Source organism: Mesoplodon bidens, assembly GCF_964165515.1.
Source record: "Mesoplodon bidens genome assembly, contig: HAP1_SCAFFOLD_349, whole genome shotgun sequence".
In the NCBI taxonomy this organism is placed as follows: Eukaryota; Metazoa; Chordata; class Mammalia; order Artiodactyla; family Ziphiidae; genus Mesoplodon; species Mesoplodon bidens.
Window position 1 is genome coordinate 52,158 of NW_027672382.1, and position 72,089 is coordinate 124,246.

General features: G+C 42.8%; 2 protein-coding genes and 1 pseudogene across 3 annotated transcripts; 1 reads left to right on the forward strand and 2 right to left on the reverse strand.

Moving 5' to 3' along the window:
• Positions 1-19,782: 19,782 nt before the first annotated feature.
• LOC308610278 (centrosomal protein of 78 kDa-like) lies at positions 19,783-34,241 on the reverse strand (annotated as a pseudogene). Its single transcript has 7 exons — positions 33,856-34,241; positions 28,692-28,824; positions 24,127-24,204; positions 22,498-22,664; positions 21,278-21,449; positions 20,908-20,955; positions 19,783-20,369 (listed from the first exon to the last, which is right to left on the reverse strand). The product of its transcript is annotated as a centrosomal protein of 78 kDa-like (transcript).
• Positions 34,242-45,852: 11,611 nt separating this feature from the next.
• On the reverse strand, positions 45,853-58,437 carry LOC308610283 (BCL-6 corepressor-like). Its single transcript, XM_081259475.1, has 8 exons — positions 58,241-58,437; positions 57,475-57,656; positions 56,994-57,227; positions 51,935-52,101; positions 50,639-50,784; positions 49,819-49,975; positions 47,633-48,393; positions 45,853-46,587 (listed from the first exon to the last, which is right to left on the reverse strand). The coding sequence occupies exons 2-7, from the start codon at positions 57,643-57,645 to the stop codon at positions 48,102-48,104; spliced, it is 1,167 nt and encodes a 388-aa protein (XP_081115601.1). The 5' UTR covers positions 57,646-57,656; positions 58,241-58,437; the 3' UTR covers positions 45,853-46,587; positions 47,633-48,101.
• A 7,679-nt stretch (positions 58,438-66,116) lies between these two features.
• On the forward strand, positions 66,117-66,530 carry LOC308610286 (ferritin heavy chain-like; the record flags this gene model as incomplete). The annotated part of the gene is made up of 1 exon (XM_081259477.1): positions 66,117-66,530. One exon carries the CDS (start codon positions 66,117-66,119, stop codon positions 66,528-66,530), a length of 414 nt encoding a protein of 137 aa, XP_081115603.1.
• Positions 66,531-72,089: the final 5,559 nt, after the last annotated feature.

The window sequence follows — 72,089 nt, forward strand, 5'->3', positions numbered from 1 at the left end:
ATATGTGTGTTCCTATTCCCATTTTCTTAATTGTTTTGGGTTCGTTATTGTAGTTCTTTTCCTTCTCTTGTGTTTCTTGCCTAGAGAAATTCCTTTAGCATTTGTTGTATAGCTGGTTTGGTGGTGCTGAACCCTCTCAGCTTTTGCTTGTCTGTAAAGGTTTTAATTTCTCCATCAAATCTGAATGAGCTCCTTGCTGGGTAGAGTAATCTTGGTTGTAGGTTTTTCTCCTTCATCATTTTAAATATGTCCTGCCAGTCCCCTCTTGCTTGCAGAGTTTCTGCTGAGAGATCAGCTGTTAACGTTATGGGGATTCCCTTGTGTGTTATTTGTTGTTTTTCCCTTGCTGCTTTTAATAGGTTTTCTTTGTATTTAATTTTTGACAGTTTGATTAATATGTGTCTTGACGTGTTTCTCCTTGGATTTTTCCTGTATGGGACGCTCTGTGCGTCCTGGACTTGATTAACTATTTCCTTTCCCATATTAGGGAAGTTTTCAACTATAATCTCTTCAAATATTTTCTCAGTCCCTTTCTTTTTCTCTTCTTCTTCTGGAACCCCTATAATTCGAATGTTGGTGCGTTTAGTGTTGTCCCAGGGGTCTCTGAGACTGTCCTCAGTTCTTTTCATTCTTTTTTCTTTCTTCTGCTCTGCAGTAGTTATTTCCACTATTTTATCTTCCAGGTCACTTATCCGTTCTTCTGCCTCAGTTATTCTGCTATTGATCCAATCTAGAGTATTTTTCATTTCACTTATTGTGTTGTTCAAAAAGAGGAAAAGAGGAGAAAATCATAAATCTTGCTCTCAAAGTCCACCTCCTCAAGTTGGGCTGATTCCTTGTCTATTCATGTATTCCACAGATGCAGGATACAAGTTGATTGTGGAGCTTTAATCCGCTGCTTCTGAGGCTGCTGGGAGGGATTTTCCTTTCTCTTCTTTCTTCGCACAGCTCCCGGGGCTCAGCTTTGGATTTGGCCCCGCCTCTGCATATAGGTCGCCGGAGGGCGTCTTTTCTTCGCTCAGACAGGACGGGGTTAAAGGAACAGCTGCTTCGGGGACTCTGACTCACTCAGGCCTGGGGGAGGGAGGGGTACGGAGTCCGGGGCGAGCCTGCAGCGGCAGAGGCCGGCGTGATGTTGCACCAGCCCGAGGTGTGCCGTGCACTCTCCCGGGGAAGCCGTCCCTGGATCCCGGGACCCCGGCAGTGGCGGGCTGCACAGGCTCCCCGGAAAGGGGGCATGGACAGTGACCTGCGCTCGCACACAGGCCTCTTGGCGGTGGCAGCAGCAGCCCCAGCGTCCCACGCCCATCTCTGGGGTCCGCGCTTTTAGCCACGGCTCGTGCCCGTCTCTGCAGCTCCTTTAAGCAGCGCTCTTAATCCCCTCTCCTCGCGCACCAGGAAACAAAGAGGGAAGAAAAAGTCTCTTGCCTCTTCGGCAGGTCCAGACTTTTTCCCGGACTCCCTCCCGGCCAGCCGTGGTGCACTAACCCCTTCAGGCTGTGTTCAGGCTGCCAACCCCAGTCCTCTCCCTGTGCTCCCGACAGAAACCTGAAACCCGAGCCTCAGCTCACAGCCCCGCCCGTACCGGTGGCCGATCAGACAAGCCTCCCGGGCTGGTGACTGCCGGTCGGCACCCATCCTCTGTGCGGGAATCTCTCCGCTTTGCCCTCCGCACCCCTGTTGCTGTGCTCTCCCCCGCTACTCCCAAGCTTTCCCCCTCTGCCACCTGCAGTCTCTGCCCTTGAAGGGGCTTCCTAGTGTGTGGAAACCTTTCCTGCCTCACAGCTCCCTCCCACTGGTGCAGGTCCCGTCCCTATCCTTTTGTGTCTGTTTATTCTTTTTTCTTTTGCCCTACCCAGAGTGCATGGGGAGTTTCTTGCCTTTTGGGGGGTCTGAGGTCTTCTGCCAGCGTTCAGAATGTGGTCTGTAGGAGCTGTTCCACGTGTAGATGTATTTCTGGTGTATCTGTGGGGAGGAAGGTGATCTCTGTGTCTTACTCTTCCGCCATCTTCCCCCAGGCCCCTAAGGAGTTTTATTAGCAACTAATCAAGATGTTTTTTCACAAGGCTCCCGATTAGCTATTGGTATACTAAGAGTGAATCAGAGTTAGCGTAGTTTCTGATTTCTTTACATTGTCTATGTGGATGATCATATTTTTACTGCTGGGGGTGGCGGTGGTGGGGAGTGAGGGAATGTTGCTTTCCTGCTCCTGATGTTTCAGTCCTGTCAAGAGAGCTCGTAGGGTCCTATCAGCGCTGCTTCTTTACTGACTCTGCCCCAGGGTGATCAAGTGACTTATATAGAAAGCTTGAAAAGAATTAAGTGAGCATGCTTGCCTTGACTAATTCTGTTCTCTCCCTTGAGAGTGTGAGTGTCTTCTGTTTCTCTCATTCTGTGTATTACTAGTTAGTAAATCTGCCCAATTCTGCGGTTCAGTTATGTGATCATTTCATTCAAACTGGATTCTCAAGCCAGGGTTATCAAGAGTAACAGGAATATTCGGCCCTCCATCTTTTCTCTTTTATCTTATTTCCTAATTTATTCCAAACCAAATGGAATTAAGGCATTGTACTTGCTGAAAGGTAATTAGAAGTTCCTGACACTTGGTGCATTACCTGGGAACACTGAGAAATAAAAAGAAAGGAGCAGACATTTTGGAGAGGAAAATGTCCATGTGGAAGATCTTTTGTTACTGCCAAGGAAGGTAGTCTACTGCCTTGGTCTTTAATGTATGGTGGGATGTTGAAACCTTTGACTGTTTGAAAATATTTAGGTTTGTGCAGTAAACTGCTAAAGCTTAGAAAACGTTTAATGCATGCTGTATAAATGTGCCGTGCTTGCTGGGAAACTAATAAACTTGGAGGCTGAACACAATAGAAATTTACGATCTCACAGTTGTAGAGGCCAGAAGTGTGCTGTCAAGGTGTCAGCAAGGCTGCTCTCCCTACTGATGCTCTAGGGGAGATTCTACCCCTTGCCTCTTTCAGCTTCTGGTGGTTGCCAGCTTCCTTGGCTTGAGGCCACGTCACTCAGTTTTGGTCTGTCTCTTCACATCACCCCCTTTCTGTGTCTGTATCTCCTCTTTTGTGTGTCTCAAATATCCCTCTGCCCTTCTTGTATATTAAGGACAATTGTCATTCTATTTAGGACCCATCCAGCTAATATAGGATGGAAATCCCATCTCAAGATCCTTAATGACGTTTGCAAAAACCTTTTTTTTTCAAATGAGGTAACAGTCAAGGCTTAGGACATGGATATATCCTTTTGGGGGCCACCATCCAACCCACTACACCAGCCATAAGATACTTTGATTTTGGCTGATGGCTGCAGCTTATGGTGTGGGAGAGTGGCTGTTTCTTTCGAACCACTTAAGTAAAGGTCTGATATAAAGAAAAGGGGCATTAGGGAGTTGCAGGTGACTGAGCAATACCTGGAGCGGAATGAATAAGGCACCTGGAGGGTCTTTAGTATACAGAGACCTTTACCTGGCACTTGACTTGAGAGTGTGCAGGAGTTTACAGGGCAGGAAAGTCTCAGGCAGCCGTCCACCTTGCCTTACTCTTCAGGTACAGTTTTTCCCAAGCAGGCTTGACTGAGACAAAGACTCAATTATAAGGAAAACATGTTTTATAGAACTTGTCGGCACTGACACATATGGTCTACCGTAGGCTCAAGTGACGCCCTTCACATGTGGACCCAAGCTGACACTGGATTTGTCAATTATATTGGAGAAAGAAATGTTGTCCTAAAGGCAGCCGCCTTTGGTCTATGTAGTTCCATAGCAGGAGGCAGTGAAAATGGCCATGGCGGCATAGGACTGTCAAATCTAGGCCTCAGACCTGGAGGTGTAATGTCACTCGACAGAACCCATAAACAGTTCAGTACTGCAGTGTAAACAACAAGGTCATCAAAGAGGAAGGATAACGCAAGAGTCCATGTGTGACAGATGCTCAGGGCTGTGCACTGCACATGGCAAATTCATAGTGACAAATCAATGTCAAGCTAAAAGTTTCCTCCTGGTTCGAAGTTCGCAGGTCAGAAATTTCAGTTAAATGGCATAGACTAATGGACATTCTAGTGAGGCTAAAACCAAAGAGACTTTATCTTTCTCTCAAATGCCATTGAGTTTCCGCTATGTTCTTTGATCAAAGTCTTGACTGGATTCCGGGAACAAAAATGTGCCTAGTTTCACTCTTCTAAGAGTGGGGGATTGGCTTGCTTTTGAGATTGTTTTTAAATTTTGGGGATAGTGCTGTAAAATCAAATTGTATCTTAGTAACTCTTTAGACTCTTTAAAAGCATGGTTCATGAGAGGGTTGATAAACTGATAAAACAGCCAAGGCCCTGAGAGACCCACACCCGTGTCAGTGACAGAAGTCCAAACTACAGATACTGAAGTAGCCCTCAGTCCCATTCAGGCAATGAAAGCCCTGTCACTGAGAATGAACCAAATGTACATTTGGGAGTATTGTTTATGGACATTTAGGACTTTGGATTTTTAACCCACAGTAACAAGGAAACTTGATTTCAAAATTGGGATTTAATACTTTGGAACCTTAATTCATAAGAGCGTGTCACGTGTGCCCTTTTAATTTGTCTGTGAAGAATTTGATACTGGCAAAGGTGTACTTACAAATTTGCAACATTTCTATGATTTCTGAATTGTATTACTGGATGCTTTTATGTATTTAATCTTAGTTTGTCATTTGACCTCATCAAATGTCTATGGTTAGCTATGTTGTGGATGGCTGGTAGAACAAAAAGTTGTTTCTGATCATTGTATATGAGTAGCCTTGGAGTTCATTTGAATTAATGCAATTTCTCACCCATATCAGAGACTTCTGGGATGAAACTCTAAGGCATCCACCAGCAGTTCCTGGAGGCCACTCAAACGAGTAGCCCCATAAAAGTGTGAGCAGGGCTGTCCTGATAAAGGTCTATTCTTTCCTGAAGGGAGAGCCATATTCCATTAATTATAGGCTTAAAAGCATCGTTGAGTGGGTTAAGAGATTGAAAACACCAGGGGAGCATTAGTGACAGTTTCCCTTCTCATTCTTACGGGTACCAGCATGTGAAGGGAATTTGATTAGTGTAACTTTTAACCTCCCTGCTCTTATGTTCACTGACACTGGCTAGGTGAGGTGACCTACCTGACGGGCAAAGTTGGGAAGAATAACTGGCCATGCTTTGCTAAGCTCTTCTTTCCTTCCTCTTGGGAGTGAGTCTGGTGATAGAGAGACAGAAGTTCTCTGCTCCACTGTGGACATGCCCCTCTCACCTGGCTTTGCCTGGAACCAACTTGCTGCAACAAAGTGGGTAAGTCTGGATAACTCTAGAATTCAGTTGACAGACTCACTTGGCTATGTCATGAAGCCCCATTTTCCAACATGGGCTCTAACGGTAACAAGTGACATAATGTGTGGGCTCCAGTGCAAAATGAAAATATAGTGCCTCTTGTTCAAACTGCAAAGAAAAAGTCTTGTTGAAAGTATTTGCACTGGGGTGCATAGTGTCCTCCCCAAATTCATGTTCACCTGGAACCTGTGAATGTGCCCAAGTAAATTCTTCTTTCAGATAGAATCGAGATAAGATGACATCATACTAGATTAGGATGAGTTCTAAATGGGTTCTGTGGGTTGTTCTCTCTTCTCTTTTTCATACATGTCATCTTTTTCAGCAGACTGTTTGGCTAATATTGGGAAGTAACACGAGTAAGAAAGGATATGATAAGATTCCTTGGACATTCTTGTTTCTTAAGAAACAACACTTTCTTTCTGTGTTAGAAGTAAGTTCAGATTCAAATGGAAAGCATGGCCTCCACATCTGTTAACACCTTCACTTAGTCTTGGATGTGACCAGTAGCACAGAATTCTGGTGGAACACAGCAAGACTCCAAATGGGTACCAAATAAGCATGTCATGGAAAGCACACCATAAGCAGGGTGAAAACTAGATGTGAATGGGGCAGCAGGAATGGTGGCAGACACACATATTGCACACGTCTCCTCTGCTCATGCGTATATTTTATTGTCCCATAAACTTTACTTACAGAACATAAGTTCAAAGATAAAATCATTAAGAATATTAAGACAGCAATATCAGAGCATGAAACCAAGCAAGTGTGGGGCCCTTCTGAGCATGGTTCATCTGGGACTTGATAAACTGGTAAAAACAGCCAAGGCTGTGAGATACCCACACCATGTCAGTGACAGGAGCCCAAGCTACAGATATTGAAGGGGCCCTCAATACCACTCAGGCACTGAAAGTCCTGTCACTGAGAATGAACCAAAATATAAATTTAGGAGGATAATTTATGGACACTTAGGACTGGATTTTTAACCCACAATAACAAGAAAACTTCATTTCAAAAGAAAGTGTGATGTCTTCAAGTTTGCTTTCGTTATTGAGGGTCCTTTGTGGTTACATATCAATTTTGGAGTGGTTTCTTCTATTTCTGCAAAAACAGGGGATTTTGATAGGCATTGCATTAAATCTGTAGATAGCTTTGTGTAACATGGACATTTTAACAATAGTTCATGAACATGGGATGTCTTTCCATTTATTTATGTCTTCCTTAATTTCTCTCAATACTGCTGTAGTTTTCAGTGTACAAGTGTTTCATGTCTTTGGTTAAGCTTATTGCTAAGTATTTTATCCTTTTAGATGGTATTGTAAATGGAATTGTTCTCCTAATTTCTTTTTCAGATTGTTCATTGTTAATGTACAGAAATGCAAGTGATGTGTGTATGTTGATTTCATATTCTGCAAACAAACTTTGCTAAGTTTATTCTAATACATTTTTTGTTCTAATAATTTTTTGTGAAATATTTAGCACTTTCTACGTCTTTTTCAATAGGTTCCCTTTCAGTCTAAATGTATCCTTAAATCTAGGGGACATTTTGACCTCCATCTTAGGCTTTCATCTTATTTCTCAACTTATTCAGTCTTAGTTATTGAGTGTTCTCCTTATTGTTTGCCACTTTGGAGAATCCAACAAAATGTTCTACTCAAGGTGAGACGTCTTTCTCTTCCGCCTCTGAACCTGAATATCACTTATTACTTACTTCATTCTCTTAGCACTTAGCATTCGAAGTCTAACGGGTGATCTTTCTTAAAGGAGGCCAATATGCTCACCGAATTCAAGACCTCTGGTGAGTTGTGTCAAGTGTATAGGAATCATATTAACTTGTTGGCTGTTAGCACCCCTGGAAACATTTCTAAAGTGGCCTTTGACATTGATATTCAGGTATATTGAGCACCACATTAAAGAGTTTAACAGAATAAGAGTAGGCTGGTCTTTCCTAAAGCAGAGTTTATTCAAGGGTGACCTTTTCGTAACCTGCATCAGGCTCATCCGCATTGAGTCATTGAGTGCCCTCAACCCCCCTAAACTGTAAACTTTTTTTTTTCTTTTTCTTTTTTGTGGTACGCGGGCCTCTCACTGTTGTGGCCTCTCCTGTTGCGGAGCACAGGCTCCAGACACGCAGCACAGGTTCCAGACATGCAGGCTCAGCGGCCATGGCTCGCGGGCCGAGCCGCTCCGCGGCATGTGGGATCCTCCCGGACCGGGGCACAAACCCGTGTCCCCTGCATCAGCAGGCGGACTCTCAACCACTGTGCCACCAGGGAAGCCCCTGTAAACTTCTTATACACAAGAATTATGTTTTATAGCTCTTGTTCCCCTTCCCTATACCTAAACATACCTGGAATAGAAGGTGCCTCTACGAACAGGTGTTGCTTTAGTTTAAACTACATTAAGTACATGTATATGTTCATTTCCCTCTGGGAAAGGAGGCTACTTTCCACAGGATTCAAATATCAAGCCTTTAAACTTCCTTGAACCCATAGATATATAAATAGTTGCATAACTATCCTCCCTCTATACAACTCTAAGATGATCATATCAAAGTATGGTCATTAATTGTTTTTAATTGCAAACAGATAATAAGCAAAGTGTAAGGAATTTCTTCCACCAAAGTAAAGGCCAAAGTTCAAAAAGTCAAATTAATATGGGATTTGTTACTATTCTAAATAGTAAAGAACACTGACAAGAAATAGCACAGTGCTGGTTGCTATTATCATCTTTTCATTTTCCATGACTGTTGTTTATATTATCTTCATGGGATTTCACTGAAATTATCAAGGTTTTTTAATAGTCACTAAAAAACAAAATGCCTTGAAATGCCAATACAAAGAAAAATGAGTCAGAACATGAAAAAGTGTTTTAGACAAGTTGACGACATATATTCTTTGCTCATTTCTCTTTTTGAGACAACTTCCATCTTCTTCACACCCACATGTACAATACACTGAATAAAATACAACCCCATCACTCGATGGTGATAAGGAAAGGAAAGATAAGCCGGTTCCAGAAAATCCCTCTATTCCTAGTATCTTGTTGCATCTGGCAAAAAAGAGCATTTTGAAATATTCTCTAAAGTTTTGTATTTTATTTTATAATAATTTACTTATTTATCTCAATGTAAATATTAAAAACGCATGAGAAATATGTTAACATTCGGCATTTGACTATTCTTATCTACTTCCTTAATGTTTCCTTTGCCTCCTATGATGATCTTTTGGGATAGACAGCACATACCACTCTCATACTCCCCAGACTCTACAGCCCCATACACATGCAAAATAGCTTGTGTGGGGATGTGTTAACATACACTTAGTTGAGGCAGGAAGGCTGTAGAGTACATCGTTTTTACACCTCAACATTTTAAGAGTTTTTGGAAAGTAACCCTAGTTTGAGTGCAAGTTCCATCGATTTATCAAATGCATTTCAGGTATATCTAGGTATGTCCAGTCATATGGTAAGGCTATATTACTGGGAGACTATTTACATGAGCAAGTGAAAAGAAATCAGTGAAAGAATATATTATAACCAAGAGTCAGATATAATAGGTCAATCAAATAGAATGTAGATCCCAGGAACATATCCACACATATAAGGACAATTGATTTTTCAACAGAGGTGCAAAGCCAATTTTGAGGAGAAAGGATAGTCTTCTTGACAAATGGTGCTGGAAGCATGTAGTACATGGATATAGTGCCTAGTTCACCATATGCAAAAGTATGACCTTTGATCCCTACTTCACACCATATAAAGAATTAACTAAATGTAGATCAAAACATAAATCTCTAAAACTTGGACACAATCTTTTTGACCTTGGGGTAAGCAAAGATTTCCTAGAGATGACACCAAAAACAAGATCCATAAAAGAAAAAAAGTAATAAATTGGGTTTCATCTTTGGAAGCCATTATTAATAAAAGAAAAGCCACAGGTTGGAAGAAAATATTTACAAATTATACACCTGAAAAGACTTGTGCCTCTAACACGTAGAGAACTCTCAAAACTCAGTAATTAGAAAAACATTTTTTAATTAACAATATGGGTAAGAATATTTAAAAAGAGATCCTGCCAAGGAGGTGTACGGACGCAAATAAGCACATGACGTTGCTCAATGTAATCCATTATTAGCTCTATGGAAATGAACGCCCCAGGAGATACCGCTACACACCTACTGAATGGCTAAAATTAGAAAAGTCCAACCACACCAAGTACTGGTGAAGCAGTGTAGGAACTGCGCGGCTTTTACATGCTAGTGGGAGGGCAAGAGTGCAGTCACTTCAGTCCGCAGTTTGGCCGTTTCTTCATAAGTTGAACATACACCTACCGTATGACCCAGCCTTTCTGCACCCGGATATTTACGCAAGAAAAATGAAAGCATATGTGCACACAAAGACTTGTACATGGATCATCATAGCATCTTTATTTCTAATAGACAGAATTGAAACAACCTCGAGCACCCATCAACAAGAGGATGAATAAATATACTGTGGTATACCCATACAGTGAAACACTATTCAGCAAAACAAAGTGATAAACTATTGACACCCACCAGAATATGAATTACTCTCCAAATAATTACATTGAGTGAAAGAAGCCAGATAAAAGAGTCCTCAGTGTGTGAATCCTTTTATCTAAATTTCTAGAAAAATGCAAACACGTCTCTAATGAAAGAAAGCATATGAGTGCTCACTTGGGGATGTGGAGGGCTGGAATGTGAGGGGAAAAAAGGGGCTTTATGAATGAGGCATAAACACTTGCAAGTGATGGATATGTTCCTTTTCTTGATTGTGTTGGCAGTTCCATGGGTATATGCATATTTCAGAATTTAAATTGTGTTTTTAAGTATGTGCAGTGTACTGTGTCCATTCTATTTAAGAGAGCCATTAAAAAAAGACTAAGAACAGACGTTTGTCTCAACGAATAAATGTAACAAAGAACAGAAAAGTCAACTACAGTATGATCTCTGTCAGTTGAATTTTCCTGTAGTTTATTTCCTCAAAAAATATATCCCAGTTCTTAAAAGAGATGGGACTCTTAATAAGTGGTTAAAAAATCCCAGCAAAGCCATCAGCAGGGTGAGCTCCGGCTACTTTTCAATTGTGAGACACTAGGTGCACAGTGCAGACATGCTAGGGTGTTTGTTTTTCCTGCCCAATATTTTAGAGAGGATATGAAACACCCCCGTTAAATGCCTGCAAGTGATGCCCAGAGTGGAGTTTGGAGAATGATGGCTGTGATCTTTAATATGGTTGTGCCTTTGTAAAGAATCTCACTCAGAATTTCCAGGGTAATTTTGGAGTCCATTTTTTTTGTGTTTTTTGGATGATATATATGTAACTCACCTGAAGAATATACCCACGTAGACTTGAAGTTAGGGACCAGCTGGTGTAAATCTGTGTGGTTATCTCCTGACCTAACCTTTTAGCTTCTTTTTGCTCCTTGATTGTAGTTAAGCTTCATCTTGCCTCAGGGATTTTGTATTCGCTGTTCCCATGTTTTGGAAATATTATTTCCAGAAAAATTTTCCATAACTGATTCCTTTCTATTCTTTGGCACTCATCTCTTAAAGATATTTTTTCCTTGATTGTCCTACTAGCCTAATTCAGTCCCAATTTAACAGATTACCTTACTTCTTTCACAGAATAATAATCAAACCAAATATTATCTTTGGTGTCTCTTTGTATTTAGATGAACTTCTTCCCAAAGAACTCAAGCCCCCCAGTGACAGAGGTTGCTACCTTTCTTATCCCTTATTCTGGGTCTTAGAACTGTGTCTGGCATGTAGTAATCACTCGAGGTCTGCTGACTGTGTAACGAATATGTGAGTAGATGAACAGATTTGGAGTTATTTGAGGTCGCTCTTAATGATGGCTGGTGTTGGTGATTAAATTAAAGTTGTAGGTTTTAGAGTTGGAAGTGATCTTGCTGAGTCTCACAGTTATGGCAAATCTCTCCCTACTGTAGCATCCCTGACAGATGATCAAGTCTGAGCTTGAATAACTGTATATGAAAGACCCTAACCAGGGCACCCTCCTAGCTCTGCCAGGTCAGATAGAATTTTGGACTATTCTCTTTCTCTCTCTTGTAGACAGCCACTGTCATTTGGTAAGCCATAAGCCTTCCTTTGCTTTGACTGTGGTTAGTGTGTTTGCTGGATTTCTAAAATATATTTTTAGTGTTTACTTGTTTAGATTGAAAAGATTGGGCTATATTTTTAAAAGTTTATCCCTCCATTTTGGAAGGCCTTTTAAGTTGTGATATTGCATGCAAGAGAGCTAAGGGAATTCTGGACTCCATATTTTCGTTTTTACCTTTTTTTTTTTCTCAGACTTTGAACTAACAATGGCTAAGAATGAGAGGCACTCAGACCCGAATATTTTTTCCCTTGTCAAGCACAGAGAATATGGGAAAGAATGAAATTGGGAAATTGTTTTGCTCCTCTTCCTTTCCTCCTTTTTGGTCAGTTACCTTAGTCGTCCACCTCACTTTGTATTTCTAGCCTGGCTTCAGAAGACCTGAATTTGATGAACTACACACTGATGGAGTAGTAGATTGCTAGAAGGAATGGCGGCTTCACAGAATTATTTTCAAGAAGGATGGTCCAGCCAATTTCCTCACTTCCACTGTGAAAGGAGTTCCCTATTCCTAAGAAAATGGACCTATGTCCGACTGACACAGAAGATGGAGATTTATCCCAGTGCATGTATATATGTATATCTATTAAATTTATGTATATATATATAATGCCTAATGGAAACATCTCAGATGTTCTCTTTGGTATTTTTCTTTAATTTTACTTATAAAATTGTGACCATTTTTTAATTCAAAAGAGGAGAACCTTAAAAATTAATTAAGAAGACATCCTCAGTAGTCTAAGGTTCAGAGTGACTTGGCAGAGAAAATTGCTGAATGGTTAGATAATAGTGCTGGTATGCTTGGCTATTGTAACACTTTACATTTGAGTTTCTCTTCCTTGAAATTACAAGAACTATATGACTCAAGAGAAAGATTGATAATTAGGAATATTCTGCTTGCTTTATTTTATTTATTTTGTTGTTGTCGTTGTTGCGGTACGCGGGCCTCTCACTGCTGCGGCCTCTCCTGTTGCGGAGCACAGGCTCCGGACGCGCAGGCCCAGCGGCCACGGCTCACGGGCCCAGCCGCTCCGCGGCATGTGGGATCCTCCTGGGCACGAGCCCGTCTCCCCTGCATCGGCAGGCAGACTCCCAACCACTGTGCCACCAGGGAAGCCCCTCTGCTTGCTTTTTATATAGCGTATTGAAGAACATTTTAATTATTTGGAGGTCATAGGAAGGAACCTTCATGATCTAAGTTTTGAACAAGTAGTGTTGCAACACAAAGCTATGACTTAAAAAGGAAATTTGAAATGACCTATTTCTTTTGGCATCTCAATCCAGATATCTGTCAGTAAAATGAGTCACTTTTCAGTCAAATGGGTGGTCAGCAATATAATTTTTTATTGGGAAGCTGAAAGACACCATTGCCAAGCAGAGCACCTGCAGTGTTAACATCTATATTTGAGCATCTTTCGTTTTCCCAAGGGGTGCAAGTGAAGAGAAGGCAGGCAGAGAAATGGCACTTGAATAAAGTTTTTCAAGATGGATAGAACAGAGAGCATTCCCAGAGGCAGGTCAAGTCCAACCCAAGAACAACTCTCTCAGTGCTTTCACAACTAGGTAAAATACAAGACCAGTAGTAACTCAGCTCTCAAATCAGTGCTGAAATCCAGTGGAAGGTTGTTAATATTGATACGGTTAACATACATCAAATAGGATTACTGAATTTTCTGAATCCAACTGAACTCCCAGGATTGTTTGGTTTCATAGGCTGTTGGGCTCAAGACGCATTTGGTTTTAAATAATCCTTCCTAAAATGTTCAGCTTTCAGTCTAATATGATTGAAACCCAGCTTGAGTGTGTCTTATAATACACTGGACTGGAAAGACTATGGGCATTGAATTATTCAAAACATGGCAGGCGAAGGAGTGATATGTGGGGAGGATGTGATCATAGAAATGAGTGAGACTTGATATGTCTTGTTATCTCATTTGATTTACCTGTTAGAACTCTTCCAAATATTAGAGGAAAGAAATCAATATCAATTTTCACCTGTCACGTTCCACACTTCAATGATGAATGAATGTCAAATTTGACCACAGTTTTCTGTACCACCTGCTCTGAAATAATATTTCTGGGCCTTTATTAAAAAGGTAAAATTTTCATTGAATTTCCAAATATGATTCTGCAGTGGCTAATTCAGCTTGTTTTATTAGTAAGCAAGTTCTGATGAGTAATACTAATTTAATAAGCCTGCATGTGAGGTTAAAGTGTCAACTATTCCTGCCGAAGGTGATGAGATATGACTGTGATGAGGTGGTAGGACACTCACCTTCCTGAACGAACCCTGCGAGCACACAGTTCTTGGGAGAAACCAGTACTGCATATAGTAGCAAATCTGATATCATTTTGCATGTCTCCTGTAGCAGTGGAATGCGCACACATACAAACATGATCATGGGTGAAAAAACACACATGCGCACCTTAGAGGCTTACATTAATTTCTGAATATAGTTCTCCGGAAAGAAAAAGCTTTACTGATGATTTGTATTTTTATAGTTTATTGTTTTATCCATACTAAAACACTTCATGAAATCACTTCCTGTTTTGTTGTCCATGGAATCCTTTCCATTTTGAGATGCTAAATATAAATCGAAATAATGATTATAGTCCTTGGCCATGAAAGACTAAGTTACAGAGAACCCGGTGACTGGAGGTCAGAGCTGCCACGGAATTATTCTCTGCTCCAGAGACCATCAGAATATCACTGTGTACCCACTTAAGGATAGAATGCTGCTATTGAGAAACGAGCTCTCTTTTATTTCTACTAAAAGGAGAGAACAGTAGGGGACCTTGGCTGCGCGAGTGTATGAGACTTTCTCTGTTTTGTACAATAAGCCCAAAACAATACATGAAATAGCCTCACGCCTTTTGTCTTTTGTACCCAGCTCCTTCCTGTATTGCTCCTGATCCATTACACTTAAATCAACAAGAGTTGCTTGAACATTTTGACAGTTATGTTCCCCATACCCTGAAGCATTTTTAAAGGGTTACTGAGATAAAGCTATTTCAAAAATACTCCCTCCAAATTTTTTCAGGGTGGCATCAATGAAAGTAACTTAGAGGAAAAAAACTTGAGTTCCTGGCCTACCCCTCTAAGGCCAGGCAAGCATAAACCTTCATAGCAAAACCTAAGTTTGCTCCCAGTTGAGAATTTGGTTTCCACGGTCTTATATAAAAAGTATATGGAGACTTTAATTCCCTATAAGCCCTTTCCAAAGAGTGAATACAGTTCATCATTCGTAAGAGATGATGAAAGTTACAATTTTGTTGAATAGGTGGAATATATATTACATATAATATACATATTTATTTTTAATATATATATATATAATATATATAAAGTTACTATTCAGAGTCCTAAAACGTGGATTTTTCTTACTTACCAAGAATGAACAGTAACTTGATCTCTAAACAATAAAGCACCTGGTCATAACAGAATCATAACAAATATTTGATATCAGAATGAATTCACTGTTCAGGTGTAAAGAGGGAATAGCTTCAGTTTTCCTCTTTCGTGCACCCCATTATTGCATCCTGGACAGAGGGGATTTTCTTGATTTTAATCTAAAGGAGAAATGGTCACTTTTGTTGAGATGGAAATTGACCACCTCAGTAGGCAGAGGCACTGTTTTTATTTGGCTGAATTCATGTTTCTAGTGATAATTCAAGGTGTAATAGGGTTTTCTCAGCCACTCCAAAATCTGAAAATGATAAGCATCTCATCAGAGTTTCAGGATGGCCCATTACCTATTCTGTGGAAAGGATATTCAAAATACCATGCTTCATCAATGTCTTCTTTGACTTGTTAATGAATGGACAACTACTGAGTTAAGACAGTGTCTTATCCTTGCTTCAAAAAAATAAAAACAGAAAACCCCCACAAACACAAAAAAACTGTTAACAATGAAAACTTATTATGCCAGGCCTTAGTATGGCCTGACTTGGAAATTTAGTTTCAGAGGCTTTTGTGAATATACCAAGGAAAGAGGACCTAGGTGTATCTTATTCCCACAGGCCGCCAATAAATATTTGCTTAACGGACAAAATATGAATATATAGTGTAGGAGAGAACCTGACAGATGCTTAACATTATTGAGTGATAGCAATGCCCAAACTCATCTGTGATCAAACACTATGAAAGTATCCTCCTAAGGATAAACTTATTACAAATAAGAAGTGAAAATTCAATTATGCAGATACTTTCAGTGTCAGCTCTGATATGCAAAAAGCATGGAAGTTGTCACTGTATCTTGTCCTTACAAGATAATGCTGTACAAAATGAAAATCAGTGACTTTTCTCAGACATGATTAATAAAACATGTAACTATGAAAGAATTTTCAAACGGTAATTATGTATGTGTATATATGTGTCTCTGAAAAATCTGGTCAAAGAAAACTGAGGCTATCAGTATAAACTTCTTTAACTTCTATCTCTTCTTACCTTTATTTCCTCCCAAACTTACCAGTATCCATCCAGCTCGAAGGATACAAGTGATATTTATATACTGTGCAAGGTTTTTTTCTTATTCATATGTCCGTGTTTCCCCAATTCTCTAAATTATTATCTACATCTTCAGGATCTCCTTTATTGGTTCCTTCATTTCAACATATAAAATAGAAGTCCTTCTCATTCTAAAAAATTCTTTTTTGCTAATTATTTTCTCTTTTCATCCAAACTCCTTGAGAGCAGCCTATTCCCACTGTCCTCACTAGCCCCGCCTGGCCCCGACAGGCAGCCCTACACCCTCAGTTTGTTGCCATCTGGCTTTCTGTCCACCACTTCCCTGCACTGCTCTCAGGTCACTGGGGACCTAACTGCCCAAATCCAATGGACACTCACAGTCTCTGAAGGACGACGCTGGCATCTCCTTCCTCCTTCTGGAAACTCTAGCACCTCTCTCCTTCCCAGAATTCTTCCTCTGCTTATCACTTAAACGTTGTCAGGACTCACAGTTCTCTGACATCTCATCCATTTTCATGATTTTAATGACTGCTGATATGTGCTGAGGACATTCAAATTTTTACCTTTCCATGTCTTCACGTGCATGTCCAGTTATCTACCAGTTTGTCTTCTGAATTCTACAGGTGCTTCAAAATTCTACATGTCCAGAACTAAAGTCTTTTCCCCACTTCAGTTCTTTATCCCCTATTTCCAAACTCAATGATACCACCACCCAACCTTAGTCACACAGATGGGGGTTCAGCCTCCGCCTCCTACTTCTTCCTTACTTCCCAAGGTCAAGTCTTGCTGGTAATTTCCTAAATACAATTAGAACTTATTTCCTCCCTTCATTTATACCTTATTTCAGACCCCTTTCTTCTTGCTATTACCTGGTCTAGAAGTTACGAAATTGCTCTTCGGTGGAACCAGTTGTTAGACATTCTATTCGAAAAGGACTCTAGGGTCAAATAGCTTTGAGGATGGCTGTGTACCATACGCCTGCTGTGACGATCCAGAATGAACATTAGCCTACAGCAGCCCCGAGAAGCTGTACAGTAAAGGAACCTGATTAACTTTACTTAAGCCAGGTTCTCCCTTCTGCCGGCCTATAAACCTTTCAGTAGGGACAGGAGAGGAGGTGGCAGCGTGAAAATCCCACGTGAAAATATAAAGCACTGCTCCTCAGAAGAGTGGGGCATAATTATCTCCAGGCTTCTTCAGATTCCTCATCCATACTGACGTCAGTGGTCTAAAATGCCACCCGAACTTGTCCTTTCCATTCTTAGCTATTTTCTGAGGAAACCAGCTCCACGCACATGGTTGGTTAAGACATGCTCTCCTCCTCCTCGCTGCCTCCTTTAGGGGCACTTGCCGCTGCCTGGGGACACTGCACTGATCCTCCAGAGCCTGTGCCTGTGGCTCTGTAACACACCCCTCGCACACTCACGGCTCTGGACTTCCGCTGTCCACTCTGCCTTGAGTATCCTTGCCTTTCACCGGCTGACTCACCAGTTTCTCACGAGTCCTTTAAGACTTAGCTTAGGGACTGCCCCTTTTGATGACTTTTCTTTGCCTCACGGCTCCCCCTCTTCTTCCACAAACACTGACTAAACGCCCTGAATATGCCCATCACAGCAGGTCACGTGCAGGATGAGACATCTGCTGTGCGTCTTCCCCTCTGACTCCACTGCTAAAGGGCCAACACTACATCTTGCTCATTGTTTCACTCCTCTAACACTCAACCCATGACTAATGAACTAACTAGTACTGTAGTAGCCCTCTTAGTAACAATCAGGCAGGACCTTCTACAAGAAATCTGACACTCCAGCTTTTCTCTGATCTCACCTTTCACTCTGATTGAACTAAAGACTTATCTGTACATGTTTTACCAGGGAGACATAATTTAATCCAGAGATGTGTCATCACATACTCTTACATACTCTGCCGTTTAAAAATTCTGCTCACAATGGGGGAAGGAGACAGGTGTGCTTTCTGACAGCCCCACTGTTTTTGCACTTCTAGTGGTCACTGGCTTCTCTCTGTGCCTTCCTTAAACCCTTCTTAACAAGGGAACAGGATAACAAAGTAATTAAGAGCCTGGTTACAGCCTATGTGTGAACAGAAACATAAACAGGGACATAGAGAATAGACTAGCGGTTGCCAAGGAGGAGGGGGTGGGAGAGGGTTGGATTGGGAGTTTGGGATTAGCAGATGCAAACTGGTGTATATACAGGATGGATAAACATAAAGGTCCTACATGGGACTTTCCTGGTGGCGCAGTGGTTAAGAATACGCCTGCCAATGCAGGGGACATGGGTTCAAGCCCTGGTCCGGGAAGATCCCACATGCCAGAGAGCAACTAAGCCGGATGTCACAACTACTGAAGTCCAGGCACCTAGAGCCCGTGCTCTGCAACAAGAGAAGCCACCACAATGAGAAGCATGTGCACCTCAACTAGAGGAAGCCCGAGTGCAGCAACAAAGGCCAAACACAGCCAAAAATAAATACATACATGCATTTATTTTTAAAAAGTGCATGTATTTAAAAAAAAACCCGGGCTTCCCTGGTGGCGCAGTGGTTGAGAGTCCGCCTGCCAATGCAGGGGACACGGGTTCGTGCCCCAGTCCGGGAAGATCCCACATGCTGCGGAGCAGCTGGGCCCGTGAGCCATGGCCGTTGAGCCTGCGCGTCCAGAGCCTGTGCTCCGCAACGGGAGAGGCCACAACAGTGAGAGGCCCACATACCGAAAAAAAAAAAAAAAAAAAAAAAAAAAACCCAAAAAGTTCCTACTGTAGAGCACAGGGAACTATATCCTATATCCTGTGATAAACCGTAATGGAAAAGAATATGAAAAAGAATGTACATAAATGTGTAACTGAGTCACTTTCCTGTACAGCAGTAATTAACACAACACTGTAATTCAAGTGTATGTCAATAAAAAATAAAATTTAAAAAAATTGCCAGAAAAATAGTCACATAAGGGGAACTTCCCTGGTGGTCCAGTGGTTAAGACTTTGCCTTCCAATGGAGGGGGTGAGGGTTCAATCCCTGGTCGGGGAGCTAAGATCCCACATGCCTTGAGGCTAAAAAACCAAAATATAAAACAGAAGCAATACTGTAACAAATGCAATAAACACTTTAAAAATGGTTGACAGCATAAAAAATCTTTAAAGAAAAAATTCACATAAATCAGAAACAAATGAAAGATAATAAAGTCCATACATTAAAAAAAAAAAAAGAGCATGGGTTCGGGTCACATTGCAACTTCCCACTTACTTATAGCTGTGTAATTCTGGGCAACTCACATAATGTCTCCTCAGACTGTTCATCTATAAAATGGGGATGGTAAGAGTTCCCTACCTCAGAGCGTTGCTGTAATCCATAAACACGGTTAAGTGCCTTGGTAAATGTTTGAGGCTCTCTGGTTATTATGAATTAAAATATGTCAATGGCTTCTGGCCGTGTGATTTATAATAGTTTGATGTTTAACCAAATGGTAAAACTATTCCATTTATTATTCCCATCTCTTTTTAACCCTTAGCCTGCTTTGTTGTTTATGTTTTCTGCCACCACAGAGTGCTAGTTCCAGGAGAGTAAAGGCTTTATTTTGTTCACTGCTGAAAGCAACAGCACCCAGAAAAGTACTGTACATATGAAGCCCTCAGTAAACACTAGCTGAATGAATGGTGCAAAGTGTTACAAGGAAAAGTACACCGAAACTTTCATTATAATAAAAAAGTATAGATAAAAAAATCTTTCTCTAATGGCTTCCAGTCAAGTAACTGAAAACACCATATGCTATAATAATAACATAAGTAATTTATGAAAATTTGAAGGCAAAAACATAATTTTAAAAGATTTAGACCTACGTTAGGTGTGATAGAGTATGGATGCTTTCTTGAAATTCACAATCAGATCCAAGAGTATCACTTTCAGACTGTTCTAGTACACTGAGTTTACTTTTAGTTGTCTTTGATGAAACAGTCATTATTCTACTCTCTTTCTTAACAGAAATGTGTTTTCTCGAAGACTCACTTTTAATTGGTTTATTAACCAAAGAATTATTTTGCCCAATTCCTTTGCTTTTCTGCTTTACAGGTGAGTCAGAGCAGGAATGCAGGTCCTTCCCAGGTTGTTTCTTAGCAGAGTATTTTTTGGTCTATTCACCTGCTTTGCTCATTTTCTCTGAAGAAGACCTGCTATTTCTAGATAATTCTTCTTCTTTTTTTTGACTTCCAGTTCCAGAAATGACGTCTGCTGAAGGAGAACATGTTCTAGCAATGAAATTTTCAAAAGACTCCTGCCGCTGCTCTGTGACTGGGACCCCCAGGTTGTCTTTGGAAGTTTCTAAGGCCTCCTGAGTAGACGCTGGGACACGGAAGGAGTCGAGAGGCAAAGGAATCCTAGCATCACCTGTAATTTTCGGGAAGTGGAGGGGAAGACAAAAGACAAGACAAAAATTCAGTGATGAACAAAGCCAATCATTAAAAAGTAGAGTTCAAAACTTCAATGTTACTCTGTAATCTTATTATTAACACAGTCAATTGATTAATCAGAAGATTTCAGAGCCAGTTTTTTTTGTAATTATATCTTGCCAAGTGATTCTCAGCTTAACCTAGCTATAACCAAGGCTATGTCCGCTACGTTTTCAGACTTTGGTGATTGGGGTAGTTATTACCCATTTCCTCTCCCTCACTAAAAATAAAACCCTATTCTGTAGGATAATTAATGTCTTTTCTATCCTCCAGGCACATGTAAACCGTATATAGTTTGTGACCAGACTGTGTTCTCAAGCTGTCAGTTCCCAAGACCACTCTGAGATGGGCTGATGGGGGCTCCAAGTGAGGCTGGAGGAAAAGCTGACAGGTTTTCCCCTCCCATTCCCATAACCAGGTGATTCACTCTAATATGTTACCTATTAGCTATGTCTGGATTACTTATTTTAAAAATTGTATCAGTATGTGTACCTTCATTAGTGTTCCTTCATTGTAAGCTGACTGCATACAAATAGAAACCTAGATAAAATATGAACAGAATAGACATTTATACAATTTAAAATCTGGAATATTTTCTCTAATGTCTTCTTTCTTCATTAAGGACAGTTTGCTTTAACTCATATATTTTCTCAAGAACTTCCAGTCTCCTTATTTACAAAAGTACAGTATCATGAAATGGGCCCACATTTACTAATCTCAGATTTGGAAAGGACTCCAGAGTCTTCTAGCTCCCGAGCATGTGAATTATTAGAGACTGATCATTATTGTTTTCTCCCTGACTTGGTCATTTCCTTTTTGCTAATCACTCTTAGAATCATTAAGTGCTGTTCTGTCCATTTACTTGGCTATTTTGCATTTGTTATGGGGCACCCTGTTTTGATTCTGATTTTCCTTCTTCAAGTGCCTTCTTTTCTTCTTTAGGTGGACTACTAACAGTAGAATTCATCTGGGGACGACCTAGTAAATGAAAATCTGACTGATCTATACCAGCCATTGTGGCCAACTGCCCAAGCCTAGACGAGAGGAGGAAAGGAGAAAAGACAAAGACAAAATCACAGAAGAGCAGTTTAGATTTCCCCAGACTTACAATCATGAAATACTTCTAAAATCTTTTTTTTTTTTTTTTTGCGGTACACGGGCCTTTCACTCCTGTGGCCTCTCCCATTGCGGAGCACAGGCTCCGGACGCGCAGGCTCAGCGGCCATGGCTCACGGGCACAGCCGCTCCGCGCCATGCGGGATCCTCCCAGACCTGGGCACGAACCCGTAGCCCCTGCATCGGCAGGCGGACTCTCAACCACCCCGCCACCAGGGAAGCCCTACTTCTAAAATCTTAAAAGCTAACATCCTACTCCAGACTACAAGCCTCTATCTCCCCCAAATCCTCAGCCCTTTCCAGATTCATCCTCTAGGAGACATCCCACTGTCTCACTAGAAGCTTCAATATGTTCCATGCACCCTGTCCACTGCCTGTCACACCTCCATTCCTACACTTCTTTACCACCTTTCCTCCAGTTTCCAAGAATGTGTTTGTTCCTTCCTTCCCAACACCAACACCAATTCATTCACTGACAAAACACCACTCCATCAACTATCAATCTCCACTTCCCTCTTTCAGCAAAATTGCTCCCGGTTGAGAACCACTGACCTTTATCTCCCCTGCAGATTAATAATCATTTTTATGTCTAAGGCAAAGATAACTTTAATTCAAACTTATCAAACAAGCAAAAGAAGTGAAAGATAGGAAAATTCTTATGCATTCCCGACTATTTTCAATGAAAACTGCCTTTAATTTAGTCTTTACAAAACAACTATACCTACTAATTACTCTGTCTACAGGTTACTCTTTTATAATGGGCTCCCCACTCTACCAAAGCAGGCTTCCCTATATGCATTTCTTAAAAAATTTAATTCCTCATTTTAAAATGTCAACTATATTACCTATAATTACACTAAATTTGGCTAAATATAGCCACGTAAGTGATGAAAATTGCTCCAGTTCCTCAGCAAACTACCATTAGAGTCGCAAAGAGAAGAATGCCATGAAGAGAAATGAACTAACCCAGCATCTTTAAGGAGAACCAGGAAAGCATGGAACTTCTGAAAAGAATTCTCAGTGCTGCCCCAAACACCTTCATCATCCAGGATCATGCTTGTCAATGAGTGGGCATGAAGGGCTTCAGACAAAGAGAAAGTTGTGTTTCTTAACTGGGCATTTTCATGTTCCAGCTATACAAGAAGACTGAAAACGTCTGACATGATTTTTTCTCATTGTCATCAAAAGTAGTCTTGCCTTGGGCTTCCCTGGTGGCGCAGTGGTTGCGAGTCCGCCTGCCGATGCAGGGGACACGGGTTCGTGCCCCACTCTGGGAAGATCCCACATGCTGCGTAGCGGCTGGGCCCGTGAGCCATGGCCGCTGAGCCTGTGTGTCTGGAGCCTGCGCTCCGCAACGGGAGGGGCCACAACAGTGAGATGCTAACATACCGCAAAAAACCCCCCAAAAAACAAAAAACAAACAAAAAGTAGTCTTGCCTAGTTTCAAGGTACAAAACTAAAACACTCAAAATGGAATTAATTTATAATTAATGTAACCCTCTGCCAGTAAAGACAGAGACCATATCACATAATAACCAAAACCCACAGGCACCCAACAAAGTTTCCTATATAACACTTAGGTGGTATATAAATAAACCCAAGTTACCGTTTTATTAATGATCTTTCACAAAAGATCACATTTCTAACTGGTTCAATTCATAATGGAGCCTTATTCCACATTAGAAAATGACCTGCTTTAAGTTTCCCTTAAATTAGAAAGTGAATTATAGAATCTGATTTGAACAAAACATATTTCAACTCTGCTGAATGTTAAGAATTAACTTTAGTGAATAAAATATCTAATGCTTACGTTTAAAAGTCCTAAATCATACCCAACCCAATTTATTAAATGTACGATCACCAATATTTTCTTTGGCTTCTTGAACATATTCACCCCCGTGCACTCTTCCCCTTCCGCTCAGCATCTACGCACTTAAAACCCCCTGTAAGCTCAACTCTCGTATTTCTCAGAAAGGCCGTTAATGTTCATGATGCCCCTTTTGCCTTACATGAGCAGGTGCTCAACATTTATTGAATGAGTGTCTGCCAATCCAATGGATGCACTTTCAAAAATTCCTCCCTACACTCACCCTGTGATAAATTATATTTAGATAGAACTTTTTAGATTATGCCCTGCTTTCATGCACATTACCTAATGTAATTCTCATAGTATATATTTTTATCTTTCATTGCATTCTTAGAAGTTTTCCAATATCTTAAATTTATTTAAATGATTCACTTTCCTAATTCATTGCCAGGAGAGTCTCATCATGTCTTTTATGTTACTGTATATACAATACATGCACAGAAAGTGCCTTCTTGCATCAAAGAATCATGAACAGGAAATAAGCTAATGTCATATAAAAGCACACACACACACACACATACACAAAACCAGATTTTCACATCTTTAAAAACATGCTTTCTGGAATATAGATCATATGATCACTAAATACCAGTAAACGCAAAAGTCCATATGATACCACCAATTTGCAACATATTACAGTTTTAAAGCTTACAAAATATGTGTATATGGCTTAAAATCAAATCAAAATAAAACCAAAACACTCTCAAAAGCAGATGAAACGTGTTTACCTCACTGACTCGTCTATCAGCCTTCAGTCTTATTACTCTTTCCTCCTTTAACTGCTTTAGGCACTCCTCCAGGGTTTCCTAAGCAAACAGAGTCAATATTATAACTAATTCATAGTATAATAACCAAAAGCCTTTCCAGCTATTGGTCTCATCAGGATTTATGGGCAGAGCCAGAAGTGAACTCAGATTTTAGTCTGCTACTGGTCATATCATACCATGCCAGTGAAATGAATGATCAAAATCTATCAAATTTGCAAAGATTTATTTAAATTCCACTCTTTCCAACATAAATTTGTGGCAGGCCACCATAAAAGGCATATGCATATAACATAGTAAGTCAGAAATAAGAAGTTACGACCAAGAAAGAAAAATTCTATTTTTATTTGTGGGTCTCTTTATAGCAGGAAGTCCTATTAACGAACCTGCTTAGCATACCTGAATTGCATAATTGCAGATTCAAAAGCATGTTTTAAAAAAGTAATCACTGGGGCTTTCCTGGTGGCACAGTGGTTCGGAATCTGCCTGCCAATGCAGGGGACACGGGTTCGAGCCCTGGTCTGGGAGGATCCCACATGCCACGGAGCAACTAAGCCCGTGTGCCACAACTACTGAGCCTGCGTGTCTGGAACCTGTGCTCCACAACAAGAGAGGCCGCGATAGTGAGAGGCCCGCGCACCGTGATGAAGAGTGGCCCCCGCTTGCTGCAACTAGAGAAAGCCCTAGTACAGAAACGAAGACCCAACACAGCCATAAATAAATAAATAAATAAAAATAAATTGCCCCCCCCAAAAAAAACTTTAAAAAAATAATAAAATAAAAAATAATAAAAAAGTAATCACTTTTAAAGCAATTTACAGTCAAGCACTGTTCCTGGAGTTCCCTGGGTATTAAATAATCGAATCATCAAAACCCTAAGAGGGGGCTTCCCTACTGGCACAGTGGTTAAGAATCCGCTTGCCAGTGCAGGGGACACGGGTTCGAGCCCTAGTCCAGGAAGAACCCACATGCCTCAGAACAACTAAGCCTGTGCGTCACGACTACTGAGCCTACGCTCTAGAACCCACGTGCCACAACTACTGAGCCCGCGTGCCACAACTACTGAAGCCTGCGCGCCTAGAGCCCGTGCTCTGCAAAAAGAGAAACCACCGCAATGAGAAGCCCGCACACCACTACGAAGTGTAGCCGCCGCTCGACGCAAGCAGAGAAAGCCCGTGAGCAATATCAAACACCCAGCGCAGCCAAAAATAGATAAATAAAATAAATTTATTAAAAAAATCGTACGAGGAAAGAACGATCACTAACTCCATGTTATTTTACAGATGAGGGAAACAGAGGCAGAGAAGTAGAGTAAGTAGAGCAGCACAGCCAAGGTCACACCACTAAGTAGCAGAGCCACACTGTGGACTCAGGAAGCTGGCTGCCATTCCTGCTCACGGAAGTGGTAGTCTTCCCTTCACCAAGGTCACTGAAATAAAATGAACACTGATAAACTATCTTAGGAGTTTTAGGAACTAAGACACTTCGGTCCTTGAAGTGGGGACACTGCTTGCAATAGGCAGAATTCTGACAGAGCCCCCAAGATGACCACTTACTGAAGTACACAAACCTTCCACTTATCCAATCAAACTCTAAATGTAGGTGCTGTAGTGAAGGGATTTTGCACATGGAATTAAGGTTCAAAATCAGTTGATCTTTTAAGATAGGGAGATTATTTTAGGTGGATGTGGCCTACTCAGGCACCCCATGAAAAGGACCTGAACTCTTCCTGAATTGAAGTACAAAAGGGACAAAAGGGAGACTCTCCATTGCTGGCTCTGAAGAAGTCCAATGCTGCGGCAGAGAAGGCAAGCGAGAGGCCTCTAGGAGCTGAAACTCTCCCCCGACTGACAGCCAGCAAGGAAATGGGGACCTCTGTCCTGCAACTGCAGAATCTGAATTATGCCAACAAGCCGGAAGAAGCCTGTAGGCATTCTTTCCCAGAGCCTCTGGACGCTAACACAGCCAGACTGACATCTTGATTTCAGCTCTGTGGCCCACACAAACTATGGTGAACATCCAATGTTTGGGGCTCAATATCTTACACTTAAATTTCACGTGCTTTAACACTCTCAGGAGGGAACCCACATGTTCCCGTGTATATCTGAGCAGGAAGCCCAGTCACGCTGTGCCTGGACTTCTGACCTACAGAACTCTGAGCTAGTCAAACAGGTATTGTTTTCAGTCAGTAAGAGTGTAGTAAAAGAATTAATATTCTACTCAACCTCCAGGTTCGTGAACAAAATAAATGATTGTCATTGTTTTAGGCCACTGTTTTGGGCTGGTTTCTTATGCAGTGATAAACAATCATAATACCTATACTTATGAAAACAGTAAGGTATATTTATACATGTTAACTGCTTTGAACAAAAAGAGTGAGGAACTCTATTACCTGCCATCATTGGGAGAGGAGCTGGTATCACTTTCTGGAGAGTAGCTTTTGGTACCTAACAACAATCCTACATCAGGAGTTTACCCTAAGGAAATCAAAGATGTGGGCAAAGATTTATCTACCAACATCATGTCATAAGATTGGTTATAACCAAACCCTAGAAGAGAGCTAAGAGCCTCTGAATTGGGACTGGTTTAAATAAAAACAGCTCATCGTCTGAAGGAATGCGTTATGAAGCCACTAAGAATGACAAGAGGTCTCAACCAGAGTTCATGAATGGGCTTCAGGAGTGCTACATTCAAAATATATCTGTGCGTTTTTCCTGGGAGATGATGCATAAGCTTAATCAAATTCTCTGATGTAGAAGAGTAGTTAGTGACATGGCAAAATATTTCGGATACTTTTTTAAGACAAAAGAGCAGATTAGGTGTGTGTACATGCAGAGGTGGCTTTTATTTCCTTCAAGAAGTTGTTCATTGTTTTCAAACATTTGCTCAATGAACATATATTTTTATATTCAGAACATGTTTAAAAAATTGAGAGTCTAAGAACTTCAAATTCTTTAATGTTTCATTACCAAACCCAGTCAAGTTTTCAATGAGGAAAAAGGGAAAAAAATTGCAAAATTCCTCTACTTTTAATATAATGGTTTAATCAATCTTCTAAAACTGATTTCAAAGAAATTCTAAACAAATAAACAAAAAAACAAAAAACCCTCAGCACGGTCAGAGGAAGGTAGACTAAAATTCCTGACTGGTTCTAGATAGCACATCAAAGTGCAATTACATGCAACAGTTTCTCCCTCTAATGGAGGGAATTAGAACACAGTGTTCAATTTTTGTGAAAAAGTGTACCCTCCTCCTACAAAGTATTCAGAATTCATGTCCCTTACATGGAAATATGGAACCAAAAAAGTTAGAAAGTAAAATTGCTTGATATTCTATTACTTAAATAAGACTAATGATAAGGCTTTGGAATAATTTTCCTTCCTGCCATCTGCTCTCCATTCCACCCTTCTGTACACCGGCTAGGGTGATTTTTCTGGGACAAAGCTCCCATCATATTGGATATCAAATTTTATGTTCAACTTTTCTCCATTTAACATTGAAATCAATCATTTCTCCTATAATCAGGGGATTCATAACCTTGATTTTTTTGTGTGGGCTACAAAATATTCCACTGAGTGGGTTTACTGGTTAATCATTTTACACATTTAAATTCTTTCCAACTTTTCAATATTATCAGACAAAATAACCGTTTTTATGCATGAAGGCTTTTTTCCATATTGAGAATAACATTCTTACAATAAATCCATAAAAATGAGTTTGAGATCAAAGCAAATGAACATTTTTAAGGCTCTGAGGTACCTATCTCCAGACTTCTTTCCAAACGATTTCTGAGATTTTACACTGCCATCAGCGATGTATCACTTGGTATATAACCTCTACTATAACTGTTGGCTTACTTCCTCACTGAGAGTGCAAGTTATTTGAAGATAGGGGGTGTATTTTATTAAGGTTTATCCCCAGCACCTGTGCCTAGCACAACGTAGACGGTCAATAAATAATTGCTTAATAAGGAGAATCCCTGCCACACACATACATATAAGATGTACGTGTGTGAAAGACAGACTGTGTGTTTTTCTCTAACTGGATAGATGAAAACTTGTCATCTTCTTTAATGTGCAATTTTTTTGCTTATAATTAGTCATTAAATTTCTCTTTTAGATTATATTGTAAATATTCAGATTCTCTGAGGCAAATGGGCCTGGCACTACCCATTAGCTACATAACCTTGGACAAGTTGTATAACTCTAGGCCTCAACTTCCTCATCTATAAAATGGAGATAAGCTCCCATATTACAGAGCTCTTGTGAGAATTACATGAGTTAAAACACATATAAAATTAGAAGAGTGCTTGGTACATAGAATATGTGCAATTAATGCTGAATGAATGAACATGCGAATGCAAACAGTAGTGAAGGACTTAAAATGAAACGGTCTCATCCCACTCCCACATCCAGCACTCAAGAATCGACCGATTCTTTACGCAGTTTTTAATTGTAAAATACGATATGTGTACTGAGAAGTACACAGAACAAAACTGTCAGTGTGACAAATAAAAAGAGAATACTTACATAAGCACTACTAGAATCTGTCAGCATCGCAAAAACCCCCCATATCCTTTTCTCATCACAAGCTCCTTCCTTCTTCCCGGTTAAACACCAACCTCACTTCTTGACAGTCATTTCCTTTAACCTGCATGCATCCCTAACAAAAGAGTTTAGTTGTGTCAACATCTAACTTTATGTACAGGATCATAGTATATGAAGTCTTTTCTATCTTATTTCTTTCTCTCAACATTGGTTTAAAAAATTCATCCACATTGCTGCCTGTAGCTCTAGTTCATTCAATTTTATTGCTGGAGAGTTTTCCCACTGTACAAATACACATCATTTATTTAATTTTTGACTCTTAATGGACATTTGGTTTGCTTTCAGTTTGTGCTAATGCAAATCATGGACAGGAATCCTGCTGTACCCGTTATTCTGGTGCATTTACACAGGGCGGGGGTGAGGGCTGCTGGCTCACAGGCTATTTATATACCTTCAGGTGATGGAGAGGGCTAAATGCTTTCCAAAGTAGTTGTGTCGATTTATACTCCAGTATAAACAGGGTAGAAGATTCCCATAGTACTTCAGGTCTACAATACCTGATACTACCAGACTTTTTATTTATGTATTTGTCAATCTGATTGACATGTAGTTTCCTTGGTTTTGACTCACTTTTCACTTGTTACTTAATGAAGTCGTACACTTTTCTGTGTTTACTGGCTGTATGGATTTCCTTTTTTATGAGGTTTACGTCAACTATTGTTATTTTTTATTATTTTATTATTATTATTTACTTTTGGCTGTATTGGGTCTTCGTTGCTGCGTGCAGTGCAGGTTTTCTCTAGTTGCGGCGAGCGGGGGCTACTCTTCATTGCGGTGGCTTCTCTTGTTATGAAGCACAGGATCTAGGCGCGCAGGCTTCAGTAGTTGTGGCACATGGGCTCAGTAGTTGTGGTTCACGGGCTCTAGAGCACAGGCTCCGTAGTTCTGGTGCACGGGCTTCGCTGCTCCGTGGCATGTGGGATCTTCCCGGACCAGGGCTCGAACCCGTGTCCCCTGCCTTGGCAGGCAGTTTCTTAACCACTGCACCATCAGGGAGGTCCAACTATTGTTATTTTGAATTCTTCTCCATTTCCAAGTAATACTCTTCCATGACTATTTTCTCACTAAATTGGAGGCATTATCTGTTCACTTTCTAACTTACTAATAAGCGTTTAGTTCCTCTACACTCTTTCCTACGTCCACACTGCTCAGTAAAGTTATGTCATCATGAGTTATTCCACTGCTCATGATCTCTTTCACTTGTAGTGATATACTTAAAAACCTACATTGTTGATCAACTAGAAACTCTCTCAACGTCACGCTTTGTAAAATGAGGACATTCATAGCATCTTCCCTTTTTTCTACCTTCTGTCTACCTTCCAAACCTAGCTGTTATGTTGTCAAAGTTGAAATTTATATTCTGTTCTATGTGCAGTTAAGTCTTCTGTTATTTGAGAGTCAGTACGGAGTAAGGTTTAAGAGAACAGGCAGAGAGCCTAAACTCAAAGCCTCGATCCAACCTTAAATTAGGTACAGCCTGGGCAAGTTCCTTCCCTGTCTTAGCTTCCTGTTCTCAAAAGTGGGAATGATATTAGCACCAACCTCATAAGGCTATTCAGAGGATTAAATGAGTTAATATATGCAAAAACACTTAGAGCCTAATATATACTAAGTACATACTAGTACACAATACATTTCAGTACATACCAAGTTAATACTAATACATACTAAGTATAGTTTACTTTAGTTATTTGTGATTACATGCACGTTGACAATAAAAGCTGCAAACCAAGACAGTATTGCCATTATTACAATGAAATTAATATTGCCCACTGCAGATGTACTGTGTCTCTGTGTATAGACTACACCTCGTTCCATACTGTGCCAGTGTCACTGCCCTTGTGCAGGGTGACCACATACCCCAAGCCGCCTTTGGCTGTTCCAGTTTATACCTGTTGTCCTGATGTTACAGCATTAGAGCGCCTCCTTACACTATTGAAGTGTAAGGAGTTTGGACAAGTTCTGGTTTGGACAACAAATTAGATACGTGGTCATTACCCCTGTGTGTCACTGAAAAGGGGGACATCTATAGTGTCAAGTTGAAGTGGATTCTTCCCTTCCTCACCAATACTAGGTTAAAAATCAACCATAGTTCAGTGTGCTTCAGGTTTATGTCCGTATAGCCTTTTCTCCTCTGGAGTTCAAGTTCCTTCTCCTCTTCCTCTCCCTCCTCCCTTCCAACAGTGCCTAACACCTAGTAAGTACGATATGCCTCAAGGTGTTTCTAAGCTCTCAATCACACAATCAATAGAAGCCTCTCCACTCTAGACTAGCTGCAATCTGCACTGAATCCCCTATTACCTTCCTTCTTGGTTTATTGCCTCATTTTGCTGGATTATGTCTATAAATAGCTTAAGGTGTAGCACAGGAGGTCAATTTTTCAAATTTCTTTGGGTACAAAATATCTTCTTCAGCTTCCACGTATGACTGATAGTTTGGCTGGATACAAACCCCTAGGGTGAAAATTATGTGCCTGAAAAACTTTGGAGGTATCTTTCTAGTGCCTTCCAGGATCCATGGTGCTCATGACAAGTATGATAAAGTCAGATTTTAACCTTTTTTTTTAGGTGACCAGTATTTTTCTCTCTGGAATGGATGTATCCTCTCAGTATTTTATTCTATTTTAATTTATTTTTTCAGTATTTGAAAGTTTCACAATGAAGGGTGCCTAGGTATGAGTCTATTCTTGCTCATCTTGCGTAACTATTTTCAATCTGAGGCCTGATGTCTACTTTCAGCTGTGGGGAATTTTGTTGCCCTTTGACAGCTTCCCTCCATTGTTTTTCTGGGTCTGGAGTTTCTAATAGTAACATGTGGGATCTCCCAGATGCAGCCTCTCTAACATATTTCTATCACATTTTCCATTGTGTCTTTCTTTCTTATATACTGAGAAATTTTTTAAATTCCTACTGAATTTATTTCAGCACCCATATTTTCATTTCCAGGAGAACTCTCTTGCTTTCTGACCATTCTCCTTTTCATTAATACCCTTGTCTTATTTTATAGTTGCTAGCTCTTTCTAAACCTCTCTCAGGATACTAATTAGGGTTTTTTCTTAAATTATTCTGTTCCCTAAATTGTCCCTGGTCCTACTAGGATATGTTTGCACTCTTTCCCCCTCTCTCATGTTGTAAGCTTTACTCAACAGGCAAATGACACTTATTTTCTATTTAAGAATGAGCGCAGGAAGCTCCCTGAAGTCAACGATTGATTGGCTTCTTATGAAGGAAGAAGCGGGCAGTAACTGTAACAGGATCTCCCCCAAACACAGTTTTCTAGGGTGTAAAAACTCATACTAGCTGCCCCAGTTCTCGCCAGTTTCACTGTTTTCAAAATGAAATCATCTCATTTCAGGAGGGTGAGGGCGGGGCTGGGAGTCCACTCCTCCAAACACAACCCTTCAATGAGCTCCCCTATCTCAGTCACACTTTTAACTAACTCCACCCTCTCTCCTACATGCGCACCTGAGCATGGGGCTACTTTTTCAGGTGGGGTCAGAATCCTCCTCAGTTGCACGTGGTCCCTGTGCATATTCTAGGTGATGCTTTTCCTCTGTTCTACTGCTTCAGTTTCACACTCTTCCACCTGTCTTCTGTCTTTCAAAACTATGTTGAAATCTCTTGATTGTTGTGGGCATATATACTTAAACACTTTGATACCATCACTGTAGTGTCTTGTCAAAACAGAGAAGAGGACTTCCCTGGTGGCGCAGTGGTTGGGAGTCCGCCTGCCGATGCAGGGGACACGGGTTTGTGTCCCGGTCTGGGAGGATCCCACATGCCGCGGAGCGGCTGGGCCCATGAGCCATGGCCGTTGAGCCTGCGCGTCCGGAGCCTGTGCTCCTCGACGGGAGAGGCCACAACAGTGAGAGGCCCACATACCGCAAAAAAAAAAAAAACAACAAAACAGAGAAGAGCTAAAAGATCTCAGTGCATTCTGAATCTGCTATTCTGTGGTCCCAGTGTTTAAACTTCTTGGACTTCCCCAGTGTCTATTACTGCTTTTACAAATACAATCTTGTGGTCTATTCGTGAAGGAAATGAATACACCACATCTAAAATAACAAGGAATGCAGGTTGGATGCTCTAGGGTCTTGTCATACTCTGCCATTTACTAATAAACCACTTACGTTCTACAAATTGTAGGTGCTCATTTATAAAACGAAAGGGAGTAACTCTACAGGAACTATAGATTTCTCCTACTCTAACATTTCATAATTTTCTAAGTTCTTTTCTTAAAATTTCTCTATATTATCATTAATTTTAATTAAAAAATAAAAATCTAACTTTCTCTTTTGAAAATCAAAGAGTAATTCCCGTAGTCGTACAATAATGGGATAAATAGTTCTGAAACCTGTCAAGTGTCATGTTTCATATGAAGAGAAAATCATACTAAATAATTTTAAAAAATTAAACATGGACTTTGTAGCACAAAAACAAGGTCCCCCACAAATGGTGTGCCTTTATTTACTAGAAATGTTCAGCTCTGCATTAAAGTTGAAATAAAATAAATATATTAATTTTGAGGTGCAAAAATTTCTTATAAAAATCAATTTTTCTTTTCTGTCCATACAAACAAAAGTAAGGAATGACATTAGAGGTCAGGATGATTTGGTAATAGAATGTAGCTTCTTGATATTTTTGATTTTAGGAAAGGAGACTATCAACATCAAAACTTTTTTCAACTTTACTTTTATTTAAAATGAAGCCATATTTTCCTCTTATAAAAAGAGAGTTCAACTAGAACTGTCCATTTTCTCATCTGTAAAACAAGAGCACTGAATCAGCTGACTGTATTCATTCAGAACTCAATTTCCTTATCTTATGATCACTAAGCTTCTCCCTAAATCTAATATACTAAGGTTCTAAGGAAAGGAAAATATATTACTAACAACATGTTTTGATTTTAATTTCTTAGAGTTCAAATGTCCACCATTCACCTTGGTCTAAGCTTAAGGAATCATTCAAGGGGATACAATGCAGATGGCATGAGAAAACAGAACCCTCACACAAGCTGTGCTGTGTTGCAATCAGCCTTCTGTTTGAAAAATAATCTTCTCTATAGCTTTAAAGTGATAACTTTGTACCTGCAATACTTCTTGTTTCAAATGGATTTTCTCTGGCTCCTCCTGAACACGTTCTGAGGAATCATCGACCTCTTCGATTTCTGAGGAGGAAGGACTCCCTACTGTCACCGTCACAGGAAATTCTGATGGACCTGAGTGTCACAGGAAGATAGGAAACCATAGAGTTGTTAAACTAAAGTGCAAAGAAAGAAGACAAGATTGCATAAAAGACAACACAAGCCAGATACCAAATATCCAAATATTAGAGGACATTTAACAAAAGTGATCTGAGGTATCATTATTTATAAATGTCTCTCACTGCTCTTTAGTGTAAAACAGGCAATGACTAAGTAAAAGTACAGTAACTTATTTTTGCTATGTTACTGTACAGACCTCTGTTGTACGTGGTTAGGATTAGTAATGGGAATTGCCCATATTATTTTACTAAGTTTCTTTCACAGAAGCCAAGTGAAGATCCAAGGTAAAAATTTTTTTTCAAATCAATTTTATACTGCCAATGAAAAATTTATTCTTCACCATCAGACAAAAACAGTCTGGAAGAAAATGTAGTTTTTCAGAGGAAAATACATCAGTAAAGGGACTGATGAATAATCAGGAAGTCAACATATCTAAGCTGTGAATAATAGACATTAGAATTTAAAAAAATAAATCACATACACATACACAACTAAAACTGACCCATCAAAAATTTCATCTTCTCACCACCCTTAAGCCAAAACTAGGGCAACAATTCTCCCAGCAAGCTTCACTGCCACTGCAATGTTGTTCAATAGGACATTTCCAAACATTTAAAAACTGAGCTGGCCACAACCCCATAAAAGTTTACAGATCATAAAGAAGTGTGCTGGGATTATATAACCACGAAGAAGACAAGTCACTAGGACATCATTTTGACAACAAGCAGCAAACCCTGCAGCATAGGAAAACCCTAACAAGAGAACGTGGTGCACACCCCTCTCTCTGGGAATGCAAGGCCAGGACTGACACCCAAGATGCTCTTCTCTCAACCTCAGCAGTGGTGCCTTTCACAGAGCCACTATGCAGTCTCCCAAGACCACTGGGAAGGAGAATCTGATACTGACAGTATTCGCTTGCCACGAGGCCATAAGCGAGGGAATGTGTGTGGCCTTGGTGAGAGAGCAGAGGTTTGGGAGATGTTGCTTTATATTGGCTTTCAGATCAGGAATTTGTACATATAGCCCGCAAACAACGTTTCTTGAAAATATGTGAACATTCTTGAGTATGACAGCTCCATGTGAGGGGTCAGAAATGGCAGTCAAGTTCGTTTCACTGGGTAACAGCTGATTTGCGGACTGGAAAACAGGATTCCTTGTTTACAGACATCACCACAAGGCTGCCCGTTATGTGCCAAATCCACACAACTACACAGTTGCATTGGGAGAGCGACCAAACATGTTTTACATGGATTTATTTCAGAGAGGGAAATGCTTCTTGTAAGGCTCTGTCAGTTTAAAAAGCAAGAAGAATGACCATCCACCTTTCCCAATTCAAGCCCTATATATCATAAATATGATAGCTACACACCACCAACTGATTACATACATCACGAGCTTTGATGAATGGAAAGCCCCTAAAAAGATAGCAACAAAACGAAGTTAGATCTTCATGTAAATACATCACCAGTTAAACCCAGTTAATACAACTATTTAGTAGTATGAACAGTATCCATACAGAATTGTGTATAAAAATAAATAAGCTCAAAACAAGGACCTGGAGGGCTCTGCTACGGAGAAAACACAACAGAATTCAGCCTACTGGCTTGCTAATAACTCTCTGAACTGCTGAGAGGCCCCTTCAGCTCCTATGTTCAGGACGGTTGAGATTTCAGCCTCTCTTCTTTAAATGGTGATATTAATCGTTCTCTAATTTACCACCCTGTGTGACGAGGATGGACCTGCAATTAAGTGTCTCAGGAAGAAGACAGGAAACCACAGAGCTGTGAAACTCAAGTGCAAACACTGGGGATTCAACACTATAGTTTATGCAACAGCAATTCACATTACCATTTGCAAAAAAGTAGTCGGTTGTCCAGTGGGGATTAGAAACATCCATTTAACATGAGCAACTGAACAGATATTTTACACAGTAACTACTTCAAGTACTATTTAAAATCAATTCTCTTTGTTTTCTTAAGCAATTGTTAATCCCCAATTTCCTGATTACTACCAAGTAAGTCACCTGAAGATCATCTAGAGCCATCTATTTCACTTAGCAAGCCTAAAGCTATAATTCAACCATTTTATTTACTGTTCTGTGACAAATATTACTATGAACAGCTATCCCCTGGATAAGAAATCAGGTAATGCTAGTTTGACTCACTAAATCTGATTTACTGAGTTAATAAGCCAGTTGATTTAGAAGAGGTCTAATGCATATTTTTCATCCATTCTGCATTAAACTATTTCCCATGCCTAAAATGTCTTTTTTCCCATTCGTACGTATCCAAATTCCTACTTCTGTGCTGTAGGGCTTCGCTCAACTACATCTGCCTTTAATGAAACTTTTCTCACATGCACAATTGGTGATCATTTTAGTCTCCTCAAGACTCCCACGGAGTTACCTCTGTTGTGACACTTGAGAAACAACTTGAAACTCCCAATTACTTTTAATTTTTCTTCCTTAGAAGGCTCATTAGGCAGAAGCCATGTGTGAGTTACCTTTTTTCCCTACACAAAGCACCAGAGACCACCCACATAATACAAGTTCCAAAATAAAGAACTCTAAATGACTGAAAAAGACAGGGAATGCAAACAGGTTACCTGTTGCTTTTTGCACTTTCTGCAGGACACAATGGCCGGAAACCAGACACTCCAGGTGGTAGCGCTTCAGGAGGGTAACATTCTTGACCAGCAGAGTGTTTCCTTCCATTACTTACAGGCTTCTTTGTGGCCAAGACTACGGTTGACAAAGCATGAAAACAAGGAATCAAGATGCACCAAAGGTCTACAGAGCAAATGTCACACGTGCACACGTCGAAAGGAATCAAAAAGGCACTTGACAATGATGCCAAGCCCATTAAAAAGAGGATCGGTTTTGTACAAAGGTTTTACATAAGCCAGCATTTTAAAAAAATATAAGTTCTCTACAGTAACAAGTTATTTTAACTAAAACAAAAGTATTGAGATGTGCAGAAATGCAAAAATAAAAGTTTTAAAAAAATCCCAAAGTATGATACATTTTATGTATCATGTAGAAACACTCAAGTTTCCTGAATCGTAGAACACCTTTGGCATTTCTGAATCTCAAGGACACAGAAACACAGATACACCCATGACTTCTGCCAAACAGAATCTTCAGAAGTAGACCAAAAGTTAAATTTAAGATGAATTTTTCTATGTAAAAACAATACAAGTTATAAGGCTGCAAGTTGCTGGGGGGTAGGTGAGTCAATTTTACCCTCCTATAAGCCTGTCAACCTTCACTGCTCCTTTGATTTCATATAGAAAACACACAAAAAAACAAATGAAACCCACTGGATGAAAGAGTGAAATGTGGAGACTTACCCTATATTTCAGTAGTAAAGAGGCATTTGGTTGCAAAAACTAGACCTACGTGTTAATATTTTACTTAGAACAAGCCATATATTAAAATTCACATTTAAATATTTAATTTGAATTTACTGAAAACAAACATCATAGGTTAAAATGGTTATATTTATCCTTCAAAGCTACTGTATTTTATGTTATTTTATTTATTTATTTTAATAGATCTTGATTGGAGTATAATTGCTTCACAATTCTGTGTTAGTTTCTGTTACACAACAAAGCGAATCAGCCATATGCATACACATGTCCCCATATCCCAACCTCTTGAGCCTCCGTCCCACCCTCCCTATCCCACCCCTCTAGGTCATCGCAAAGCACCAAGCTGATCTCCCTGTGCTATGCTGCTGCTTTCTACTATATTTTAGCAGCATTAGGATGCAGGGTAAAATGGAGTGTATGCGGTAATATAGGACAAATATTTCATAGAGTGTAGCTTATTGATAATCAACACACGATCCTGTGTGATTTACATGCCTCTTAAAAATATATAGGAGCTCAGTTCATTTTGTGCTATTTTATTGTGTTTTAACTTAATTGCCATCAAAAAAAATGTTTGTATGCATATGGTATGTATGTGTATACCCTTCCTTTACTTTCAGAAACTAATGCAAATACATTTGTATTAAAATTTTTTTAATTACACTTTTCTTGTTAGGAGATTAAAAAATTTCTAATAAAAGTTCCCATCTTTTATTAGGCATACATAAGTACAATATAAATGTGACACAATTCACACCATTATTTCACCCCTATACTCACCTGGATCTAGGTATATACCCAGATACTGATTTGGCTTACCTCTATGTCTCCAAATAACTGAGGCAAACACAAAAAAAAGCCCAAGAAATAAAATTACTCTTAAAAGAGCTCAATGAGTTTGTATACTTCAGTTACATTTCCACTTTGTTTAATCATGCTAACTAAAAAAAAATGTTTAACTGTTCTCATTCCATGATGCCCTATTATTCTGTACTAGTTTTACAGAATTCCTAATATGTTTTACATATACATGTTTTATTTATATAGATTTCCATTTCTAATATCATAGCAAAAGTCAAGGTAGCTATTTTAAGAATGCTTTACATATGATATAAATTTTTAATAATAATATCTAATTAGTGTGATATCACAAATCTTAACTTCTTTGAATGTACTATTTGATTATTAAAATATCACTCTCTTGAAATAACAATTGGCAGACGATCATAAGCTTTTTTTTGACTTCATAAACACTCTTAACAACTTATTTAATACACTGTTGTCCAAGCAAGTTGATGAATAGAGAATCAAAAACATACAACTTTAAGTAGAAAAAAAAAAGCTGTATTTATGAAGATGTTTACAATAGTTTATTTTAGGTTATTTCCAATTTTTCACCAATTTAAAAACTTGACCAACTCAATGAAACCTTGTGAATGCAATGTTAAAAAGTATAACTATGAATTACAGAATTGAAATTTAGTATGAAAAGATAAGAATGGCAAATTATAATGAAGCTATGTGGAACTATGTTTATAGACAGCAGGAAGAGAAAATTAAAATGTAAATATTGCTTGATAGGATAATGGGATTAGAGGTGGTCTCTTAAATTTTTCTTTTTTATGCTAATACAATACCTTTATAAACCCCAAAAATCTTCAAACAACACATTTTTTAAAAATTGTGGTAAACGACACAAAACAGAAAATTTATAATTTTAACCATTTTAAAGTGGACCGTTCAGTGATATGAAGTCAACAAAGTTTTAAAACTTTCAGAGGGCACCTGAATAAAAGATGTGTTGTCCACTGGTGATTTTAATGTATCTGGTATATAACTAAAGTCACCACAAAACTCTTTGTGGGAAATTGGCAGATCATAAACATAAACAATTTATTTTGCTTTTTATTAAACCTTATTGTTTTGCTGTTTCAAAATTCAAATTTACTCACAAGAAAGAGTCAGTTTCATATTAGATTTGGTTTCACAAATGCTGCTCCTGCTATTCATTCTTATCTCCAAAAAAAAAAGACTATTGTGACTAACGATAATATGTTACAGAAAATAAGAAGTTAAAAGGTTTTCAATCTGCATATCTGGGAACCTAAATTAAAGCATCACACAACATTTTCAAAAACAGAAAAGCCATTTGATTTGACTCAAATCTTAGTTTTAAGATGGCAGAAAGTACCTTGATAATTTTCTTTTAAGAAAGAAAGAAAACCAAGCCATTAAAGAGGAATTCTTCCGAGAGAACTGAAACATGTTATATACCTCTGACTTGGCACTCTTTCCATCTGGAGAACTTGTTTGGTAACTGTTTTCATCACAGAATGATCTAAAGTAAAATGAATTGAAATTAGAGTAATTATTTTCCAATGAGTGGCTATTTCCATTTAAAACCAAAAGCCAACTAATTATTGCTTTTCCCAGACATTTAAATATGAAATCTACATTATATAATTATACACTTATTTCCCCCTTTGTGTATTCTAATTTCTTCCTCAGAAACCTAAGATGCCATCTTGCAGACTGCCCACAGTGGCTACTATTTTGGCAGCAGCAAAGGTCAACTTGAAACATTTTGCATCTGAAGTGGCTTTGGATACCTTTGGATACAAAGTACAGTCTGAGCACCGTCCAGACGCTTAGATACCTAAAGAGCATCTAAGATATCAAACCAGGGCATCCAAGATAACAAACCAAGTCCTGATATTCCCTCAAAAGCTGCTCCTCCCATCAGCCCCCTTCTTCTAAGTGATACTACCCAGTTGCACACATAATCATCAACGACTTGTCTCCTTGTTACTATTTCCTTCATACCTCACATCTATCTGCAGGTCTTGAGAGCTACACCCTCAAAACACAACCTGAATTCAACCACTTTTCACTTGCTGCAAACTTCCAACCTAACCTAGGCCATAAACATCTCTTATTTGGAGCACTGTGATAGTCTCCTAACTGGTCTCCCTATTCCTCTTTATTTATTTATTTATTTTTTTTGCGGTACGCAGGCCTCTCACAGTTGTGGCCTCTCCCGTTGCAGAGCACAGGCTCCAGACGTGCAGGCTCAGCGGCCATGTCTCACGGGCCCAGTCGCTCCGCGGCATGTGGGATCTTCCCGGACCGGGGCACGAACCCGCGTCCGCTGCATTGGCAGGTGGATTCTCAATCAGTGCGCCACCAGGGAAGACCCCTGTACCTCTTCTTTATCCTCCCAAGTCCCTTCTCTATACCAGGTCACCTTATTCAGATACGATTTGGATCATGCCTTTTTCCAGTTCAAACCCCTCTACTCATTTAGAATAATCCACATCTTTACTCTGGCCTTCAAGACTTTACAAGAGCAGACCCCTGGCTAGCTCCTTGACCTCATGTCCTACCACATTCTTCTTCACTCAGTACTCTGCCCAGATTGGCCTCCTTGCTTTTCCTTAAATACTCCACCCACCTACATGCCTACATACTCATTGCCTCCTTGTCCTGGAATGTGCTTACTCCACATCTTCCATGGCTTGCTCCTCTCTTCATTCAGGTCTCCGTTCAAATGCCACTTCTCCAGTGAAGCTGTCCCCTAACAAACCTATCCAATGGAGTCCTACCTGCTCTCCCTCACTCTCCTTACATTAAGATATTTTTGCACTTCCTACCCTCTAAAATTATATGACTTATCTGTTTACTCATTTCTATCTGATCTCCTTCACTAGAATGTAAGCTCCATGAGGGCAAGACTTTTGTCTGTCTGGTTCACTGCTTTATCCGTGGTCCCTAAACCCATCTCTGGCACACAGAAGATGATTACAAACTTACTTGTGAATCTGACAAATGAATAAAGTACTCCTGGCAAGAATTCAGAGGTTGCACAGGAAAGAAAGAATGCTCTTGGTGGAAGCAGGCTTAGTATCTAGGTTCACCTCTATTCAGAGTAGAGATAAGAAAAATTGACAAGTATAATTCACTTTAATTAGTACAGTAGCTGCTAAAAACATAAGGGAAGTGCAACACTAGAAAAGTACAGTTGAAGCTTGAACAACATGGGTTTGAACCTCGCGGGTCCACTGACACACGCATAGTTTTCAGTACATAGGTACTATCGTCCTACATGATCCAAGGCTGGTTGAATCCACAGATGTGGAACCAGTGACTATAAACTTATACCCAGATCTTCAACTGCGTAGGGGTCGACACCCCTAACCCCACGTTGTTCAAGGGCCAACTGGATATGATGAGGAAAGTTAAACACATTAAGTTTTAAAAAACTGTCAATACCTGAACAAATTCTTTTTGTTTTGCTATGTGTTTATCAATTTAAAAAAAGTGACCACATACCAACCAGCAGATTTTTTATTATATCCAGAACGAGCAGAGTTCTGTTGGTTTCAAGGGCCTTTAGTAAAGCCTTTGCTCCTTCACTGGTGAGGCCGCACTGCTGCAGGTCAAGTGCTTTCGATGAAAGACAAAAGGTCACTTGCTAACTCTACAGATTTAACATATAGACAACTCTCATTTTCTCACGTGTGGAAGAGTCCTGCACAAGACAAGTCATGGCAGGTTTGTAATTTTGGCTATTTAAAAAAACAGAAACATATACGCACACACATAATGCATAATCCAATTTAAAAACCTCTTCTTGGATGTGCAATGATAACCCTGGCTTTAGTACCAATAAATCAGACAACATATTTTACAATTACAGAACTGAAGAATAACTGTATATAACCTATGAGCAAAAAGCATCACAAAATGAATCTCAGTTCATAATTAGCAAGGGCGGCAGGGGCATGTAAACCTCACAAGCAAAACCTGGTGGAGCTCAGAAATGCACTGCATTCTTTTGATCATGATCTTCAGCTCCAAATCACACTTGAAACTAGTTCAAAGGGGAAAACAAAATAGAAGAAATGTAATAACTGTTAGTTTTAGAGGAAAAAAAGACAAGTCTAAGAGGATACAAATAATAAAAACTTTCAACAATGTGTGAATAGAGAATACATACTAAAAACCTATCATGAAAGTATGATGGTCAAGAACCCTCGCAGTAAAAGGTCAGACAAAACCCAGAAAAACTGATCATGAATTCTAGTAGTTCTGGGGCTGAACAACCTACTCATTTAAACCAAAGGGATCATCACTAAAGCACAGGGATTAAAAAATATTACATGAAAGGAAACTATGATGAGTCTTTTGTTTAAGTGTTGTGTGGACCATCACATTAAAATAACTGGAGTCTTTCAACACCCCCATGACACACAGAAATAGCAAGTCAGACATACGGATCTGACAGGATATGATACAACCCTTACAAACTCCCACTACAGAAGAATGGACACAGGGTATAATTAACCAAATAGCCAAAGTAATACAAACAGCCAGTAAACCTCACCAGTCAATCAAATGAATACAAAATAAAACAAAATGTGGTTATTCTCCTATCAGTTGAAGCCAAGATTCTGTAAGAAAAGCCTTTAAATAATGTCTATACCCTTTGGATCCAACAAGTCTCTTTCTAAGAATTTAACCAAAAGAAATAGTCAGAGATATAGGTAAGGATATATATCAGAGTACTATTTGTAACTGAAAAACTGGACAAAGCTTATATACAAGAATGGATAAGCTATGTGCACTGTGGCATATTCATATAATGGAATACTGAACAATCACAAAAAATGATGTAGGAGATGCAAATTTACTGACTTGCTAAAATGCTCATACTGAATTAATTGAAAAAAGTTATAAAATTTGGAGTAATCCCACTTGCATAGAAAATGGAGAGGTACTCATTTTTGTAGTTTTACATTTTTTTACAAGTGCTACAGGCCAGTGTTTGTGAGAGGCAGGCTTCCCATCTACTGTTGGGGTGGACTATAAATTGGCATAGCCTTTCTGGGTGGTAATTTGGCCATGTGTATCAAATGTCTTAAAAATAGGTCACACTTAGTCATTCCACTTGTAGTACCTTATTCTACAGAAGTAATCCCGATGCACACAGAGATGTATATACAACGTATTCACATTGTTTCTGACAGGGAAAAGCAAACTGTCTAAATAGAATTGCAAAGAATTGATTAAACTATGGGACATCAATACGACGCAATACTACATGATACATCATTAAGTGAAAAAAGCAGGCATATGAAATAGCAAGTATACTACAATTCTATTTTTGTAATCCCTAAGTGTACATATATATTTGTAGAAAAAAAAAGACTGAAAGTATATACACCAAAATGAACAGTGATTATATCTGGGTATTAAAATTATAGGTAATTGTTCTCTTGTTACTCTGTATTTTCTGTAAAGGATATATGCAACTCTGAGAGAAAGTTGAAAAGCAAAATAAAAGCTATCAGTAAAATGAGGCTTTAAAAAATCCTATCACAATAGTATCATGCCAAAAGCTAAGCATATTTCATATTAAAAATTCAATATTTTCAATTTTAGAATTTCCCTCTAAGCCATAAATCCTCACTAAGAGATTCTGCCAAAGCACTTGCACCCAGGTCACCAATGAGCGTGTTGCAGTTCAGAGTGATGCGCCTCAAACCAGCCATGCAGTCAAGATCACGTCTCCTGGAATGAAGACTCTCAGCCCAGGTTTCTTCATGCCTTCTGGTAGTCGGATACTTCACAGATTTAATGGGATGAAATTAAGATGCTTGAATAAGGAAACAGGGTGTGCCTGAGTATGGCTTATTCTGTCAGAGATTTACACACACACACAGATCAAGCATATATGCCAGGAGCATCAACCTGAGAAATTCAACAGTCACTTCTGGTTTACGAGTCCAGTGACCCAGATTCTGCTTGGTCAGTGATTAGATTCTAGCCACTGCATTTCCTGTTTCTGAACACTTATGCAAAGTTGGACAACTCAATTACAGTCTATGAATTATTTTCCTTATCTTCTAAGTCAGGGAATTGGTTCTAAATTCTATCTTTGCTGAGGCCCTATATTTCATCATCCTGTCCTCCAATGGCCTCCAAACACCTGACTGGGCAAACCATAAGAAAACTTTTTAATATGCATCTTATTTATTAACAAATTATATACACAAAGTTCCATACCTATAATTTATGTACATGATAAACTACACAGATTTTTAAAAATAATACAAAGGTAAAAATGTTCTAATATTTTCTTTTCCTAACTCCTAAGGCATTATTTTATTTTACTTATTTTTTATAAAGATTTATTTATTTATTTGTTTGTTTGTTTGTTTGTTTGGCTGTGCCGGTCTTTAATTGCAGCATGCCGGATCTTTTAGCTGTGGCATGTGGGCTCTTAGTTATGGCAGGCACTTGGGATCTAGTTCCTTGAGCAGGGATCGAACCCAAGCCCCCTACATTGGGAGCACATAGTGTTAACTGCTGGACCGCCAGGGAAGTCTCAAGCATTATTTAAAAAACTATATTTACAAAATGTATCTCACATGCTACCTAGGGTGTGCACACAAGCTTTAGAGGCCTGGGCTATGCAGAGCCAGTTTGATGTACCTTGGGAAAATAATGGTTTGACATTTAAGCAAAAGTACTGTCCTGAAGACAGTCAATTCTTTATATTCATAAAGTAAATTTTGGTAACAGGGAACACTGACTGTCAATGAAAAAAGTCTTATTACATTTCTGAAAAAGTAAAAGACTCAAAGTGCCTTTGTTACTCTAAAAGGAAAATCATTAGTGTCATTTTTCTATTAACAATAACTTATTAAAACTCCAAGCAGAAACAACAGCAATCACTTACACAGCGCTTAGTATGTGCCAGGCACTATTTATACAAATAAGTGCATTTAAACCTCATAAGGAGGCATAGAGGTTAAGTGATTTGCCCATGGTCACTAGCTATGAAATGGGAGAAAGGGGATTTGAACCTAGGCCATTTGGCTTCCGCACCCAAGTTCCTGACTGTTTTCTACCTCAGGGGTCAATGCACTTGCCCTGTATAGGCTCAAAGAATTTTTCAATTTTTATTTATTTATTTATTTATTTTTTTGCGGTACACGGGCCTCTCACTGTTGTGGCCTCTCCCGTTGCGGAGCACAGGCTCCGGACGCGCAGGCCCAGCGGCCATGGCTCACGGGCCCAGCTGCTCTGCGGCATGTGGGATCCTCCCAGACCGGGGCACGAACCCGCATCCCCTGCATCGGCAGGCGGACTCTCAACCACTGCGCCACCAGGGAGGCCCTTCAATTTTTAAAATCTAAATTTAAACATTTCCAGATTTGTGGGCTGTACAGTTACTGTTGCAACTACTCTGCCCCACTGGTGTAGGGTGAAAGGAGCCATAACTACCATGTAAACAACGGGTGCGACTATGTTCCAGAAAAACTTCCTTTACAAAGCCAGGCGACGGGCTGCATCTGGCCCACCAGCCAGAGTTTACCTATCCCTGATCTGCACCATCAAACTATTAAAAAGCCTTCATGTCAAATTATTAACTAACTTTAGGCCTAAATACAGTCATTATAACCACTGTAAAGTTGTTAAGGCATTATTTTAAAAACTGTATTTACAAATTGCTGATGTACTGACTTTTATTAGTTTAAAAACTACAACAGCTAATAAACACTTGATTCATTTAAGTCTTGAAGACTAGAATGGCATAGTTTCTTCAGAGTATTACAATAAAAGTTTTCAGTAAAAAAACATTCATAAAAGTATTATTAGGTATTATATATTAAATCTATTTCTAAAATTAAGTGGACTATCTTTACTAAATGGTAGAATCCCAAACTGAAAACTGGTCACATTCTTTCAGCAAAATGAAAGCTGCACTCACATGTATCAAAAGACAAAAATTAGGGCTTCCCTGGTGGCGCAGTGGTTGAGAGTCCGCCTGCCAATGCAGGGGACATGGGTTCGTGCCCCGGTCCGGGAAGATCCCACATGCCGCGGAGCGGCTAGGCCCGTGAGCCATGGCCGCTGAGCCTGTGCGTCCAGAGCCTGTGCTCCGCAATGGGAGAGGCCACAACAGTACCACACACACAAAAAAAAAAGACAAAAATTAACTGCCCTCTGTATCAATATATTAATGTGTTTCAATCACATATGTTTTCATGAAAGTTTAAACATAAAATCACCTTTAAGATCTAGGCCATGGGATCGGCTCCATGCCATGACAGAATACACCCCGTGAAGTTTACTTAACTTGTCTTAAGTGTGATAGAATTCTTTATACCTTGACAAATAACTAAAAGGAAAAAAAAAACCCACACACACAATAAGATGAAGAGCCTATACATTTGTCAATCTTGACTTATTTGCTTTTCTTGAGTCAGTTGGAAGTTTATAGCCACATTCTCAAAATCATTAACTACAATCTTCCCAAACAGGTAATTGACGAACAGATGCATTCTAAAACTTGTCAGTAACAAAGTGCTATTCCAGTTTACAGCAACAGTTTAATTCTACTTAGATACTAAAACTGAATACACTGAATACTGCAAACTTGATTCCCAACCACTCAGCAAAGTACTACATACCTTTTCAGATATAGGAAAAAAAAGAAAAAGCATACGATTCTTCCTATTTTCATTTCCAAAGATACATCCCAATCTTAATGATCAATCAGCGATTTAAACGTCAACTATAAACCCAGTATACTGCTGCTGTGCAGTGTACTAGAGCAATAGAAGAGAGCGGACCTCAAACCCTCTGTTCCCTCAAATTCAAAGGCAGGCTTCCTGACCCCTCCAGACCACTACTGGACACAGGGAAGGCACACTAATGTTGCAGGACCCCAACCAACAGTCACCTGCGTTGTAATTACTTCCATGACACACCCTCACCAACACCACTGAGTTTGCTGCTCCTACGGGACGTTACATGTATTTACTATTTTAACACATACCACAGTGCATCATAATTATGATTGCAGATAGATGTTCTAACAATTGAAAGAGAATGATGACTTTTTTGCTCTTTACATCTTGCTATTTCCCTTCCCATAAAATTTCTTGAAGCGAAACCATAAAATATAGACAAACACAAAAAACAGAAAATATACAAAACGTGTGCTTTGCACCTTAACACAAACTTAAGTAAAATTAGTTCTGACAGTATCCGGCATGACAAACTTCCATGGTACAAATGAGAATGGACCAAGGTTTGAGCAGGTACAGGAGACAATCCAGGCATGAACAACACCAAGGAAAGGTAGACAGGAAGTAACATGGTGTGTAGGAAATCACGACACCAGTCTGATGGGAAGAGACTTAAACAAGACTGAAACTCACTTTCTAAACCTCCATCTCCAACTGGACAATTCGCAGGACACAGGTGCACCAAAGTGGCCAATTTATTCAATCCCTTTAATATGGAGGAAGAGTTTAAAATTTTACTGGTTTAATTTGCCCCAAAAGCAACTCTCAACAGTTATGGCCTCTGTCGTCGGAGCTTTGTATGAAATTAAGTCAAAGTGTGGAGCTCCTTTGCCTTTTTTTTTTTCTCCTTAAAAAAGAAAAGAAACAATTGTTCCGAGTAAAAACAAACATATTCCAAAGCATGTGTACATTGAAAAGTAAAGAAACTTTATTAACAACTTCATAAAAACTGACTTAAAATTTTAAAAAGAAAAAAACATGAAGTCCTTCCGACTGGAGTCGTGTCTCATAGTGTCCTTTCTTTACAGAAATAGTCGTATTATGACACATATGCACAAGGATTAACACCATGACACACTGTACACGGCGGGCCCTGGCGAGCTCACCAGTTGTCGTCTGAGTCCAGGTCTCTGGGGAGGATCCACTCCACGGATGAGCCCAGCAGAGTCTGAAGCTCGTTCGTGAACTCCACCAGATCTAAGAGCTCCTTACTTTCTGGATTACAGGACTCCAGGTCTTTGGGGCAAGAGAATAAGAGACTTGCTGACACTTGCCGGCAGAACTCGGCCTCCGCGATGTTGACGATTTCCACATTTGGGAAATTGCAGCGGAATATGCAGGAGGACATTTGCAGTTTCTTGAGCAGGTCTGAGAGCAACAGCCAGTTACGACGCCTACACCAGAGAAAGGACAGTGGTTTGAGTTTCCGGCAAAATTAGAGGCGCTCCCAACTATGAACTACCCGTCTCCTGGCGGTGAAAGGGCCTGCTACTTCCACTTTAATTACCCCACCCCCACCCCACTTCTCACTGTCCTTAGAAGGTCTACTTCTTCTTTTTCTTTTTTAATTTTATTTATTTATTTATTTTTGGCTGCATTGGGCCTGTTGCTGCGCACGGGCTTTCTCTAGTTGTGGCTCGCGGGCTCTAGAGTGCAGGCTCAGTAGCTGTGGCGCACAGGCTTAGTTGCTCCGTGGCATGTGGGATCTTCCAAGACCAGGGCTCGAACCTGTGTCCCCTGAACTGACAGGCAGATTCTTAACCACTGTGCCACCAGGGAAGCCCGGAAGATCTACTTCTAGCGGGGGAACTCTGGACTCATGTGCATGTGTTAAGAGACCACCTAGGGCAGACCAGCCAACTTAGACAAAAGCAGGAGCAGCGCCCCTGAACGAGCCTCGTTGCAGGCCACCCCAGTGCTGCCTTGGCTCTGGTCACAACTCAGGTCACCCCTCTCCAAGTAAGTGCACCCCGTTCTAGTCACTGGGGAAAACCAGTCTGTATGCCAACCCAAGGGAGATGGCAAACACCTCTTTGACCTCTCCTCTCCTCCGGCCCTCACGGAGAGAGCATGAGAAACACTCGAGGTCACCTGGCTTTCCTTGCCTTTCCCACACCTCCAACCTGCCTCTCAATGCTGCCGGGAGTGAGGCTTTTTCGAGAAGGGAGGTGGTACAATCCTTCCTGATACCCTGCCACGCTTTATCATCTCTATCCCGAATAGAATGTCACCACAAGGGCAGACACGTTCCCAGCCTCAGAGTCCAAGGAGGATGCTACTCCTTAAGCACCGGGGTCAACACACAGCAGAGCAAGGTCTCCTGATGTGTTCACTCCGAAGGGTTGGTCATGGGGCACAGTGGCCCGACCGTGGGGACAAGACTCGATCTATGCAAATCTGAAGACACATAAGATCCCAGGTGCCACATACGGCTTTCTCTAATCTTATACGAGAAGCGGGTACACATCAGTATCATCCCGTGGACCTCACGCGCCTTGGAAGGCCCCTATGGTAGCCGTTTGGGGTGGATCCCTTCCCCAAGAGTTTACTGACTGAAACTGTGCAATTGCAGTCGCTGACTCCCGTGTCCTTTGGGCTCTAGGGGTGTGTTCCAATGAGGGCAGTTGGCTGGGGAGCCCTCCCACCCCACAAACTTTTCTGGAAAAGTTCCACTGCATTATGTGAGGTCGGTGGACACTTGGTGAGGAATTCACTCACCCCCCAACCCAGCCAACCTCATCTACTGAAGGGGATTTCTAACTCCTGCCACCCCACAGAGCAGCTGGGCTGGCTCTTGACCACATGCTGGCCACGCTCACCCCTGAGCGACGGACACCTGGACGTTATAACACGGCAAAAGGGGGTCTTCGGAAAATTCAGATTCCAATAGGTCACCATAGGCTTCGTTGCTGTCATCCTGGTCCTCCGGTCCTGGGGGATTTGCTAAAACATCATAACCACTTTCATCATCTGGTTCTAACCGGGGGGACAAACAAGAGAGAGGTCAGTAAGCTGGAGCAAGATTCCAGCTGTTCGCCAAAAAGGACTCTGGAAAAATTCTTTCCCAAGCAAGTCCTGCTCACAGCACCACCACCACCCCCAGAAGCCCAACTGAAACGAACAAGGCTGTTCAGCACACACAGAGCTGCCAGAGAACTCCGAAGAGCAACCGGGGCTACCGTCGTCAGGAGCCTGCAGGTTATTTAAACAGTCTGCAGAGGTGGGGGGGGTGGGAAGAGAGAGAGAGAGAAACAAGATAACGCCTGCTGGTAAGAGGCAAATGCTGCTGGAGTTCGGGAACATCTCACGCTGGGGCTGGTGTCACCTCCTGACAAGTCCCACTGCACACGCCTCCAGGTATCTGACTGAAACCTCCCCACGCGTCCACCCGCCTTCCTGAGGGACTGCCCGCCTCACCGCCCCAGCCTGCCAAACAAAAGCTAGCCTGGCTAGCCAAGAGTTTTCCAGCCCCCCACCTCGCAAAACTCAAAGTACGTATCTCTTCTTTGACAGACTAACGTTGGGCCGCTTTTCCCAGTAAAGGGTCACTTAGAGTAAACGGGGGGTGGGGGTAGGGGGAACCCAGGTGAAAGGCTGTGAAGTCACCGTCTAGATGCTTGAACAAGACCTCTGCCGTACCTGTTAAGAACTTCTCCAGAAGTTCGCTGTGGTTCACTTTCTTGATGGTTCTACCTGAGTACGTAGCCAGGGTAGGAACAGCACCGTAGGAGAGGAGCAAGCGGACAATTTCGAGATGATTATTCTTGACAGCATCGTGGAGAGGCCTAGGAGAGGTGCGGGGGATTACACCTGTGCACGCGACGCTTGCTTCTAAGGACACGGGGCAAAATCGAGCGTGTACGGCCAAGCCTCGTAGGCGCGCTATTTCACCGAGGAGGTGAGTGTACGGTCGCTGCAACAAATTACTCTGTTATTTCAACACATAACCCTTTAAGGGACAGGTGAAGGGACCATCTCAGGCCTAATTCTTCAATGCAAATCTCTCTTAATGCATGGCCCAAGGAGGAACTCAGGCCACGATGAAAATGTTTCCAATGAACTTAAATAGTGACAGACTGTAAGAAGGTAACATACGGCGGGGTGGGGGGAAGAACCCCAGCACCACGGAAGCAGATACGAGAAGCCATTGTTACACCATTACAAACAAAACCCAAAAAGTGCAGTTGGTAAAAGAAACTAGGGGCAAAGTGGAACCTCTCCTGAAACCAATTTGGAGATGAGTGATCAACCCTCTCGCCCAGAAGCAGTCGACAGGCAGGGCGAGTTCTCAGGAGGATACAGAGTCCTCCTGCCCGTGTCCGCTGGGGTCAGGAACACTGTCCGCAGTCCCATCCAGAAAGGATGCTATTTGGAAACCATGAACCACCAAATACCTTACGGTTTTGCTCATTTTATGACCGTCAGGAAAGCCCCAGTGCCCTGCCTCGTGGTGGCATCCCAGGTACAACCAGGAAGATGCTTGGGCTGACTCAGACATGGGCCTCTGGCCAATAAACCGAGGTCAAGGACAGAGTGGGGGCCAGGCCCGGGGATGTGGGTGGACACGGCAGGTCCTATCAAGCCAGTTGCCACTGGACCTGTCTGTACTCCTGCAACTTTCAACTCACATATATGTTCAAGATTGAGATTCAACAGACGCTGGTGGAGAGTCCAGGGTCTTAAAAGAGAACACCCCTGATTATTCATGCAGGCTCAACATTTTCAGGGACTTCTGTCCATAAGAGCGTCACAGAGTTTTAAAGTTCTATGTAAATTTGCCAGAAAGATCTGTCCGATTCCATTCTAGAGGACTCCGCCACCAGTGTGCTTACATGGCACTCACTCTCCATCTTTCCTTCTGGGGTTCCCCGCACACCCTGAGAACCACTGCCTATGCCCCAGCAGGGCCAGGCCAAGAGCAAGACCGCCACTGACCCGGTTCCATCCTGGGCACTGCAGTTGACATCGGCGCCATATTCAAGGAGGTGTCGTACGATGTTGAGCCAACCTCTTGCACAAGCCTCGTGCAGGGCACAGTAACCCGCGTTGTCGCGGTGGTTCACATCACAAATCTTGTTCTCCAGGCAGTACAAGACCACTTCCTACGGGGAGAGGAGAGGAGAGGAGAGGAGAGGAGATACCATCAGACAACCATACAGTGAACCTTGTAAGGGTGACCTCCCCATAGCTTGCCGGTGCCCACTTTCAAAGGCATACATCCTTGGGGCCAAAAGCCCACCATGGCGCGGGCAGGCGGCAGGCATCCTGGTGGGGGGTGAGAGTGCGTGAGAAGGGCTTGGAGATGCAGACAGTGTTGTCTAAGGCTCTGCTGCACCAGTGGCCTGGCCATGGGCAAGTTACCCTTGAACTTCTCCAAGCTTCCACAGGGCTGCTGAGAGGACGCATTCGGATAGCGATGGAAGCCCTCAGCCCAGGGGCCGACGTGACCAGTACAGAGGTGTCACGGCTGCTAACATCTTAGATGACACATTGCCAAGCACAGACCATTCTCACTTGATGGGTCTGTTCAGTCAGTGGCAGTGGTCGATAACACAAGTTTAGATCAAAGTATGGATGACCAACACTTAAAGAGAGCTTAAATCAGCCAGAGAACATTCCCCAGCTTAGAGAAGCAGGGACACCCAGGTCACCTACATCCTCGCAACCCTTGTTAAGAACCCAAATCAGAACCTGGGCCTCAGATGCTCTTGTCTGTACGTTAAGTAGAGTTAAAGAGAAGCTCTCTCCCTCCATCCTCGAGGAATGACACAAAATGCCTCCAATAACCCCACCCTCTATTTGGCCTCACTCCACCCTCTCAAGTAAATATGAAAATTTTAGACTGATTGTGCCCCAAGTTAATGACAGGAACCTGATACACCACAGGCTGCAACCTCCACATTTCAAGAATCAAATAAAACGTTCACCCCCGCCCCCGGAGATGTTCTGTGTCAACACTGTGCATTAGAATCACTGTTATTAACCTTATTTCTTTGGCTTGTTAAAATATTAATATGAACCACTCCCAGTAAGCAGAGCAGGAACTTATTCAATGTTTTATTACCTTAAGAAAGTTTTCAGACACATCGAAAGCATTTGCCACCAGAAAACACGTTATACTGTTAATACTGGGTAAATCGTGCCCAGCAGAGAGCCGTCAGATTCTGAGAGCTGGGAGTAGGCAGAACGTGCATGTGGCCCAACACATGGTCTGCTGGGTAAGGGGGGATGGGATGGGGTCAGAACAGGCCTCCTTGTGACATCTCTCAGGTAACTTATCTGTTAAACCTAAAACGGGGGTCATTCTAGCTGCTCATAAGTGCGAGATGGGTTCTGTAAAACCTTTTATGCCCTTTGGAGGACACGCCAATCAAAGGTGACCACTCACTTGGGAGCAAACTAGAATGTTCCATTTGCTTACCACGTGAACCCAATGGGGCATGCTGGTAAACCTGGCCATCGGGGCCCTGTTACTTCAGGTCACTGCAGCAGCTCCCTTCCAAAACAAGAGGAGGAAGAGAAAAGGCACGCCCACGAATGCGTTTCTCCGTTTACATCCCAACCTGCCAGAAAGCCCACAATCCTCTGGGCTCCCAGGCCACCTGCCCCGAGCCCTGGTATCCAGGATACCGCATGAAGCTGCTGCTCTTTTAGCAGGCCCTCACTAGCCAGACTTGAGTGGACGGCTGCAAGCTAATGAGTTGTGTGCCCCAGCCAGGGAGAGGCCCTGTCACGTGGCTCTGGGATCAGGTCTGAACGCCACCAACTGCTGTGCACACATCAATTTACTCAACCCAGGGTTTATTTGCTGTGACAATCATGGCCTTCACCTGGAAACCTTCATCACTACTAGGGCAGATTCAAGGGTACCTAGAAATGAAAGGCCGTCCAAGCTGATGGGTAAGTCAACTCTCTTCTCCTGGAAGATGGCAGCAAAGGCAGCAGTAGCCCCACGGCCAGGTCAGACTTTTTGCCACGGGCTGTCCTAACTCAACCACGTTGATCCCACTGTTTACACAGTGCTTCTCATTTCCCCAGATGAGGACGTCTTCTGTCACCCACAGGAACCCAGGAGCTACCAGGAAAGGAAGGTAGTACCATCCTCATTCAACACTTGGAAACTGAGGCCCAGAGATATTAAACCCCAAGTTCAATTAACATGAAGTACTAGACCTATAACTCAGGTCTTTGGTACCTGGTCAGCTGGGAAGATTCAAAGGGCCCAAGAGGGCCCCAGTTAGAGGGATGCAATCCAGCTGTGACGAGCATCCAACAGGCCTTCTCTGTTGGGGGTCAAGTGGGCTAACTACACTATCCTAACTAGGAGGGTGATGGCCTCTAAATGGATGGCAACCATCGCCACCAACACTTTCTCTAACTGAAAGGTGAAGAGGCGGGGCGAGTCTGTCGACGCAACACATTCCTTGGTTTATTTTCTCCGCTAGAAATAAACGGGAGTGTCTGAAGGGCAGCCCAGCCATTCCCAAGCAAAGTCAAACTGCTTTTGTCGGACAGCTCTCTGTTCAGCGGCTATAAGCCGAATGCCATTACCCAGAAAATGTAACCATAAAGGCCATAAGCCCGACGTTGTTAATTAAATGCCTCATTAACTTTTTGAAAAACATGACTTAATCAGTTCATAGAAAATTTAACCATCACCGCTAAAGGCACAAGCATGTGGTTGCACACTGGCGTTTCAGCCTAAGAAATAGAAGCCTTTTTCCCAGGAGGGAAAGGTTTGAGGTCTTTGGCCACGCAAGTGATCTATTTAACGCGGATCTGAAGCCAGAGTGTGTTTCTAAACTTCCAGAACCACATTATCATGACATAAAGCTCAGACAGCCTTTATACTGCACATGGTATCTTTGGCTAAGCAGAAGAAAATAACCAAGAATGCTGAAGACAAAACTTCAGGAAAACCCTCCCAAACCACACCCTTATCTGCTTAAGCAAACTGTCCTTCAATTTGAAAAGGTTGAAGCTGCCACATCTCCCAACTGGGCCATCATCCCAACATTTAAAATTCTGCCCAGAGAAATCCCAGAAATTTCTGCCCAGAGAAATCAAAGTTGAAAGCGTTCATCTACTTGTCACAATGTTCAGCATCAACACTGGTGATCTGTGGAATCTACATATTGAAATTTACATTTGAAGAAAAAAACAAATCCGACCTTAAACATTCCCAAGGCTTCCTGTGCAATCAAAGGCCAGGTAGCCTAAAAAAGGATGGATCAAGTGCCCCTTGGTCCAGGCCTCAGAGCCACCAAACCAAAATGGAAACTGTCTTAGAGGACCAACGAGGGTCTTTTGACGTCTCTGGTCCCAAAGGGAGGCTGCTGGAAATGATGCCAAGCTCACAGGTGGGGCTCGGAGCCCCGCCCTCCACGGCGGGTGCAGCAGCACCCCGCCCCCCCATCTCCAGCATTTGCTGGAAGCGGGAGTCTACTTTCTCAACCCTAACCCAAAAGTTGGGGTTAGGGGTCTCCCCCCGACCTCCAGCGTTTGCTGGAAGCAAGGAGACTATCTTCTCAACCACGGGGGCGTCTAGCTCAACACTATGTGCAACATCTGCTCTGTCCTCCTAGGCGCCCGCTCTCAGCTCTTGGGAAACCAACTGGGTGCTCCTTGGACTTCACCTGCAAGTAACTGCGCTAACTACCACAAAGTGCTCTCTAGCTAATGGAGAGGTCTCCAAGAGACGTGCAGATATAAACAACAGCACATTCAACCCACAACAACAACAAAAAAACATCCCAAACTAAGCATAGCCCTAGTGCTTCCAACTTCCCACCCACAGTCATGCCTTAGGGCCAAGGCAGGCACACTTCCAAGGGCTCACGGCACTATGGACCGGGGTGGGGGGACACGACGGGAGACGGGGGACAGGGGCACAGAGCTGGCTGAGGGTGTGGGCGCCAGGGCTCCGGGCCAGCCTGGGTCCTGCCACCCCAGTGCTCAGCCACACCTCCACGCTCAGCCTGCTGCACCGCGTTTTACTGTCACCATTCAACTCCCAGAGGGCTGATGCCAGCACAGAAAAATGCCTTTGCCCTGTGGGCTATTACATCACAATTGCTACTGACAAGTATGGTGGGGGAACTGCACAGGGCATGGAGAGTCATCTGTCTCACAGAGGTTTTGAACTGTAAAAAGGGGCAATTCCAGTGTGAGCCAGTCTTGCTGAGGAGCGTGGTGGGCTCTGGAGCACTGCTGGATTGCTACCTGTACGGGTATCAGCTAACCCCTCTGAGGCTCAGTTTCCTCATCCGAGAGTGGGCTAGTACTCGTTACTCCCAAGTGAAGATGTTAAAAGGGTGAAAGGAGTTACTACAGATCACACGGGCTTAGGCAGATATCAGTTATCTTTCTATGTTGCTCTAGCAATAGAGGCCATCACTGTCATCAGCCGTGCTGGGTTGGGATACAGCAGTGTGGACAGGGAGTTTTGTGCAAGGCTCAACCCCTGCTCCCCGCCCATCAGCCCTCGGCTCCCGTGCCCTCTCAGAAAGAGACTGCTCAGGTCTGCCCCACTCCCACCCCTACTCTGCACAGACACTTCCCACCCGCTACCCCACAGGGGCATCACTCTGCCCCAAACAGCACAAGTTAGTAGAGCTAATAACTACTCTCCTTCTTGCTATTCAGAATCCAAAAGGGCTCATTAAAATTCCCCTGGTCGCCAAGCCCTGGGTTAGGTCAGATTTTATATCAGAGATAAGTGAGCCAGACTGGCCGAAGCAGCCTACCTGCCTGAACGGGAACGGAACATCAGAGAGGCCTGCCTTTCTTTTCACACCACGACTGAACAAGCCACCAAAGAGCCCGCAGTGTGAGCGGGAGCCAACGCAAACACCCTGCTGGAACACCCAGCCCAGCCCGCCACGTGGAGGGGGCTGGGCTCTGAGACCCGCCCCCCATCCCCAGCCAGTGTGTCCCCCACCCAAGGAGCAGCAGCCGGTGGATCCTGATCCGGGGCACCCACAAGGATGCTCACCTCGTAGCCAAGCCGGGAGGCCTGCTGTAGGAGGGTGTCGCCTGCGTTCTTATTGACAATAAGTCTCCGCGCTTCTGGTGGCATCGGGCGGGACTGGGTGGTCTCTGGAGGGGAGCTTGAGCATGTCAGCTGCGAGGCCTGGGAAGATGGTAACAATTGCTGCAAACGGTCCAAGGGCTTCTGGTCCTGCTTGGCCGGCGAAAGATCATAGTCGGAACTGGGCTCAGGCCGCTCCTGAGTGGAGGAAAGCACTTTTCCTCCTCTCTGTCTGAGGGAGGCGGGGCGCGAGGAAGGGGCTGCATTTTTACTCGCTGGGAACTTCACCGCCACCCAGGAGACACGTCCCCTAGGAAGGGGCAGGGACGTTTTGGGGGAGGGGTTCAGGAAAAGGAAAGCTTTGTCCCCAGAAGCAGAGAAGTAGGCAGGCGGGATGTGCCTGCAGAGGCCCGGGGGGCGGGGGAGAGCCAGGGGCAAGAGGTACCTTGCCATCCGCATTGTCCACGTAGGAGTCCCCTGGCAGCGGCAAGCCCCGCCTGGGCTCCTGAGGGATCAAATGCTTGGTTTTGCACGGTCGCTTCCCGGATGGTTTCTCGCTGTTGTCGGTGTATTTCTGCAGCAGGGGCGAAGGCTGCCGATCCATTTCTTCGTCCATGCACAGCACATCTGTCAGGGGGAGAAGCAGCGGGCGTTACACAGTTGTAGCCGGTGAGGAAAGAAAAGCCCATTGTTAGCACTGATCGTTGGAGCAGCTTCAGTTTTTAAAGATATACCAATTATGTTTTCAAAGCACTAATATTTTAATTATCCCACATTCAACCGGCAAATGGGCTAACCCACGAAACGCCAAATGGCAAGTCGCTTCAAAGGGCCGCAAGAGAGGGCAGAAGCCAGCCCTTCGTGCGCTCCCGTCCCCACCCATGGGGGGCCTGGGTGCTCGGGACAGGGCGACTGGGGACAGACAGCCTGAGGCTGGAATGAGGGCACTGACAAGCGCCCGGGGTCACCCAAGACTTCCCTTCCTGCCCAGCCGCGGGCTGGGTGATGAGGAGCAGCCCAGGAAGTCGAGCTCCCACCTCACTGTCCATTCCATAAGAAGTGTGCAGGCTGAAAGGACCTCATGAAGAAAACTCCCCGCTCGCCATACGCTACTCTTGTCAACTTGGATGGCCCTCAGGTCCCCTCCAGGGCCGTTTCCCACAGAGGGCGGGTGATCCACCCTCCAGGAGCGCCCCCCGCCCCGTGCGTACCTTGTTCATTGTCACTGCATTTAAGGGACTCCTCCAACCAGCTTCTGTTGCTTTGGGCCTCTGCCCTTTTCCTGCCAGGTTTCTCTTCGGAGATGCTATTGCCCTGGGGGGTGACCGCAGGCTGGACCGCCTGGGTCACTTCCTTCCTGCCCTGCCGGCCAGGTTTGCTCTCTGCTGCCGACACCTGCTGCTTCTGCCGTTCTCTAATGTGCAGCAAGCGGCGCTGCTTTCTGGGATGGAGCCCTGTTAATTCAATGCACACCTCAGGTTGGTCAGCTCACTATAATGTGGCTCTTCTAAGCGGTTAGAGGAACTGTTTGTCATTTCCCTCTCAGGCCAGTCAGCTAATGGAGAAATAACTACAAATTAATGAAGAAGCCCCCCAGGGCGGGGAATGAACTGTCTTACACATCACTAACAGGAGTGGGGGAGGGGAGGGGTGTGGTCACTGTGTTGGCTGGAACTTGTCACCAAGTCTCGGGAGGGGGCCTATTTGCCTTTGGCCACCTTTGGGCTCCAGCCCCGCCACCTGGCTTTGGGGGGGTGGGGGGTGGGGAGGTGTGAGTGGCTCCCCCCAGGGATCCAGGGTGGGACTGGAACTTTCCACTGCTCCGCTCCAGGACTTCCGTAGGGTGCCCTGCGGGCCCGAAGCGAAACCGAGCTCACCTTTGGAGACCCGTCTCGGCTTGGCTTTCAGCAGAGAGTTCTCTGGGAGCACAGTGGTCTCAGTGTGCTTCCTATTGCCAGAGACCTTGCGCTTTCTGTTCAGCCTGAGGGTGGGGCTGCGTGACGCGTCCGGGGCCGTCTGGTCGGTGAGGGACTCTCTGGGGGGCTCCGTGTCCATGTCCTCAGGAAGATCACTGTCTTCTGGGGCTCCGAAGGGGTCAGGTTTGCTTCCATCATAACACTCCCCTAGGGGAGGGGAGACAACCCGGAAAGGAGGGAACAAAGGTCACCAGGAGCAGGCAGGACCCCCATGCCCAAGGCAATCTGCTACCAACAGACCACCCCCCTTTGGAGACCAGGGGCCTCACACGCTGGAAGCACAAAACCCTCAGAAAGACGTCCCAAAGGAAGGACAGCTGAACACAGCCAGCAAAGAAAGCAGAAGATGAGGCGTGTAGCCCACTCACAATCCATCCTTCAAGGGTCAAGGTGAGGCATCTACACTCTCTCTCTATAGGCATGTGAGATAACTCCCTAACTGCTTAACTCTCCAAGGTGGCTTACTTTTAAAGGGGGGGTGAGTGACCTCACAGTAAGATCCAACCAATCAGGGCGGAGCTACAAATGACTATCCAACCAATCAGGGCGGAACTACAAATGACTATGGAAACAGCTGCTAGTAAACAAAAAAGGCTGATGTCATCAACAGACCAAATAGCCCCCAACTGCCATCTACACAGACATAGCACCAATGTTCACTTGGGTCAGCAGGGGCGAGGGTGAAGAAAAAGGGTAGGGAAAGAATGGTGGGAGGCTGGGAAGCTGGGGAGACCAAGGCAAGAGGAGCCTGGCAAAGGGAAAGGAAAGGCTTCCTGGTGCACACACAAGGGTCAAGGGCAATTTCAAAGAACTCAACCAGATTGCTACAAGTCCGTCTGTCCTCCTTCCACACCCGTGGGGGGAAAAGCATTTCACTGCCATCGAGGGGCTGCTCCTAGTTCCTGTCTAGGAAGAAGGCCCTCAGTGACACCAGTCACCCACCTGGCACGTCTCCACGCCTTCCTTCCCAGGCAACAAGCATCTAAGGACATTTCAAAGACAAGACTCCAACCCCCTTCATGGGGGGACGGGTGGGGGGGCGGCGGGCAGGGCTGAACTGCTCACACCCCAGCTCCGCCTGTGTTGCTCCTGCCCCCTCTGCTCAATCTAGCATCCACTTGGGGCTTTTCCTCCAATCACCCCAGCCTAACATTACTCCTCGCTTTTGCTCTAGCCAAAGAAACAGTTCAACTTCTTTGCTAGTCACATTGTTTCTAACACACAAATAATTCCATAATGATCACTGTGCTGTTAAAGAGTTCCCCGAAGATGACCCTGTGTCCATCACCGGCCGGGGGTGGGGGTGGGTGTATGAGTTTGGTATTTCGTTAACACCTGAGCTAAGCTCCCACAGCCCGTTTTTCTAGATGAAATCATGGACACACCCCTCACATGCTGCTCGCATTCCTCCTCCTCTCCCTAGACCACTTCAAGTATCACTCCCACTTCTGCCCAGCCGGCTGGTCCCCTGATCAGCCTCTCTTGGGGGGCATTCCCAGCATTTAATGGCAGCCAGTTGTGGGGATGAACCTCACCCTGGCCTGGGCTAGCCTGACCTGTGTTCTCAATGGTGGAACACACTTAGCTTTTCTCCAAGGGTATCCCAAGGTGGGAGAGATCCCCATGTACTCTTGCCGCAATGGTGGAATCACCCCAACCGCGAGGGTCTCCTGTCATGGCAGCAGGAGAAACCCCAAACTCCTGGCCTGTGCTTACGGGTGATGCAGCCCAGGCTACTGCAGGCCCGGTGAAGACGGCGTGCTGCAACTCTCACTCGGGCTGCTCTGTGACCCTCTTAAACACTCGGGCAGGAATGGCGCCGCTTTACAACTCGGCCCCCTTCACTTGTAAAGTGGGAATGTTACTGCTAGCCTCCCTCCAGGGTGGGCTTCATAATCACGGGCCGGGCTCAGCACAGAGAAAGGCTGGAAAAATCCCTTTAACCAAAAGATGCTAAGACTTTCAGACCAGCCTGAATCTCAGGCCTGAAATGTAGGAAATTTTAAGAGGTGAGCCCTGCTGGTTACACCATTGGACTTCTCTGGTCCAATCAGCCTTCCCTAAAAGCTCCGTGGGAGGGGATCCATGGAGGAATGGAAGGGCTACCTTAAGAACCCCCATGTCCAATTTGAAAGTTTCTTTTTCCAAACTAGGTCCATCCACCCTTCCCCCAACCCCGGAGCCTTTTAGGGCAAAGATCTCAATTCCCCTCAGCTAAGGCCCCCCAAGACCTTACGCTAGTGTGACCTTACCCAGGCCAGTAATAACCCTGAAGGACGCCCACCCCGACTGCCCAAGATGCCCATGGCCACCAGCTATGGGGTAGAGGCTCCGTGTCACTTGGAGCTTCTCAAAGACTATTCTAACCACGACCCACAGGAGGATGACCCTTGAGGGCAAAGGAGATGGGGAGATAAATAGATACACGGGGATCCTAACCATCAGGCTTTGCCATCATTGCTACTTTTGGCCCTTCTAAAAGTGGGAAGCCATGTGCCCTTGGTCACCCAGTCTAAGCAAGATGTGAACGTGGTCCCTGCAGCATGGTCCTATGACTCACAGCACATATATCCCAAATTCATTATGATTGTACCATAGCATCACCTCACAGAAGCATCACCACAGCAACATTTACAAGTCACTGTGGCAGCAAAGCACCCTCACCACTGTTGAGCCATGCCCAGTGAGGCCTAAACAAGGTGAGAGGGTTCTGACTTGCTGGAAGGCTCCCCAGGATTAAAATCCCCTTCTCTGTAGCTTAACTATAATAGCACCTCCAGTCAGGGCTAACCTTGTTCAAAGTTACACCCGCTACACAAGGAGTGCAGGGGATCTCTGTTCCAAAGTAGTTTACAAACGTGCAAGTGCTCAGCTGGAAGAGAAGTTCCCTGAGCAAAGAAGTTTCATGAAGCCCCTCGACTGAGGCTTCCTCCAGCTCCTGGCCAGGCACTGCCACTGAGCAGGTCCTAGGCCTGTCCCAGCCAAGTGCTTGGCAAGGGAGATGGTTACTCCAAGTTTGAGAAGGAAGGGACCAGTGCCACCTTGCCCCGCCCCATCTTCAAATGCCACTGAGGGTTCCTAGTGATGAACTTCCAAGTCTGAGGAACCTCCAAACTCTGGTGAACTTCCAAAATAAAAATTTCACTCAGCCACCCATGTGATCATAAAGAATAAATGAGTATCTCGGCCACTGTGTTTTCAAGTTAATTCCTTTTTTTAAACAAGCCCCTAGCAACAAGATGCACCCGCACCAGGACAACCAGGGCCACGCAAACAGCACCCACCACCTTGGAAGCTCCTGGGCCCTCCATGGGTAGGGGCTGCCTCAGAAGGGGGAAGGCATCTTGAAGGCATCCTGGACCCTCTCTGGGACCCCTGCCCGCTCCAAATCCCCGCCCCAGCTCCCATGTGCTCACAGCTCGTCTCTCGGCCACACCTACACCCATGAGAAGGACCTGAGCCCATATCAGCTCAAGACATGATGGCCCAAGAACAAGAAGGCCCATTCATATCCAGCTGAATGGAGTGAACACCTGCTGGGCCTTGGACGTGGAGGCCGCAGTAAGAACAGTGGCCCCTTCAGGTGACCTTTCCTGACCAGCTATTTACAAACCCCACGTTTCTACAAGACAGAGGGTGGGTGGGGAACCCACCTCCATTGCCCCAACCTTTCAAACGCAGCCCCTCACCTTCCCCAACCCTTCTCCTGCCCTCCCATGGTGGCCATTCATGGCTCACTGGGCCACGTCCCGGGTGCTCCAGGAAGAGACCCGTCGGTCGGTCTGAGATTGGAGGCAGGCGGTGGGGGGAGGGGGCTTTCGGAATCATCTGGGGCTCAGGCCCTGCTCCCCATCAGCCACACCGAGTTCTCGTCTCCACGCTCAGCAGGAAAGACTGGGAAGGACGCACACAAACGTCTCTGGGAAGAAGGGCGGGTGAGGCCACTGAGACGTGAAGGGCAGCGGCCACCCTGGGTTTGGCCACGTTGCTGGAGAAAAGGGCGAGAAGACTCGAGGCCGGTTAACTGCCCGCTGCCTTCCTCCAGCCTCCCTCACCGTCCACCCAGAACAGGCAGATCCCCTCCTCAGAAAAGTGCATCCCCGTGAACTTGGCCTTGCCCACTTTTACCACATCTCTCTGAGAAACTTCCCAAGAGCTGAGTTATGAGGCCACTCGGGAGGGTAAGGGCTGCATGTCAGCTGTGAGCACAGGCAAGGAGGGAGGCCTTCTTGCTGCTTCACTCCAGGGTGGCCTGGACCCTCCGTTTTTCATTCCAATCCCGAGGGGGAGGAGCTCGGAATCGTCTACTCCAGGCACATCGAGAGCCCCATCCCTCGGGTAAGGCCGCCACTGACTAGCCCCAGAAATCCCCTTCTACGGGAGCCACGTGGGACACACCGGTCCCAGTGTGGCTTACCCAGAACCCTGGCCACAAGCCTTTGTCTGACCCCAAAGATGAGCTGGGGGAGGGCAGTGCTCCAAGCAGCAGAGAGAAGCACACGCTGCTGCTGACCACAATTCTCCCGAACTGCATCAGGCACCCACGACCTAAGCGTGCGGGCCAACGCCGACCCTACGACTGGGTCCAAGGGCCTGGGCCTCCCAAACGTGCCCACCACCCCCGACCGTCCCGTCTCAGGAGGATGTCACGCCCACCCTGTCCTCGACGTTCACCGAGGTGCCCTCACTCACCATCACCGGTAAGGTTTCTGGGGTCCGGAGCAGGCTGCAGGCCACAGGCCACCAGCACGCACACTGAAGAAAGCGGGAGAAAGACCTCCACTTGCTGCCAACGCATCTCATTAGCCCAGGAAGTCTCGAGGGCCAAGCCCGAAGTCAACCCCAGTGGGGGAGCAGCTGAGGGGACCGCAGAGTGTGACTCGAGGCCAACACGAGCTTTCTCTCCAGTTCGGCCTCCAGAACAGAACACAGCCGTCTGGTGGGAAGAACGGCCTCGTTGATCCCACGGCCTGGGAGCGTGGTGTCAGCTCCTCATGACTGCAAACGAGCCTCCACAGAACACAATGATGCTCATCTCTAACATAATACCAACACTGACCACAAACATTTCAAAGAAACCTTCATCTTATAGTCCTATAGTGATATTTTAAAAGACATTATCTTAGCACAGACCAAGTTATAAACTATAAAATTTGATTATCAAATTTTTTTAATTTCGGGGGCTTCCCTGGTGGCACAGTGCTTAAGAAACCACCTGCCAATGCAGGGAACATCCGTTTGAGCCCTGGTCCGGGAAGATCCCACATGACACGGAGCAGCTAAGCCCATCTGCCACAACTACTGAGCCGGCATGTCACAACTACTGAAGCCCAAGCACCTAGAGCCCATGCTCCGTAACAAGAGAGGCCATCGCAATGAGACGCCCATGCACTGCAACAAAGAGTAGCCCCCACTCGTTGCAACTAGAGAAAGCCCACATCCAACAAAGACCCAATGCAGCCAAAAATTTAAAAATAAAATAAATACATTTAAAAAATAAAATTTAAAATTTTTCTAAAAACATCATCTGCTCTGAAGTTTTTTCATTCTGTGTTTGTATTTAGCTTTACATTCCTCATTAAAGAAAAACTGGATGCAATGTTTTTGTTTAGATATATGTATATTTCCTTCATGGAAATTTGAGGTTCCAGTTCATGCTAGTTTATTGATTTCCCTTTAAAAAGTTAGATTTTAAACCTTAGGTTTCTCTTAGTTATAACATGTATTTTAACATTATCTTCTAACCTAGGGAGTAATGATGAGGGATAAAAAATCTGAGAAACACCATTATCACCCCTTAGTATACATAGAACCATTCAATAGTATTATTTTAATATTTGAAGAGTAAAGTTGTCCAGATAAATTAATTATTAAATGATCTTGGGACATAAGGAGAAAATGTCCTACAAAATCAAGATTTCTTCTATTTAAATAGATTCTTCCAGTGAAGCCTACAATGGACTATTCCAAGGAAATTTTTGAAAGATTGCAATTATATTAAGACTAAACACTGGTGTTAAGCAAACATAGAATACAATTTTATTTCACTGAGAAACTGATCATGTAGTTCTTTTCCATCTCTAATGTATGATCCTATCATTAACATCAACTTATCAAATAGACATTGTTATTATTCTATTTCTTTACAGACTCAACAATTAAATGCCTCTAAAATTGCTTAGATAAGTGTACAAAGTGACAGTTGATATTTGATCCTTTGCTTCCTTCATAAACAATGATTATAGCACAGCATGAGCTTTCAAAGAGAAATAAAGGGACCCCCCAAAAAAGTACATTAGTCAAAGTCATGGTAATAAAACTGTAAGTGAAAACAGCTATTTTATCCAAAAACTTTAAAACCATTGAGAGCACTTAAAACAGTCCATCACTCTTTCTTGTACCTTGAGAACAGAGACCATGTCTGATTCTTCTGTGTATCTCCAGAGTCAAACACAAAATATTATTACACATATTTGGAATACTGTCTAGAAATGGCTGTTGAATTAATTAATTATAAATACCTAGATTGGTCTTATGTCTTCCACTATAACATCCTTAACTTCTAAGAAAATATTGACTTTTTAATATCATATACATGTGTAATATCTTATACGTATTTACTGGAGACAAGAAAGGGAGAAAAACAGTAGTTTTTTGTTTTGTTTTGTTTTGGTCTGCTTCTCCACTAGAATACAAACCTCATGGGAACAGACTTTGTCTCTCTGTTACTAATATATGCCCAAATCCCATACCAGTGCCTGGGCCATATTAAGTAATCAATAAATATTTACTGAATGAATGAATGAAAGATAATTTGAGATCAATGGTATTTCCTACCACTGTGGCTCATTCCACACAACATAATTGAGGCGTTACAAAAAATGCTTGCTGAGTGGCAGTGAAAGGACAAATGAGGCTGGAGGGGATAAATACATCCACACAGTTAAGCTCTTTCTCTAAGAATACACCTAAGCCTTTTGTTTTCTGACAAACAAAAGAGAAGTCTGCACTTACCCAAGACGAAGGAAATTGCTAAATCACGTGAAAGGGACTCCGAGACAGGTACCGCAGGCCCCGCGGCTTCGCCTTCACCTTGGCCTTCACACCCACCATGCTGCCCGCGCCGCCCTCGCAGGTGCGCCAGAGCTACCACGCCGACTGCGAGGCCGCCGTCAACAGTCATTTCACCCTGGAGCTCCACGCCTCTTTCGTGGGCCTGGCCGCGGCCTTTTACCTCCACCGCGACGACGTGGCCTTGAAGCACTTCAGCCGGTTCTTCCTGCGCCACTGTGGGCCCAGGTCCCGAAGCGCCTGCAGAACCAGCGCGGGGGGCCGCCTCAACTTCCAAGACATCAGGAAGCCAGTCAGTGACGAGTGCAAGAGCAGCCTCAAGGCCATGAAGTGCGCCTTGTTCCTGGAGAAGCAAGTGGTCGACCCGGAGCCGGCTCCACTGCACCAGCTGGCCACCGACAAGTGCGACCCCCACCTGCTCCACTTCCTGGCAACTCACTACCTCAGCCAGTAGGTGGCGCTCATCAGACAGCTGGAGGGTCATGTCACCACCCTGAGCATGATGGGGGCCCCAGACGTCGAGCTGGCAGGGTAACTCTTTGACAAGCTCACCCTGGGCGACAGCGACAAGAAGAACTGAGCCTGGACTGGACTTCCCCAGAGCCACGGGGTGACCAGAGCCCTGGTCACCATGCCTGCCATGCAGACGGCAAGAGTGCCCTTGCAGAAGAAGTTCACTTAAGTTTTGGTTCTGTTTTTTTTTTGGCAACAAGGGCAGGACTCTCTTTTCCTGGACTTTATCACTTAAGTTTTTTTCTTCCAGTTTTTCCATTTCTTCCAATAAAGTTATTGGTTCATAAATAAATAAAGGTCTCTGGTTGATTCATGTGGGCAAATCTCTCATTTTTTAAGTTTTAAAACAGGTATCCAGGAGTTTCTGAACACAGCCATACCCCAACCAGATGCAGCTCAGGATCTCCATAGTGGGAGGGAGAAGGTGTTCCATGGGGCCCTGGAAAACACAAAATCAGTCTTCCCCTTATAAATAATGTAGGTATATGGGGGTAGACTGGGGTGGCGTGGGGTGAGGTAGGGGTACCTGGTGAATGTGGGTGCATGTGCATAGTGAAAGTATAGAACCATAGCCTGAAAATCATGATTGCAGTTGCCTCTGGGGAACAAGTGAAGGGAATGGGATTGGGCAGGAATTAAAATAAAGGGTGTCTTCAGTTTCACCTGACATGTTTATGTGCATTAATTATGCAAATACTAATGGTTAAGTATGAGTAGCAAGATGGGGGGTGGAGGGGTTTGGAAGTCTGAATGGTGGAGTATCTCTTTGACAAGTTCACTCTGGGCAACAGTGATAATGGAAAAATGAGTGTTAGGCTGTCTTGCTCAGAAACACGGAGGTGACCTCCCATGGTCACCAATGCCTGGCATGCATGTTGTAATAACAAAACATCCACTTATATATGTTTTCTTTCTTTGTATCATATGTATATATGCATGCTTGTGTGTGTGTGTGTGTGTATACATATATATATGTATAAACATATATATATATATATATATATTTTTTTTTTTAACTCCAACAAGCAGCAGAGCTCATTTTGAAGTTCATTAGGAAGACGCCCTTTGTTGAAAAGCAGTTCGGCGATCACATTACTGGAAATGATATAGCTGCTTCCTAGACCTTTCCTGAGCCTGGCTGTATTTCTGCCCTTGGGTTTCACATATCCAACTTTGATTTAGTTTTTGTTATTTGCTACCAAGAGAACCTAAGCTAATATGTCCTATTATCAACACACTTTTACCAGCCTCCACTGTATTTACACTAGAGTAAATAGCTCTTCTAAGGTAGTAAATGACATTTTTCCCTTTATCCCTACTACAGAGTCCACTGAAAGGAAAAAGGATCAAGGGTGGAAGGGATCAAATAAGAACAATTTCCCGAATGGAAATACAGAATACTGAAGCCTGCTACCATATGCATCTCTTCTCACCTAAAAGTGTTTTCCTCATAATTTACAGAATTTTAATTCCTTAGATCAACCTTCCCAAGACTGTGTTCAGTATCAGCCAGTGCCTCAAAAACATTCACAAGTGTTCAGTGGAAAACTTGTATTAATCGAATTAGCAGGATTTTTTGTTTTGTTTTTTCAGTTTTTGTTTATTCTAGGAATTTTATCTCTGATGTAAAAAATATACATTTTGAATGTATAACGTGGGGATAAAATATTCAGTTTCCCAAACATTCTGATCATGGGATTCTTTTTCTACCAAATCTCACAGAACAGTATTCCAAAGAAAATAGCTTTGGAAACAACGTTAAAAGGTCCCACTGTGGGCTTCTCTGGTGGCGCAGCGGTTAAGAATCCATCTGCCAATGCAGGGGACATGGGTTTGATCCTTGGTCTGGGAAGATCCCACATGCCGCAGAGCAACTAAGCCCATGTGCCACACTACTGAGCCTGTGCTCTAGAGCCCACAAGCCACAACTACTGAAGCCTGTGCACCTAGAGCCCATGCTCCGCAACAAGAGAAGCCAGCAAAATGAAAAGCCCATGCACCACAATGAAGAATAGCCCCCACTTGCCGCAACTGGAGAAAGCCCGCATGCAGCAACAAAGTCCCAACGCAGCCAAAAAGTAAAATAATATAAAAATAAAGTAAAAAAAAAAAAATAGGGCCCTTCGTGTGTTGTTCCAGAAGCACATACCTGGTAGCTAAACCTCATTCACTTTCACTTAGAGGTCATTATGAGGAACGGGAACCTTTGCTGTGAAGGTTTCAGCACAGTAAGCTTTAGACAGTAAGTGTAATGCAGGGCCCTCACCATGACAGTGGGTAGGTATCACACACATCCATTTTGTTTCCTGATAGGTAACTCCCAACACTGTATTTTTCCATCTGTTCTAATTTACATTTCTAAATGAATGGTCTCTGGGAATGATAACATTGATGTTTCTCCAGCACTTATATCAAAGTCAAGAGAAAGTTTAAGGCTGCTAAGTAGTTTATATTCTTCACCTCCCTCTACCTATGTATTCATCTCACCAGCAGCAGAATTCTTCATTTATTTTCCAGACTAGATGGCTGAATTTTGGTCAGTAATACACCTTTTGGTCAAAAACAGTCTGTGCCTGCATCTTTTTGAAAATAAGATGACTGTTCCTCTCACCAAAGCATGCTGAAATTTCTCAGAATTCAGACATTTAACTATAAGAAAAGAAATAAGGCATACATACTACAAAACATTGTATTAATGAAGTCCAAGATTGTTAAATAAATATATAATAAGTAATGTGTTTAATGTGTAGCATGTTTTTCCTCCAGTAGAGATGATCAACATTATTCACATCATTATTTGATTTTTGAATGAGCACCTTATGGCAATGCATTCCTCTTTAGGTTCAATGCAGGACTTATCAAGTTTCTCTACAGCCCTAAAATACATGCTGCAATTCTATAAATTGAAACTGCATTATTCCCAAACAATATAGTGGGCATGAGGCAATATCAAAAATCTTGTATATTTTTAAAATTTAAATGTGTTCCCACAACAACCCTTAGGTATCAATTCTCATGACACCTCCACTGAATTTGATAAGGTGTCTATTTTATTCCCAGGCAGATTCAGCGTAATACAAAACTATTATTTTCTCAATATGAGAAATATTCTATCACATTAATACACGATTATATAAGGCTGGAAAATAAGAAGGTGATTAAAGCAAGCTTCTCAACAAGAATACTATTTCAGTCTGGCCCATCTTATTAACCACAACTTTCATTTGTCTACTGTTTGGCTGATTAATTCGATTCAACAGGCATTTACTCTTTTTTTAAAAATAAAGTCCAATATTCTCGACTGTTTATTCTATTTTATTTTATTTTATTTATTTATTGGCTGCGTTGGGTCTTCATTGTTGCGCATGGGCTTTCTCTAGTGGTGGCGAGCAGGGGCTACTCTTCGTTGCACTGTGCAGGCTTCTCATTGTGGTGGCTTCTCGTTGCAGAGCAGGGGCTCTATGCATGTGGGCTTCAGTAGTTGCAGCACATGGGCCCTAGAGGGCATGGGCTTCATTAGTTGCAGCATGTGGGCTCAGTAGTTGCGGTGCACGGGCTCTAAGGTGTGTGAACTTCAGTAATTGTGACTCACGGGCTCTAGAGCGCAGGCTCAGTAGTGTGGCGCCCAGGCTTAGCAGCTTCGCGGCATGTGGGATCTTTCCAGACCAGGGCTCAAACCCGTGTCCCTGCACTGGCAGGTGGATTCTTAACCACAGCACCACCAGGGAAGTCCCAAGCATTTATTCTTAATAAATGAGTTTGTGCTGGGGAATCAAAGCTAAATAAGACATGTACTTGGTCCAGTTAAACTAAATATATTAGCACTTTGCCAATTTTCTAAGAGGAAAATACAAGTCCAATATGAGGTTATTTTAATAAACAATTAAATCAATAGTATAGCTAGGGAGTGTTTTCATTTATTACTCTCCATTTTAGCTTTATAAAGAGGTATGCTACCCAGTCGTTCAACAAACTCACAAATGGGAATGCAGCAATTTTTAATAAGTATGAGAAATAATGTAGGCCAGCTATTCCTCTCTGAATGGTGGACTCTAAATGAATCTAAAGCATCATCAAAAAAAGTAAAATAAATCAAAAACAAATGAAGCATCATCATAATGACCATCATCTGGGTAAATTATGCTGTCGAAATAACATGTTAAGGAACTTCCTCTTCCTAATAATAAGGAATGTTACCTGATGGAGAGAGAGAATTTGGGGAAGAGCAATAATACAACATGATCAACAGATTAAATTTTAGCAAACAAGGACACTCATTTGTTTACATATTTTACACTGCTGTTGCCTACAGACAGAGGAGGCACCTGAAGGTATATTTTACCAGTGTGGGTCACATAGGAGTCTTCTAAGGAACTGGTTTAAAAACATCATTCCAAAACTAGTAAAAAAAAAAAAAAGTTATTTCCACTGTAGATTTGAACCTGTAAGTAATCTATAGGTAAATGTAATCTAAAAAATATTAGGGCAGCCTTAATGGCAGTGCTTTATATAAGAAAGAAACACATACTTGCTGAAAGCTTTTACAGCATCACTAGCTTGCATCCAATAATAAAAACAGCCTACACTTTTTATTTTTACATCTTTATTGGAGTATAATTGCTTTACAATTTGGTGTTAGTTTCTGCTTTATAACAAAGTGAATCAGTTATACATATACATATGTTCCCATATCTCTTCCCTCTTGTGTCTCCCTCCCTCCCACCCTCCCTATCCCACCCCTCTAGGTGGTCCCAAAGCACCAAGCTGATCTCCCTGTGCTACGCAGCTGCTTCCCACTAGCTATCTATTTTACGTTTGGTAATGTATACATGTCCATGCCACTCTCTCACCTTGTCACAGCTTACCCTTCCCCCTCCCCATATCCTCAAGTCCATTCTCTAGGTCGTCTGTGTCTTTATTCCTGTCTTACCCCTAGGTTCTTCATGACATTTTTTTCCTTAGATTCCATATATATGTGTTAGCATACGGTATTTGTCTTTCTCTTTCTGACTTACTTCACTCTGCATGACAGACTCTAGGTCCATCCGCCTCACTACAAATAATTCAATTTCGTTTCTTTTTATGGCTGAGTAATATTCCATTGTATATATGTGTCACACCTTCTTTATCCATTCATCTGATGATGGAAACTTAGGTTGTTTCCATCTCCTGGCTATTGTAAATAGAGCTGCAATGAACATTTTGGTACATGACTCTTTTTGAATTTATGGATTTTGAATTATGGTTTATGGTACATGCCCAATAGTGGGATTGCTGGGTCATATGGTAGTTCTATTTGTAGTTTTTTAAGGAACCTCCATACTGCTCTCCATAGTGGCTGTACCAATTCACATTCCCACCAGCAGTGCAAGAGTGTTCCCTTTTCTCCACACCCTCTCCAGCATTTATTGTTTCTAGATTTTTTGATGATGGCCATTCTGACTGGTGTCAGATGATATCTCATTGTAGTTTTGATTTGCATTTCTCTAATGATTAAAGA

Bases quoted from the DNA above. Each gene is read 5' to 3' on its own strand.
- LOC308610283 (XM_081259475.1), bottom strand. From the start codon at position 57,645: ATGGACGAAGAAATGGATCGGCAGCCTTCGCCCCTGCTGCAGAAATAC. The intron at 49,976-50,638 runs GTACGGCAGAGG...CCCCCCGGTTAG, and splicing joins TCTGGAGAAGTTCTTAACAG to AACCAGATGATGAAAGTGGT. The intron at 48,394-49,818 runs GTGAGCGTGGCC...TCTCTGGTGTAG, and splicing joins CAGGTGTCCGTCGCTCAGGG to GCGTCGTAACTGGCTGTTGC.